The 72,089-nt window shown below is 35.9% G+C and overlaps 1 protein-coding gene across 7 annotated transcripts; it reads left to right on the forward strand.

The window, feature by feature from the left end:
* The first annotated feature begins 12,201 nt into the window (after positions 1-12,201).
* LOC145086058 (uncharacterized) lies at positions 12,202-50,754 on the forward strand. Of its 7 annotated transcripts, none has more exons than XM_079023780.1 (4): positions 12,204-12,674; positions 17,155-17,232; positions 49,874-49,966; positions 50,512-50,754. In XM_079023780.1, the coding sequence occupies exons 1-3, from the start codon at positions 12,309-12,311 to the stop codon at positions 49,943-49,945; spliced, it is 516 nt and encodes a 171-aa protein (XP_078879906.1). In that variant the 5' UTR covers positions 12,204-12,308; the 3' UTR covers positions 49,946-49,966; positions 50,512-50,754. The 7 variants fall into 7 exon arrangements, with proteins under 7 accessions (XP_078879912.1, XP_078879913.1, XP_078879906.1 ...); XM_079023782.1 differs by lacking the exon at positions 50,512-50,754 and adding an exon at positions 26,722-26,791 and having other exon boundaries at positions 12,206-12,674; positions 49,874-49,925; XM_079023783.1 differs by lacking the exons at positions 49,874-49,966; positions 50,512-50,754 and adding exons at positions 26,722-26,791; positions 27,116-27,260 and having other exon boundaries at positions 12,206-12,674.
* The last annotated feature ends 21,335 nt before the right edge of the window (positions 50,755-72,089 follow it).

Raw genomic sequence — 72,089 nt, forward strand, 5'->3', positions numbered from 1 at the left:
TAACTAAGATTCAAACGACCTTCGGACAAACAACCGATACCCTAAGTCCACAACCAAACAAGGAACAGGAAATAAGGCGAGTTATCAGTCCTAAGTCCTTTCAATCCTACTTATATAACTATATCTATATAGACATGATTTTGACAAAATATAAGTTTGAAAGAGTTTAATAAGGAATTTTGCTAATAAAAGTGTTTGTAAAACTATTTGAAGCAATTTGTTTGATAACTCAGTTTAGAGTATAATAAATTTGTCTGTTTGATAGTTATTAATCACATGCGATTGATATAATAACTATAATGTTTCTACTTATACCCCCCCCCCCCATAAAAGCATTTAAAATCATTTAAAATGTAAGTTAAGGGGTATGAACTCACCTGCAGTGAGTGATACGAATGAAAGATCGATTTGTATGATGCTAAGTGCCAAGTGAAGCCTTGAGCACAACGGATCCTAATAAGCATATAATGACACATATATGTATATAATTAGTGTTTATACAACTAACTAATCATGATAGATATTCACCTTAGGAACTAGGAAACACTTATATGGAAGTGCTATAATCACAAAGGATTGCATCTAAGGGGTGTATGGCCACACTATGGTGTTTACAGCCAAGGTGTTTATGGCCCTATGAGTTTGCGGCCATAGGGTTTACGGCCCTATGAGTTTACGGAAGTAAACTCATGAAGTTTTGTGCAAAAGAGTGATTTAAAGTCCTTTCAATCATCAAGGAAGTGTTCTAGGTTCAATGATTAGCTTTAGGGAGTTTATGGCCAACAAATGCACCTTTAACAAGGGTTTACGGCCAAGGGAGATGCTCTTAGCCGTAAACTCCTATTATTCTTGGGAAATAGATGTTTTCAAGGTGAAAATTAAGGTTTTCTACTAGATAACAAGTATAGGAAAAGGATACTTACGATATGGAAGCAAAAAGGGTTCATTTCGGCCCAAAACACTAGTGTGTGTTTTTGGTGTTCTTGGTGATCTTGAAGATCAAACCCAAAAGATGAAGTTAATGGATGAAATCAAAGGGTGATACTAGTTAATGAGATGTATAAACTAATCAAAGGATGAAATACTTACATTTTTGAAGATGAAAATGAAGATTTTTATGATACTTGAGAGAGAAATCGAGTTTTTGAAGTTAAAATGGTGAATGATGACAAAGAAATAAAAGAACATCATGTATAAGGCATGAGTTTACGGCCACCTTGAGTTTACGGTCGTAAACTCATGGTGATGTGGCCGTAAACTCCACATGATGAGGTTTAAGGCTTGATTAGTGCACAATGGACTCAAGCAGATACTTCCTAACACTCGATTCTTGAATGTACTATGCTTAGAGCACTCAAACAGACCCTAAACAATGCTAAAAGATAGCGGAAATGAGTCTGACCTTGATTGAATTGAGATGTTGTACAAGATAGAAATTTCGGGTTATCATAGTTAATATATTCTAATATATTAATATGAAATTGTAAGTCCCCAAAATTGTTGTGTATCAATCAGATCCAATTGATGGTGCGGAATCCCAATCAATTGGATGATTTCAGATCAATATAGAAGAGAATGAGAAGAAGAAGAAGATGATGAATCTATGATGTATTCAATATGAATTATGCTCCTTACAGTATATTCTCTCACACACACACTTCTTCTCTCTAACTTTCTCTCTCTTCTCTAGCCTTCCCTCCTATTCTAACCCTACACTCCCACATGCACTCCTCTATTTATATGGACCTCCAGCCATACACATGTGTACAGCCGCACACCCTGTGTACGGCCGTACACAGGGTGTGCGGTCGTACACACAAACCGCAAACACATACAACATTACATAAAAATATATTTTCCTAGAAAAGCAAAGTATAAACCATATTTTTGACCCAACAATCTCCCTCTTGGTTTATAGCTTTCTTTTCTAATTGGCCCAACAAACCCCCCCCTAAAAAGTAGCTGCCTTTTTCTTGTTAATCTTCATTAGGAGCTTGGCTTTAGCATTAATCTTCAAATTTCATCACAGCATCAAGATGAACATATGAGTCTTCAAGAATGACTTCATCTCGAGCGGTTGGGCTTTTCTTCAAGATTTGACTCTGAACGCACATTGGGTGAGGAGGCTTGATGAAAAGATTCTTGAAATATAGCACTTTTAGCTTGAGAATCTTCAGAGAGAACAACGGAGAGAAATAATCTTCTGGATCACTTCAGCAGGTTTAAGATAGCAGCAGACTGATTGAGGAGGCTTCAATGCAATCCATCACATAATCTTCAATTTCAGCTTCACCTTGCTTCTGGGGTTGACAGATTGAATGTCGAAAGAATAATCTTCATTTCTTGCTCCTTCGATTGCGAATTTTTCGATGCTCACGGATGAAGCCTTGGCTCAGAAGATCTTCAATACAGTCTCCACGAGTCTCATCTACACCTGAAATCACTTTTCAAAACAAAACAAAACTAAAAGAAAAATTAGCACACAAAAAAATATTTTTGGATTTTTGATATTTTCTGGAAAAATAAAAACAGAAGCAAAAATATTTTTAGATTTTCTGAACAAGAAATAACACTATTTTTGGATTTTTAATTTTCTGATTTTTGTTTGATTTTTGAATTATTTTTAATTCTCCTCCTAAAATTTGTGCATAGAGGAAAACTATGAACACATTTAACAAAAATAAAATGATATCTAACTTTAAGAATGATTTGGGATCAAAGTTTTTAGACAACCTTTATCCGCTTGTCGGTACCTTCCATCTTCACGTCTTTGTCTGGTCGATCGCCGGTATTGTTGTCCACTTAAACACAAAAAATTGTGACAAAATTGGGACATACTATAAGTGACAAGACAATGTGATCCTAAATTCCTAGATATTATATTTAAACCTAAGTTTCTAGATACTATATCTTAAGGACCATTCAGCTGACGACGACCAGGGATATTGTTGTCCACCTAAATTGAGCAGCGAGATCTATAGATAATCTTTGAGTGTTCAATTTTAATTGTACTGGAACATGTTTCCCGCTTCTAGATATGCCCCAGCCATCAAGAACTTCCAGAGTACTCCTTACACCGGGTGAGCAGACAACCATTCAGAGAGAGGATAGATTCAGAATTCTATTACTTATTACTTCATAGAGGTTGAGAAGTAGAAGATTGCATATGATGTGTACCAGGTCGGATTAGAAGTCACACAAAGGAGACAACATATGGCTAACAGATAAGAAGTTTTTCACATATATAACATGCAGAGAAATAGAGTTGCATATGTTGTGTACCAGGTCAGATTAGAATTCACGCAAAGGAGACAACATATGACTAACAGACAGAAAGAAAGAAAATGATATTCTACGGACCTAATTTATCGGAATTTACCAGTCGCCCCCTCCAACCGGAATTAAGGACAAAATCCGCACATCGAGGAAAAGTTAAACCACGGTTCCAAGTACGGGTTCAATTAATGTGACGAGTAGATTCCCATATATATCTCCCTGCTCAACCTATCCAAGCGTCGTATTGTCAGGCTAAACGGAACTATCTAGGTCAAGATTTGTCAAGTCATTTGATTTCCTAAGTTCAACTCTGCCTAGTCATGTCCATTTAGAATCTTTCGTGCCTACCGACACATCAAACCAGAGCATAGACCCTTCAACTTTGGGTACGTTACGCAGACTCAGGTTGCATGTTATCACATAATCATATCACTTCCCAAAACATCTCCCTCAAGCAGCACATTTCATAACCAACAATTTTTTTTTCATTATCTGATTTTCTAATGTTTTTGGATTTTTAAAATTTTCTAATTTTTGTTTTGTTTTTATTTCTCCCCCTAAATTTGTGCATAAGAGAGAAACGAAAGTAAATGCGCAAATTTAAACTATCCTAAAACAAAAATTAGTCTTTAAAGCGAATCAGGTTAAGAAAAACTCAGGAGTAAAGAGAAGAAAACGCAAACCGTAAGTCACCGATTGAATTTGCATCCAGAAGGTCTGAGAACAGCACGCGTAAACTCAGAACAGATCCGGAAATTCTTCATGTCGTTAAGCACAAACCCCATGAGTGACCCCTTCCTTTCTTCCCTTCCCGCAAAGGACACATACTCTCAAACAAAGTTCTGAGTGTTGTACAGTTGAGAGATGTTCCCTATCATGTGTCAGGAACAGCCACTACCAACAAACCGAAGTCTGATGATATGCCTCCATAGCTGCTCCGACACAGAGCGGGATCAGTTGGTCTTTGGAACCCAGTCCATTTTGAAACTGGGTTGACCTTTGTCATCCTTGCATGGTACTCTCTCCCATGACATATCTTGCTTATCACAAATAGAAGATGTGGAAATGTTAGAGTCATTAGGTGATTTGGGAGATTGAACCTTTGGAACTCATTTGTAGTTAGGTTTGACTCATTTCTTTTTCAATCTGATGGGTGGCTCAGTACTTGCTTTTGTAGTTGATGTCGGCCGTTGAGAAGACTTTGATTTTGGCTTCACGGGAACATATCTTGGATTTGGCTTCTTGGCTGACATTCCCTTCTTGACCTTGTGGGATTGATTTTTGGCCTTGTGCGCATTCCAGTCACCATTGTCTGAACGTGACCTTGAGGGGTTTCTTTTAGAAAACTTCCCTCTTTGCGAGTTTTGCCAGCCTTGTGCGTAGTAAGGAACGTATGCGAGGTTTGGACAATTTCTGGCAATGTGTCCAGGTGTTCCACAGTGAAAGCATGTCTTTTTCTTCATTGTGGAGTTGTTTCTTCCTACCCCTGGTGGCGTGTCTATGCCTTGTCTCTTGTTGTTCCCACATGCACACTTGCAACAAGAACTCTGTTGCGTTGGAATTGGTGGCTTGTATTTCTCAACGACAGGTTGATCAGAAACAGTTGAGTTCGAAGCAACAGATTCAGAGTTCAAGGAAATGTTGGTTTGTTCAATGGTGTTCTCCTTGTTCTCATCCTCTGCTATTTTACCTGCACATGAAGTAGAAGCATTAGTATCTTCAACTTGAATACCTCCTGACACAAATCTAGCTGGTTTGCCATATCGAAGATGTGCCTCCCTGTCAATTTCGTCCTGTGTCATAGGGATGGATGTGTAGTTATGATTGAAAGGTGGAGGAACACTATCATACCCTAGACCCTTGTTTTGATTTTCTTTTAATTTTAATTGGGTTTCATATAAGGACTCGGCTGTCTTACTTGACGCAGTGTAATTTTTGAAACTAACATCTGTTTTTCCACACTTTATTTTCAAAGCGTCAAGTTCTTCAGTTACAGCATCAAGTTTTTTCTTAATGTGATCATAATTTTCACACTTGTTGTTGTAATCTTCTTGTAATTTCCGGAAATCCTTGATTTTGGTTTCTAATTGAGCTTTTAATGGTTTTTGTCCTTTCCTAAGAGTATAGCCTTCGTATTTGAGGTCCTCATTTTCTCTTTTTAATAAATCAATTTGTTCGCGAACAAATTTAATCGTAGCTTTACAAGATGGAGTACATGAAACTTCATTTACCAGAATTGATGTGGAACTCATTTTTTTTCTTTTTTTTTTAATTTTTTTTTTAATTTTTTTTATATATTTTTAATTGCCCTTTGACTTATAAACCGAGAAAGTCAACCTTAAAAGTCAAATTTAAAAAGTCAAACTCAAAAGTCAAACTTGAAAAGTCAAACCGAAAAGCCAAATTTGAAAAATTAAAAGTCAAACGAGAAAGTCAATTTTAAAGTCAAAGGTCAACTTTTAAAAGTCAAAGTCAAAATTTTAAGTAAAAAGTCAAAAATAAAAGTTAAAATTTAAACACTAAAATTTTGGTTGAAAATGGAATTTTAAAAAATAAAATTTTGAATTTTTGGGCTGATTTTGTCAAATTGTGAAAGTTTGGAACCGAATGGGAGTCTTCAAGAAGAAAAAAACGGGAGTTTAATAACAAGATTCAGGCTAGAAGAGATGGTAAGTCGCTTGGTTGTTGGACCAATGGACCCGGGTTCGAATCCCGGCAGCCCCAATTCCCGTTTCGTTTTTCTTTTTAAATGCGAAGCTGCTGTGCGAATGGCTGCGAAGCGAGTACGGCTCCGAAGCGAGGACTAGATCTGCTGAGCCGTGAACCAGAGGCAAGACCGATCCGTATACCGAGGCCGCACACAGAGCCGCACACCTTCAAGTGGCCGCACTCCTTCAACAGATACGCGAAAAAAACGACGTTTTTCACCCTTTTTTGCTCCAAAACTCGATCAAAAACTCGTTTTTCTAAAAAATGCAAATAAGTAACCCCCCTTATTTTTGCGAGATCTATCTAAAAACGCTATTGTCTTTTCAAAATATAATCAAATAAGCTCCAGATCTGAAAAATTGATTGATACAACCAAGCTCTGATACCAATTGTAAGTCCCAAAACTAAGGATCCAATTTAGTAATCAATGAAGTTAATTGCAATTAGATTGAGATTGAGATGAAGAAGAAGTAGAATCAAGCATGCACACATCTATTGCCATTAAATGTCAAGTACATCTTGATAAAGTACAACTACTGCAGAGTTCTGACACCAAGCAAAAAAAAAGTACAAACTGACACAACTCAGTTGCTATAAATAGTACTCCTCCTACCAGCACAAGAGTGTGCAGCCAAACACATGTGTGCGGCCGCACACACATGTGTGGCAGCACACATTACACGACAACACACAATCACTGCAAAATGACACTATCATCTATACAAAATGATGCCTAGCTCAAACCACAAAATTATGTTCTTTCAGTCGCACAAAGGAGACAACATATGACTAACAGACGGAAAGAAAGAAAATGATATTCTACAGACCTAATTTATCGGAATTTACCAGTCGCTCCATCCAACCGGAATTAAGGATAGAATCCGCACATCGAGGAAAAGTTAAACCACGGTTCCAAGTACGGGTTCAATTAATGTGACGAGTAGATTCCCATATATATCTCCCTGCTCAACCTCTAACTTTCTCTCTCTTCTCTAGCCTTCCCGCCTCTTTCTTAACCGTACACTCCCACATGCACTCCTCTATTTATATGGACCTCCAGCCATACACATGTGTACAGCCGCACACCCTATGTACGGCCGTACATAGGGTGTGCGGTCGTACACACGTGTATGGCCGTACACACAAACCGCAAACACATACAACATTACATAAAAATATATTTTCCTAGAAAAGCAAAGTATAAACCATATTTTTGACCCAACAGAAATCATATTATTTAATTAGTATTGATCAAGAATTAATTTGGCCGAGCACTAGCGCCCTCGTGGAAAATTGCAGCCTTTAGAGGTTCCCGTATGGAAGTGGGAGCAGATCACCATGGATTTTATTATGAAGTTGCCGAAGACTCTGAGGGGTGTTGACACTATCTGGGTGATAATGGATCATTTGATGAAGAGTTGTCACTTTCTAGCCATTAGCGAGAGCTCTTCTACAAAGAAATTGGCTGAGATTTATGTTCGAGAGGTGGTGGCTCGGCATGGTGTGCTGACTTCGATTGTGTCGAACCGGGATGTGTGTTTTACTTCCAGGTTCTGGAAGAGGTTTCATGAGGAGTTGGGTACCTGACTACACTTCAATACTGCATATTATCTGCAGATGGACGGGCAAAGTGAGCAGACTATTCAGATGCTTGAGGATATGTTGTGTGCCTGTTTCATTGACTTCGGCAGGAGTTGGGACTCCTATATTCCGTTGGCTGAGTTTTCTTATAACAACAGACATCATGCCAATATCGACATGTCCCCCTTTGATCTTCTGTATGGAATGAGATGCTAGACTCCTATTTGTTGGAGTGATGTTGGATAGAGGGTCATGGGGAGCATGTAGGTAGTGCTCAAGAAGACCGAGCTTATACTACAAGTTAGATAGAGATTGTTGATGGTTTAAAGTTGACGAATTTATGGATTAAGACACCCTAGGATGGTCAGATCTGAAGTTGGGTTAAATGTCTTAACGAATTAAGACATAAAATTTGGTGAAGTTGAATAAGACTGAGTATGCAGGCATACTCATGGATACGCCCCGTATAGCCGGTTTCATCCCCGATTGGTCACTGGTTGAGTAGTACGCCCCACGTAATAAAGAGTACACCCAACATACGTGTTGGGCAGTTGACTTTCATTGACTTTCGACTTTTGGTCAAGATTTAGGGTTTTGGACCATGGGAGGGGCAAAATGGTATTTTTGCCTTGAAAGGACTCAGTTGTCGGATTTCGACTCACGATTTGAGTTATGGACCTTAATTATCAACTAGGATTAATTATTTTGTTGATTAGGCGGAGTCTAGTTTCGACAGTTCTGGTGTGAGATTTACTTGTCGTCAGTATCAGGTAAGTCTCCTCACTTATTCTTACCCATGTGGTAGAATAACTGTATTTGTGATGAACAGCTGGGTCTACTGTTATTTTTGAATTATGTTGTTATGTGTGACTGAGACTACGGATAGTCTCCAAGGTTGCTGATAACCCACAGGGTGTACTGTTGCCCACTAGGACTACTAATAGTCTCTAGAGTTGCTGATAACCCATAGATGTATATTTATGTTGTATTTTATATGTTATCTTGGGGAACTCACTAAGCTTCGTGCTTACAGTTGATGATTTATGTGTTTCAGGTACTTCTAAGGACCACGAGAAGGCAAAGGTCTGATTTTTCCCACTCGCTGGGAGATTTGTTACTGGGACAGTTTGAGATAGTTTAATATTTTGTGATAATGTTTGTTTTAGACACTTATGTGTTTGGATGAATTGGTTTGTGAAACTTTATTAATTAAAAATGAAAATTTTGGTTTAAAATTTGAGGTGTTACAATTCTATCATGCAATCCTTAGCCCTAACCTAGCATGCGATTCTCATATCACAACATATAACATATAACATGTATGGTTATTTTGGGAAGACTTACTTGAGTTCGGTCGATTGCATGCACCACACCCCTTTCTTTTATTATAGAACCTTTAGAAAAACATTTTCTTTCATGAGAAAAACTTACCGAAACCTCAGTTTGAGTTCTGACACACCCGAGAGTATGCCCGAATCCCTCAAACTAAGGCTCTGATACCAACTTGTAACGTCCCAAAATTTATAACTAAAAATATCCAATTATATTAGACAAATAACCAATCAATTCTTGTTCATATAAAACCACAATGGAAAATCAGAGTATATCATCCGTATCCAAAATACATTAGAGTCAATAATGCGGAAAACATGGTGTGTGCAATACGATCATCCCGAGCTCTTCCCCTTTGAACTAGAAGTACCTGAAACATAAACTGAAAACCGTAAGCACAAAGCTTAGGTGATGTTTGTTTTGGAAGTGGTTAAATGTCTTTTGTCTTTTTCCAAGTTTGCGGAAGAAGACGTGCACTTGCGAAACGTCTACCCACTAGAAGGGAAAAGTGCTCAAAAAGTACTTTTGTAGAAAAACAAACAAGACCTTAGTGAGTTTCCCTAACATACCCCATACCATACATACAATGGGCCTCTCCCGAAATCCATCGGGCCTCGCCCAACATCGTCCCCCGCCCGGTACAGATCTAATCATAACATGCCATGGGCCGCGCCCAACACATTCATCAGGCCCTGCTAGGTATGCATACAAACATATACCATACATGCAAGAGTCACACAGACAGCTAGCATCCTATGAACATAAATAATGGTCCGACATTGGTGCGTTCAACCCGTCAAACAATGTCAGGAGACTCACCTCGGTCCGCTGATAAATAAATAACACTCGGGCTGCTGAACAAGAAAATACTTGCAGTAAATCACAAATAAAAAGACCTTAATTAACAATTAGGCCATAAATCGTAACCGAGAGTATAAATCCTAAATCCTGACTCCTAGGGTAAAAGACCATTTTACCCTTTCCTGACTAGGCCTAACTAATCATGGCCCAAAACTCAAAATAGCCCATGGCCCATAAATGACCTGAATCCATAAAGACCTAAGGCCAACCTATGGCCTAAACCCATAAGGACTTATGGCCCAACATGACCCAAACTAGTTCAAGGCCTATATGCCCAGCTGGTGAGTACACTAAGCGTGCCACCAGATTATGCCCATTGTACAAGTTCCTACAGCGAGGAAGGAACGAAACTCAAACCCAATACATGCAACGTACTCATAAGTATGCCCAACGTACCGGTCAATGTCTTATTCTTATTTGCATGGCTTAATCCCTTATGACCTTAACGACCAAACCTCAGATCTACTTCTAAATAAGGTCTTAATCTATGAAGTTGGAAGCTTTAGTCCTTTTCATGGCTCGAAGAGGTCCAAATCCTAGATCTAGCATTATTCTTTCATAAAATGACCATAAACTTTAGCATATGTTGATGTCGAAGTTAGTTGTGATGTGTCGAAGGTCAAGGGATAGTTTCGTTACTTTGTAACCTTATTATAAGGGTACTTTTGTGTCGAAGCTTTTCATATCCAGGCCCTTATATTTTCCGCGTGCTTTCTAGTTACCTATAAATAGGTGTTCGGTACTAGATTTAGATAAGTATTTTCCTGTATTTGTCTATTCACTATGTACTCATTGAAAGTATAATCGAGCCAAACAGATATTATTTAGATCTTGTGTTCATCATTTTCATATCACTCTGATTCTATCATTCATACTCGATTACATAACAACTACATTTGGTATCAGAGTGGGAATCATTCTGCAATGATCTGATTTTCATTTGTGTCAAAAGTATTTTGATTCTAGTTCTAGATTCAAAAGTTTCCACACTTTTGATTATGAAAATATTCCTAGATCTTCAGTTGTGATTCGATTTTGTGATTAGTTTGTTTAATCGAGTGTTCGGTTTGTGTTTTCTGTCAAATTCATCCGTAAATTTTCAAATTCCTGAAGCTTTTCTGAAATTCTGTCCGTAAATCACTGGCGAATTTCAACATGAACACGATGGCGTCCTATTCTCATCTGCTTGGTTCTTCAACCAAAATTCCAATGCTGATTCCCAAATTCTACGATCAATGAGCTGATCGTATGGAAGACTACTTGAACGGTATCGACGAAGAACTGTGGAACTGTATTCTCGATGATGTTCGTCCTCCTGTTGTTGTTCAAAGCATTGGTACTGCTTCAACAAATCAAAATGTCAATGAACAATCGTAGAGATTGTTGAAGAATGAGAAGTGTATGCGTGAATTAAGAGGCGCTCTTCCTCCAATTGTGTACAATTATGTACGTAGCTGTAAAACTGCCAAAGAAATTTGGATACTTTGAAAGAAAAGTATCAAGGTAGTGAGAAGACCAAAATCAATTAAGTGAAAATTTGTCTAGTGGAATTAAGAGAGTTTAAACAAAAAGAAGGTGAATCTATTGAATTGTATTATGATCGTCTGAATGAGCTCATCTATAAGTGAAATCGATATGGAATCACCAGGTCAACTATAGAGTTTAATCTCACATTCATAATGGGGCTTCAAAAAGAATGGATGAATGACAAATGGTCATTCCCGTAAAAAAGAACTCAAATTTACTATTCCTAAAAATGGTTATCCTTTAATATCTATATAAGAATTGTTATGTTTTCTTTTAAAAGTTGTCTTTCTTTCTTTTAAAAATAAACATTTTTTTTTGCATCATACTTTATTTGGACGGTGTGATATTTCACAAGCCAAATTGTCGGGTTTTTCTTCTTCTTTTTATTTATTTATTTATTTATTTTTGTATTCTAACTGCATCAACTATTATGTTGGTTGATGAAATTGAATCCCCAACGCCAATGGAAAATTATGATTAGCCACTTGCAAATGACATACTTGTATAAGACTTGATGGTGTTTTTTGAGTTTTGAGAAATTTGATATTGCTTTTGAGTGGTGTAATTAAACTAATAATTCCACTACCTATATATACTAACAAACATGGAAAAAATGACATTTTATGCAAAAGAAAAAACAAAACAAAACGGCTGCTTTTTTAACCGGTTTCTCAAATCAATTCGACTCAAACCGGATCCAACGGGCAAAATCTAAAAAAAATATAAAAACGGTCAGTTCTATTAAAACCGTACCTGTTTATCTCAAACAGATTCGGATTTGAAACCACTTTGGATCCCGAACCTTTTTTGTGCACCACTAATTATTATCTTATAATATAATAATAATATAAGTAAGATACATATATTTAAGTAATTTAACAAACAAATGTTCTACTATAATAATAAATTAATGACTGACTATACAGAGAAAGAAGCATGAACCCCACCCCACCCCAGCCTTCCCATTCATTACTATATCTTCAAGTACAAACACAAAAAACACACATCTGAGATTCTAAAGAATGAAACCCATGGATGATGTATGGAAAGACATCAGCAGCCTTCCATCTCTTCACCACCCTACCACCACTCATCACCTCCAAGATTTCTTTACTCCAGCTGCAGCCACGGCTGGTGGAGGTCGTAGTGGAGCCACCCTCCACCACCCTTCTCCTCCAGAACCACCACCGCCACCGCCACCCACCACCATGTTAAGCCTGAGTACTTCTGGTAACTCAGCACATGATCAAGAACAAATACATAATAATCCATCAACAGGAGCCACTTCACATGTAGCAAATCAAAGATCCCCCCCTGAGTACAGTGACAAGTTCAAGCGTCTGATGAAGAATCGTGAATCAGCTGGTCGCTCTAGAGCTAGAAAGCAGGTCTCTCTCTCTCTCTCTCTCTCTCTCTCTCTCTCTCTCTCTCTCTATATATATATATATATATATATATATATATATATATATATATATATATATTGTATTCATCTAAAAATACAACAGTTAATTTCATATATACTTTAAGACATATATCTGACCATCAATTAGTTAAAACTGTTTAAAATGACATATGTTTATTTTATAAATAAAATATACTTTGAATCACAATCAAATACCCCTGCCAAAGCATGAAGTAATACTTTAATGCTATGAAGTTGCTTACAAATTAAAGATGGATGTTTAATTCTTTTATTTTTTTAGTTACAAACATTTCTTATTAAGACTTTTTATTAGTTATTTCTAACGTTGTTTTATGCTATTCTTTGCCAAAGAGCATTTAAGACATTAGTAAAATATTAAAAACTCTTATAATTAAATTAAAAATATAAAATACAAATTTTAGGATTTTCATTGTGCATGTTTGAAGACTGTTTGTGCCAATTTTAAAGAAAACGAATCCTTTATTTTGATCATTTTAAATATTTAGATATTAAAAACAATTTATTTGTGTATTCGGTAGTCAAGGATAACATATCTTTGACCCACTTGCTATTTTAGAATATATAAATGAAAAGATAAATATTCAAAATCATTTAATTTATTATCTTGATTTGGACGAATGGATTGATGATTTGGATTTATACTTTAATTAAGATGGAGTATTGATCAATTTTCTCATACTTTTGATTTCAAATGCATTAGTCGACGAAATAATTTATGTACTTTTATTTATACAAATATAAGATGGAAAAATGACTTAGGAGGGTAACCACTTCTTATCCGTGTTCATATATTGGCAACTTCTTATTTTTTGTACATAAGAAAGCAACTAACTTGTTTTAACTATGTAACATCCCAAAAATCATGACCAAAAACCATAATTGTCAAACCATTAATTTAATACTCCGGCATCGGGCCCCGCCTGGCATCGAGCCCCGCTCAGTATACAGATTTGTCTCTCTTAGGCCCCGCTGTCTCCGGGCCCCACCCGCTAAACACATACAATCATGCATATAACATGCTAACACATAAATAAACATACTCTACTGTATCTCTGTCCTAAGAAACATACTCTGCTAATAATGTGATACGGAACATCGTCCGTACTCAGCTAGTGATGAGATACGGGACCTCGCCCACACTCACCTCCCCACCAGGCACATACAAGTATCACACAGACAACAAATATAATCTAACATGCAAACATTCCTCGGGCACCCACCCGACATCGGACCTTGATCTGGAATAACATACAAGCATACAATGCCTAGGGCTAACCCCCGGGTCTTCCTACTCATAGACTACATGGGCTGGCATTGTGGCCTTAGACACATTCACACAGTGAACAGACCCACCTTGCACTGCTGAAGCCCTGACTGGAACTAGCTGGGTACGGACGAAGTTACGTATCTCATTATTAACAGAGTTTGTTTCTTATGATAGAGATACAGTAGAGTATGTTTCTTTATGTGTGGCCTAAGAGAGACATATTTGTATACCAAGCGGGGCTCGATGCCAGGCGGGGCCTGATGCCGGGCGGGGCCCGATGCCGAAGTATTAAATAAATGGTTTGACAATTATGGTTTTAGTATTAAATTAAAAACGAAATTTTTGGTCATAATTTTTGGGATGTTACACAGTTAAAACAAGTTAGTTGCTTTCTTATGTACAAAAAATAAGAAGTTGCCAATATGTGAACACGGAGAAGAGGTAGTTACCCTCCTAAGTCATTTTCTCATATAAGGTATTAATTAAAGTATAAATCACTTACAAATTTTCTAAGTGATTAAATGTATATACAAGATATATATGTTATTTCATCGTAGATTATTTGAAATCAAAAGCATGAGATCGAAGATTGATCACTTGGTATAAAATTTTTGCAAAATACAATCCCGGTCCTAATAAGATTATTTTTGAAGCAAGACCAAATTTAAGATGGCAAGACACTGGGACTGGAGTCCGTATTAATTTCGTAAGACCATATACCACTCTGATGCTACCCATATTCGTTAACTTGGTCTTATGTGTACGCAAGTGTAAGATATGATGTTTTTTTCTAAAACATCTTCAGTAATAGTTTATTTTATTTTATTTTATTTTTTATTTTTTTATTTAAATATAAAATATTATTAATCAATCCAAATATGTTTTTTAAAAGACTCAGTTAATTTGGTTAGATTAATAACCACTTTTACAGTTTTACTCTATTTTTTTGCTTCATGTTTTGTATAATTAACCTCATTCTTTAATAATGTTCCCTTTTACATTTCTTATTATATTTATCTCGTAAAGCTTTATTGTTTCTGACTAACTATATATATTTTATTTATTTATTTATTTTTGAATCGTCAAATAATTAAATACGTCTTATGTTTGGGATTGAATTCATGACCTCCTAATTAGTTATTAGATTAGAAACCTTAATGTTAACCAAATGAGTTAGCCCATCCTGTATATATATTTTATTTTGATATACACTATTAAGTCATATCATATTTTATTGTTTTCTATATTTATAATAATATATGTAATATTCTGTGACCAGATAAAAACGATATATGAACTCTGGTTTGGTAGTATTGATTTAATTGTATGTATTATAATATTTGAATTTATTTAATGCTATTGTCAAATACTTTTTATTTTTATAAATATTACATATATTTAAAACTAACAAACTAGATGAGTGGCTTTATAAAATATTACACAAAAATAAATATAAATTAATAAATTAGAAAAAATTCTTAAAAATGGTTAATGATCGTAAAATGTTAAATTTAATAACATTTTTTATATAGTTAGTGGAAAAAGGATGAAGAAGCTATATGTAAGGTCCATGATGGGAGATTGATATAACCTTAGAAAACTGATCTGATAAGTTGAAGAAAAAATTTGTTAGAGGATCTTAAACTTACATGTATCTCGTTAGGTTGTGAAAAAAATTAAGTCCTTTTAAGATGGTGACCTACAAATTACGACAATACTTGAATCCTAGTCTTACCATATTATAGTTAAAGTATCCACTTTGAAGTTTATTTTAAATATTTCATTTAGATGATATATTTTTTATGTTTTAAATTTATAAATATTTTATTTTTATAGGAACTTACGATTTCAGTTCGATGCTATGATCATAGTTTTTATCCTACGATCATAGTCTTTCAAACTTAAAAAAAATCATATTCAAGATCTCAATATCTTTTTTTTTCTATATTTATCTCTTTTATATGAGGTTTTTAATTTTTATAGCACAAACTATAAAATATATTTTATCTAATAAGAGTAAATTACCTAAAACATTCTTATGATTTGGTGTAATATGTAGGTTTCTTTCCTATTAATAAATTATCACTGAAACCATGAATGTGGTATTAATTTGTTGCAGTTTTCATCCCTCACATACATATTTATGATTTTTGAATATTTATTTTCTTTTATTTCTTATTATTGATATATTATCATTATATAGGTCATTAAGCATTTTGTTGATAACTATTCATGGTAAAATCTATAGCTACTATGACTGAATTGATGTTAAATCAATTCATTATATATATATATATATATATATATATATATATATATATATATATATATATATATATATGTTTGCACAAGATAATTATTACCCTTACAAAAAGTTAACAATCATGTAATATTCTACGTAAAAGAAATTAACTAATTAACTAATTAACTACCATAGTTTAGTTAATTATATTAACAAAATTTTAGTTTGCATCTTATTTATATTTGCTTGTATAAGATCACTTCATATTGTAATTAACTTATGTAAGATCACTTGTTAATTCTTTTGGTAAGAGATGTTTAGTATGTGCAACATCACTTTGTGTCGAAACATGCTTGTTTTAGATGTTAATATTACGTTTTGGTGTCAAGTGTATTCTTTTATGACTACAATTTATAAATGACATACTATGTATTTCCCACATCATAGTCTATCTTTATTTGTCATATGCTAGTGAAAAATAATTATTAAAAACGAAGCACATAGAAATTGTCATGGATTTCGAATAGCATTAGACACTTATTCTCGTCTTTGTTCCTTTTAAAGACTCTCATATTTTTTAAGCGATCATCATTGTCTTATTGAAAATTTAGTGAAACATTATCGGACTCTTGCTACGTGTGCTTTACAAATTTTCAAAGTGATTAAATGTATATATATACAAGATAGAGTTTATTGTCATATAAATCAATAAATCGGTCATATATATTAATAGTATTTTGTGAACATGATAAATAAATTTAATGGTCATATCCATATTAAAAAAAAAAAAAAAAAAAAAAAAAAAAAAAAAAAAAAAAAAAAACAAAAAACAAATGACCAAATATATACAAGAGAAAAAGTTTATTACCCTTGTAAATTATAACTTTTCAATAAATTTTTAAATATTTACAGGCTCGTGCTGATGAATTGGAACATGAAGTTTTAAGACTAAAAACAGAGAACGCTAAACTCAAAAGGCTCCAAAAAGAGGTGACTTTTAATATTTATTCGTTCCTTTACATGTAAAAATTATGAAATCGGTTTTTCTAATTAAAAATAATAAATAACAATATTTTATTTAGTTTTTAGAATTCCCAAATAGAAACACAGTCTACTTTTAGGGACATGTGTTTTTGTGATGGTTATGACGTTGCTACCAACTTTTAAAATATTTATTATTATATTTTATTTATTTATATGTGGATATTGTGTTCTGAAAACTTTACCAAATTACAACTATGTCATCTCAATATAAAATATTTTTTCATAGCTATAAAACACACATCCAAAGTCAATATAATAAATAAGTTAGTGTAACTCATTTAATGAGAAAAAACACTAAAAACTCTATTTAGATGTGGCATGGAACGTAGTCACACTCGAATCAACCACACAAGGTGTCACTAGTCATTTCTCGGTTTGTAAACCCAAACCTTATTTAATATTTTTAGACTGTTCGTTTTAATTATATATTTGGTAAATGTGTGTTCATGTCTATTTTATCCCAATTATTTTTTTTAAGTTACTATTATATATTTATTATTATATAATACCCTCTTAGCTTTTCGGAGATATAAAATACACGTTCTAATGATTGTTCAATATTTTTCTATGATTTTTACAAATTAACTACAAAAATCAGCCACATTCTCAACCAATCTGCAAATATGGTCACTATCACCCTATGAGGAATGATTGTCATTCCTTGGATAAAATATATGTTAAACTAGACTCTCTTCTCTAAACATAGAACATGAACGCATTTCATTTGGAATTTTCTGTAATTAATTATGCATAATACAATATGGCTATTACAATTAGCCATCTGTGTGGGCCAGACTGTGAAGAATACAATATCCACTAAACTTAGGAGTAGAACCACGATAAGACCTTTGTAGGAAATACCAAAACCTCATGTAAGATGGAGTTCTCTAGATTTAATATGAATGTATAAGTTAGCTATGCGATTAGTGATTTTTCTGAACTAGTCTGTATTGAATGAAAATTTTATCATATTTGTAATTGAAAACAAATCAAACCCTTTGTGTATTGAATGAAAATTTTATCATATTTGTAATTGAAAACAAATCAAACCCTTTGGATGGAAGAAACTAGACATCCACATATTTGAAGGGATATAATTTTTATAAAAATTGGGTACTCTATTGATTTTATATGATTTTTGAAATATAGGTGACAGATTTCATGTATTTACACATTGACATATTTAAATATACTTTTCACCCCACCCATTAATCCCTTAATGAATAATAAGCTCATGACTATTGATTTCAATGAACAAGCCTAAAACATATAGTTTCAGATGAATAAAAGAAGCATCTTAATAGATTAAGATTTATGCTTGAAATCAACATAATAACCATGCTTCTTCACATAAGATGATCACTAGAAGGAATCTTGAGTTTGGCTTTCAATTCAAACTAATTACACACTTAATAATCCCTTGTTTTGAGCTGAAAAAATGAATCACCGCTCAACCACCATGAAGTAGTGGTGACATAGCGGTGATAAGGTGGTTAAAACCCTCACACCAAAAACATTACAATCAAAGGCCACATGAGATAGCTTGACTAAACTTCTAATGAACATTAATGGGCTAGAAAAGCATGACCCACAACCACCCCATGGTGGCCTGTGGAGTCGATGAAGTGACCTCCGGCGAACACCACTGCCAACAATGGTAGTTGCTAGTGGTGATGGTTTTTTGTGATTTTGAGATAGAAGAAGAATGAGCTAAAGAAATGTAACAACGAAGGGCTTCTAGAATCACCAACATCCACCTGTTGGAAATCTAACCCTTTATATTCACTTCACTGCAGCAACAGAATATGAAGGAGAGTTGTTTATCGACTCAAAAACGGCTGCTATAATATTCAGAAAACTAAAGTCTTTTTATAGCCTACAAAACCTAATTGAACTAACCAAAAACAAACACATGTTTTCCTCTTTTCCAACACTAAACCTATCATTTTAAAAGCCCCGAAAGACTTGGTCCACATGACCCATTCAACCCATGAACTACTATCTTTAATTCAATTACTAAATAAAACTAATACTAAACTAAAAATAACATATATGTCAAGATTAAACCTGACATTCACCCCCCTTAATCTTGACAATCTTGATATTTGCTTCTCTTGCTTAGACTTCTTGACTGCTACTCGCTGTGATTTTGCTACTACATGCTACATACTTCAAGTTTGCTACTTGCTACAAACCTCTTGCTTGCTATCTTGCTTTTCTTGCTTGCAACCAGCCTTGTACTGCTTGTTAATCACTTGTTGCTTGCTTCTTCTTTCTTACCTGCAAACAAACAACAAACTTGATACATCTTTCTTCTGATTAACAAACATGATCTGCCTTGCTGCTTATCTTTCATTCTTGCTTTCTTTCTTGTCTGCTACCTGATACAAACTACTTTTTTCTTGCTTTTCTTGCTTTCTTTCTTGTCTGCTACTTGATACAAACTACTTTCTTTACTTGCTTCTTGCTTTCTAACATAGAACATACTTCAGCACCTTCTTGCTTTCTTGCTTGCTTTCTTTCTTGCTCTCTTGGTCTTCTCTTGCTGAGAACCCTTCTGCTTACTTCATCTTTTTGCTTGCTTTTTTTTATCTTTCTCAGGTAAGCAAGTAACTGGCCTCGTCTTTCTCCTTTCTCCTTTCTTCTTTCTCCTTTCTCCTTTCTTCTTTTTTCTTGTCTTTCTTTCTTTCTTCTTTCTTCTTTTTTTTTCTTCTTTCTTTCTTTGTAGCAGTCTTCGCTGTTGTAGAAGCCAATCTCAATTCTTCATGTGATTAACATGAAATCACCCCACTGTCTTCTTCTTTCGTTCTTAGCCCTACAACCAAGGGCTTCTCCTCCTCTCTCGCCACCGACTCTCAAACCCGATTCTTCTAAACGAGCCCTAGGCTCTGATACCAAATGTTGGAAATCAGGCCCTTTTATATTCACTTCATTTCAGCAACAGAATAAAAAGAGAGTTGTTTATCGACTCAAAAACGGTTGCTATAATATTCAGAAAACTAAAGGCTTTTTATAGCCTACAAAACCTAATTAAACTAACCAAAAACAAACACACGTTTTCCTCTTTTCCATCCCTAAACCTATCATTCTAAAAGCCCCAAAAGACCTGGTCCACATGACCTATTCAACCCATGAAGTACTATCTTTAATTCAATTACTAAATAAAACTAATACTAAACTAAAAATAACATCTATGTCAAGATTAAACCCAACACCACCCCCGCAATCTCTCTTCTATTTTTTGACACTTTTTCATCAGAATCTCCAACAAGTACCTCATTTCTCAACCTCATTCTTCTCTCGGTATTCCTCCCCTTTTCTTTACTTTACAACTGGTTATGTTGCAAGATGAGTGGTTAAGTTTTTTATCCATTCGGTAAAGATGTGGTTTAGCTAATATCTAGTGATTAATGGGCTTTTCCTTATATTTTCACTCTATCACCTCAACGTTCCCATTTTGACAAAAACATCCCTTAATGTCAAATATATTAACAATTTAAGTTTCTAGTTTAACCCTTTTAGTATGTCACTAGATTTGAACTATTTATATCCAAAGTGATTTTTCTAATTATCTTTATTAATATTTATCCATTTTACTATTGTAAGGATCGCTACAATCCCAATCATGCTCAACATAGAAGAACAATGAGCTTTTTTTTTTTTCTAAAATCAATTGGTGATAAAAGAGATTACCCATTGTCTTATGTTTTAGCATCTAGTTTATCTTTTTACCGATGTGGGATTAGGTTCGCATCCCAAAAATCTTCCCCTCAAACTCAAGTTCCGCCCTTCACCTCTCTTTCAACAACTGTTCATCAGATTCAATCTCTTTTCATACCACTGATACTCTAAGAACATGCTTACCTGGGGCCATTGAAAAGACTTTCGAAAAAAAGGCTTTAGGATCAACTTCGTTGATCTGGGAATTACTAAGGATTGTGCCACATGCACCGACCACATCATTTGGGCTACTACCGTAGCTCTGATACCATTTGTAAGTATCGCTACTACTATAACCATGTTCAATATAAAAGAACAACAACGTTCCATTTTCTAAAACTAATCGGTGATAAAAAGGATTGTTCATTGATTTATATGCTAGCATCTAGTTTCTCTTTTATCGATGTAGGATTGGGTTTTCATCCCATCAATTATATATATATATATATATATATATATATATGTGTGTGTGTGTGTGTGTGTGTGTGTAGGTTCCTTTGAGATTAAAAATAAAACAAAGATTTTGAGATTCAACTTCAACCACATATTTAATATCTACCGCACTAACCCTCCGACATACCGGTGCGTCAGACATGTTATAATCATAAATGATTATATAGTGCCGTCCGTTCCTTTCTCCTCCTCCACCACCACAACTGCCACCGCCTCCACCACTACTACCACATCCGACACCATCCGACCCCACTACTATCAACTCTGTCACTTATACCACCGTCACTTCTGCCATCACCATCTCTTATGCTACAAACTGCCATAATCATATATGATTACTCAATTTGTGAACACAGATATATGTATAATCATTTATAACTAGGCATACCCTACTGCTGCCGATACGCTGGAACGTTAGAGCGGCAAATGAGAAATATGTGGTTGAGGTTGAATCTCAAGATCTCTAATTTTTTTAATCTCAAGTGAATCGTCATTATATATATATATATATATATATATATATATATATATATATATATATATATATATAATTTTTCTAAGAGCTTTTTATTGTTCAATTGCTTTATTATTTTGGTATTAAATTGATTAAATTCATATCATCTTACTACTTTGACATCATATACTATAAGATATACTATAAGAGTAAAATAAACATCTTGGAAATAAAGATTTTGTCTCTCATCAAAACATATATTTATATTTATATTTTTCCCCTCAAATAATTTTGATCTAACGGTTTTCATCATTCATAATTTAAAGTTAAAATATTAGTATTTTATATGTCCATTTTTATGTTTTAAAAGTTACATTTTCAGTCCCTTACATAATTTATGTTTATAGTTTTCATTTTTATTAATTTCATTAAGATACATTTTAAAGTTATATTTTCGTTCACCTCCTCCATACATAATTGTTTTGACCTGAACTTTATTTTTATATTTTTTTCCCACTTGATATGATAATTATATCATATCATGATATATATGGAGTGTTGACATTTTTAATTTATATTCTATATACGATTTGCAATAAAGTTGTTCCACACATTAAAGTTACATTTTCGTCCCTTAGATAACTTCTTTTTATAATTTTTGTTTTTATTAATTTCCTTAAGATATATTGTCAAGACTTTGGTTCTCCAGCTCTGATTAGTGGATGTTAGGATGGTGGGTAGAATGGAAAGAGTGATTACGGAGTCGATATGTTTGATGGTGATTTGGGTTCTTTGGACTTACAAGAATGCATTTAATTTTGGTCCCAACAAGTACATGAAGCAATTTATTTTTGATAGCATTCTTGAGCATTCTTTTAAATGGTTTTCTTTTCATAATACTAAGGCTAGGATTAGTTGGACTACTTGGATGAATAATCCAATCATTCCATAATTTTGTTTGTTTTGCTAGTTTCTTACTAGCTATGGTTCTATTTTTAATAAAAGTTTATTGTCGTTATTTGAAATGTTTCTATACAATTATGATTAAGCTGTTAAAACTTTACATTACTACATATTATCCACTCGTTAGGTTTTTGGATTATTTTTTTGTAAAATCATATTATTATGTATTATTTCGATTCATTTTATTTATGAGAAATTAAATATCCTTTTGCTTTTTCTTCTTATTTATCCTTCTACTAATATGAAATGATGACAAGTGTCTTACAATATTATTAATTTTATTAAAATGTGACATTTATAACAATTTTACATGAATATTAATATAAGTAGGAAGAAAATATAAAAAATATTTAATTTCTACTTATTTATTCATCAAAAAAGCATTTATATGAAAACTTCTTATACTATCATCACAACACTAATTTTTATTTGCTTTCCTCTCTCTTTCTCTCTCTCTCTCTCTCTCTCTCTCTATATATATATATATATATATATATATATATATATATAACCATGTTAATTTTGTGAGATATAGGGGTATGATCTTAACCATTCATCTTAGAGATCAAGAAATAAAAAAATATTAAATGCAAAATAAAAGAAAAAATTCATTGTTTTAAAAATATACTTTTGTCATTTAATTTATCCAAAAAAATAATAAAATAAGTAAATAAATACTCTCTCTGTATATATATATATATATATATATATATATATATATATATATATATATATATATAACCATGTTAATTTTGTGAGATATAGGGGTATGATCTTAACCATTCATCTTAGAGATCAAGAAATAAAAAAATATTAAATGCAAAATAAAAGAAAAAATTCATTGTTTTAAAAATATACTTTTGTCATTTAATTTATCCAAAAAAATAATAAAATAAGTAAATAAATAATAAATAATAAAAAAATACCATTTTTTTAAATATACGTGAAATATTCTAATAAAATATTATAATATAAATATTCAAATATAATTGTTATAATTTTAGAACATTCTAATATTATATTAGATTTCTAAGATATGTAAAAATATTTTAATATTCTACTAGAATTGTTTGTATATTAGAATATTGTACTAGAGTTGTTTGGATATTTATACTCTAATATTCTGGTAGAATATTTGAATATTCTTACAATTTTGTTTTAATATTTATGGTGTAATATTTTATTAAAATATTACACATACATTTAAAAAAATGATTATTTTTTTTATTCTATTTGGATTAATTAAATGATGAAAATATTACTTAAAAAAATTCAAAAATTTTCATTTTAAAAATAATTTTTTGATCTCCAAGATTAGTGGCTGTAATCGCGTCCCCATATGTCATAAAATTAGAATGGTCTCAAATGAACCAAATATATATATATATATATATATATATATATATATATATACATACACACACACACACTAGGCGAATGATCGCGTGTTGCGCAAAAGCATCTATATAGCTGAAATCTTTACAAATATATGTTTTTTTAAATATAACAATAATGTCGTTGTTAAATTTGATATATTAATTCGTATACTAAGTTGATATAGTATATTGATTATTTTGAATTATATGATAATATATACATCTATTAAAACTGCATAATCTCAATCTTATGAATGACCTCTACCTGCAGGTTACTCATGAATAAAATTAAATATAATATATGTTTTAATATTATTTAAAATTTTTGTTATTGTTAATTCATTTTTAAAATTTGTTTGCTTAATGTTTTAATTTCTATCAGTATAATTATTTAAAACATCATAAAAATTTTTTTAAAGATAACAATATAATCATTTATATAGAGTTATTTTTAACTATTGTTATTGTAAGTTATTTTAAGTTTTTTATTTCAAAAATTTTAACGATTATAAAAATATCTTTAGGAAATATTTTAGTGAATTGATATTACAATTTAGTTTTTGCATTTAGCACTACAATTTATCACTTTTCACTATTCACAAAATATTCTTTGGGTTTTCTTAAGTGGAACTGAAATTTATATTGAAGTTGACCCTGTAATGTTATATTTAAATTAACAGTTTAAGTATTTTGTCCATACAGTTCAAAAGTTATAGCTTTAAATCGATAATGGTTTACATACAACAACATATTAAATCTAATAAATTAAGTATAATATGTTAAAAGTTAAAGACATAACTTTATAAGTAGAAGTGAAAATATTATTTTAATATTGAAATTTAGTTTATTTTTTTATTACACTTTAGGTTTGATACTTATTTATTCTTATTAACCAATTTATAATCATTATTAGAAAGACACTACAATTTATCACTTTTAATTATTTATAAAATATTCTTTTGGTTGTTTAAGTTGATCATGTAAGGTTATATTTAAATTAACAATTTAAGTATTTTATACAAATTGATCAAAAGTTGTAGCTTTAAAATGATAATGATTTACATACAACATATTAGACCTAATAAATTAAGTATATTATGTTAAAAGTTAAAAACAAACTTTATACGTAGAAGAAAATATATTTTTTTATATTGAAATTTAGTTTATATATGATTACATTTTAGGTTTGATATTTATTTAACCTTATTAACCAACTTATAATAATTATTAGAAAGCAATTGAAAAGTCATGGGAGTTTCAAATGAATGTGGTTCAAGAAAAAATGCAAGCTTTATAAGTATATAATGATAATGATAATGATAATAATAATGATAATGATATATATATATATATATATATATATATATATATATATATATATATATATATATATATATATATGGTGTGGAACAATTAGAATCACTAACATTTTTAGTATCATTATGATCAGTTTTTCAAACCTTGTTTTAGAGCTTATCATATATATATATATATATATATATATATATATATATATATATATATATATATATATATATATATATATATATATATATATATATATAAAACATGTGCATCATATGTATATCATTTGGAAAAACATTTTTTTTTGGAGCTTATATTCTATCAAAAAATAATTAAAAATCTATAAATTCATAATTCTTTAACCTTTACCCATACTGATATTCATTTTTTTTTTTGCATAAAATGTAAAATTTGCACCTTATGCACATCAATAATAAAACGTTTTTCTTTTTTATTTTTTTTTCAACAAATCATTTTATATTGCAAGGTTTTAACTTATTGGGATGTTTTTTATATGTATATTAATGTGCACATATGCATATGTGTGTATTTACATATTTGCATATGTGTATATGTGCATATGGTGCACATTTTACTTATTTTTTTCTTTCAAATATCAATATGTAAAGATGTAAGATAAGCTCTAAAACAATAACCGAAAAATCATTCACATTTGAGTTTGTGCATGTATGCGATATATATATATATATATATATATATATATATATATATATATATATATATATATATATATATATATATATATATATATATTAAATAAAATCGTTTTAATTATCTAAGACGTTGCTATGGATGTGCTTCGTTGAAAATTTTTTTAGAGAAAAACAGTTTCTCAATTAAAATGTGTATATGGTGCATATGTTTCATAATTTTTTTTAATATCAATATTGGAAGAGATTGAAAGATGATAAATTTACATATTTTTAGATATTTTTTTTGATAAAAAATAAACTTTAAAATAAGGTTTGAAAAGTTATTCGAATGGTTATATATATACTTATAGTTGCCTTTTATGGACAGTTACAAAGGTTTCTTTTAATGTAGAGACAAGTGTGTTTGTTATTTCTCTTATTATATTTTTCAGAGATTGTTATTGATTATTGATTATTAATTAATTTATATTTTATATTTCTATTTTTCCAGTTATGCTCAGCCTCTTCCCAGTTTCCTAAAAAGCCCAAGCTTCAAAGAACAAGAAGTGCCCCTTTCTAAGGTCACTCATGTTCATTTCGGAATTTCTAATTTTCATTTCCAATCTTTATTAATTTTTTTAGTAATTAAGGAATCTCTTTAAATCGTAGGATTTTTAAAAATATATAAAATATAAAGAAACAATTTCACTTTTTTCACAACAAATCGGTTTCTGATTGTAGTTTATTAATAACCGGTTGTACGAATAAAAGTAAATAGGTTCGCTAAAAAATACTAACTTCGGTTCAAGGACTTAAAAGTAGTCTTAGAAGTTAAAAATATATGACCAAACTAAAAAATGTGAGGTTATTCGTGTTAACTTCATATTTTTCTTTTGATATTATAGCAAATATCGAGAACCCGGGTTGTCACGATATTTATAACAAGACAAAATTTGGTACAAAGTATTATGGTTTAACATGTGATATCAAGATATTTTACATACAAGTTTCAAGTATCCATCATGACAAAGCAGACAAATATCCCCATAATCAAGTATACGCTTCCTTCAAGGTTTAAATTCATGTTAATTTTGAGGTTTTTTTTTTTTTTTTTTTGAGCTATTTCTGGTCAAACATTTATAAAGACCGTATATAAATGAACACTGTTTTATATGCAAAGGTATTAATCCATACCTCATAAAACTTAAGAAACCAACAAAATCCGTAATCGGAAGAAAACATAGCACATGTCAAAGCACGTTACTATAAGCATCGACACTCCTATAACATATAGATCAACAAACAATGTATATTTAGAAAACTATAATATAAAATTGAGTGATCAAACCCGGAAAATCATCATAAGTCTAACAATTCTCACATCCAAACATTTAACATTTAACATCATAAGTATATAATAGATTTTTCTCTATATCTCAAACTCATCAAATCACCAAATTTCACATAAACACTTATGGGCACAAGCAACCAGAAACAATTTTATGACTTTTCACTATTATAGCAAAATACTTTATGAAACAAAACTAATACTATGGTAATCGAAAATCACAAGCTAGAAAACATACATTTGCTTAAATCGAATTAAGCTAAACAAGTTTTCTTGAAATCTCATTTGAAAGTCTAGCTCCAATAGTGTGGTAGACTCTAATGTGTCACACCTAAATCCTAGGAAACCCTAGGATTGAAAAAGAAGGGGGGGGGGGGGGGGGGAATACAAGATCTGAATGAATTCTATATGTGTGAGGTGTAGGATCGGTTTTGGCTAGCATACACCCCTATTTATACCTGCTAGATAACCTAGAAACCCTAAATTTGAATAATAAAATAATAATATTTTAATCCAGAAACCATAAAGTCGAATCCTAAATCCCCCCCCCCCCTCCCCACCGAGGTTCCAGAATGTCTTCCGTGTTCAACTAGTAAACGGTTGCCTTTTAACCCTTACACCTTTAATTAATTCTAATTAATCCAAAATCAATAATTAATTCATTCTGATTAACTTTAAAATAATTATTATTATATATAATTAATATATTAAACATATAATATATTGTATATTAATAAATAATATGCCTCTCTTCTAATATCAATCATATATATTTTCTGGTTATAAATGAACCCCAAAAAGTACTTTACTTTTATTTTGTAAATTATACAAATTTAGTTAAGACATTAGACACTTAATCCAACAATCCCTTACCCACTCGAGGAGTATCAAAGTTGACCATTCCCTTTGACCCACTGATCTCTTTAATGTGGGTTATCTCTTTCCACTTGGGTTGAGAATAGGCATTCCTCTCCTTCCCCTTACCTTGATGGATAGCCATGATTGGGGGCGCTTGCAAAACTGTTTGAATGAGACTTCTTCATTGCTACTTTAATAATTTGCTAGAGATTATGAAGCTTAATCAATATGGTTTTAGTAGTGTTCAAATTATAAGTTAGAATAAACTAATCATAACTACTTAGAAATGATTTGAGCACCATGTCATTCCAAGCTTTTTGTCAAAATACACTTTGAGCTTTTCCAATCTCTCTACATGTCTCTGCATTTAAATACATTTTAAAAATATAATATTTAAATTTAATTATTTAAAATTTTAATTAATTAATCTTTTAAACCATTTAGATTTACTATTCATCCTTTAATTATAATTAAACTGTTAATTAGTTTATATTAAATCTTATTAAGGATAATTCCATTATCTAATTATCTTATAATTGGATAAAAACCTTTATAAAACTTCCATATTTTTAAATTAGGATATCTTAATTATCTAGATTTAATAATCATATTTCATCCATTTAAAAAATCTTAAAAATGAATAATTATCCTACAAACTTGAAAAATGCAAGTTTTTTTGGAAATCAAATTTACCCTAGGAGTCGTCGCTCCCTGCGAAAAACCTATTTTTTTTTCATTTTCCAGTTTCATCATTATGCACTTATGAGTGAAAGCCTTAGGCTCTGATACCACTATTGTGACTTTGAGGTTACAAAATCAATGTACATGCAGAATTTCACATAAACACTTATGGTGCATGCCTCCTAAAACATTCTATGACTTTTCACTATTATAGCAGCATACTTTATGAAAGAAAACTAATACCATGGTAATCAAAAATCACTAAGGTAGAAAACATACCTTTGCTTAAATCGAAACAAGTTAAACAAGTCTTCTTGAAATCTCTTGGGAAAGTCTAATGGGTCACACCCAAACCCAAGGAAACCCAATGATCGAAAAAGGAGAGACTGGAGAGATAGAAAATCCAAATTCTATATGTGTTGAGGTGTATGATCGGTTTTGGCTAGGGTATACCCCTATTTGTATCTGCCAGATTACCTAGAAACCCTAAATTTAAATAATAAAATAATAGTATTTTATTCCTTTTCGAATTCGGTTTCTTATCTTATTAGATGGCTTCTAGAAACCCTAAAGAGGGCTCCTAAAACTATCCCCCCTTGGGAGGTTCTAAAATGCCTCTTTGTTCAACTATTAAACAATTGCATTCTAACCCTTACAACTTTAATTAATTCTAATTAATCCAAAATCAATAATTAAATTAATTCTTATTAATTCTTAATTAATTATTACTATTTCCAAATAATATATTAATAAATCATATGGCTCTCTTCTAATACCATTCCTATTTATTTCCCGGTTATGAGGGAAACCCAAAAACGACTTTACTTTTATTTTATATATTATATCAATTTAGTTAAGACCTTAGACACTAAATACAACACAACCCTCATTATGGGGCAATAAAGAAAAATAACTAACTACTCTCATTTGTAAACGACGAACAACCATTATTGGGAACAACTAAATACTCACAATTATGGCAACGATGAACTACCCATAATTGAAGCAAACCAACTCATCATTCTTCCTATTTTAGAATTTTCAACATTTTTTTTCTCTTTAAACTTTCTAAGCTTATTAAGCTTCTAACCTTTACAAATCATAATTAAGTTTGTAACTTAGATCTCAACAGTCTCAAAGCATAGCCCAAGTAATATATAATCATACTCAAGATATAAAATCAAGATAATTTTCGAAACATATCTAATCAAAGGGTTTATGAACTCAAAGGTAAATTCCAGGGGTACATAAAACCAATGCAACTTCAACATATCAAATATTCCTTATATATATATATATATATATATATATATATATATATATATATATATATATATATATATAGAGTAAGGATTGATTCAAAATTTCAGTTTCAAAAGCGACGAAATTAACAGCAGAAGCATTATAAAACTTTAATAACATAAAACAACTTTATACCTATTAACGATCATTTTGTATGAACATGAAATGTTAAATCACAACCATAGGAGGATCAAGAAATAACATCCTTTCAAGATTTTGAATCTTCTTCGAAGGTTGGATGTTGATGGATACGATAAGAAGATAAAAGAGGGTTCCTTTAGAGAAGTCCACCAACAAGTAATTAAGACTTTGGATGCCAGTCCATGACTTGCAATATAAAGCTCTTAAGTCTTAAAGCCTAAAACTAATTTTGTTTTAAAGGAGAGTGAAAGCATCATGCTTTTTATTTTATGCTCTAACATTTTAGAGAAAAAGAAGAGAGTAAGAGAGAGGAGTTCATGGTTTTACTTGCATGGAAGCCTTTAAGCACTTTATTAGCTAGTGATTACCCTTTGTGTCTTAACACTTTAAGAACCATATTTAATGATTATAACAAGGCATATTTCTAAAGCATGTCATGTTTAATTAAATAAGCAAGAAGCACAAAATCTTGTCCCCCATGCTAGTCCATAGTTTTGCAAGGAAAAAAAGAAAGGGGTAAAAATGTCTTTCACTCTTTTTTTTCTTTTATATGTTATGTATAGTTTTAATACCTAGAATATCTTAAGTCCAGAAAGATGTACATAACATTTTAAATCATACCTCATGATATTACTTTGATACTAACATTGAAAATTATTAGTTTCATATAATATGAATTTCCAATTAAAAATGAAAGAGTTATTAATATTTATCAAGAATCAACTTCTTATAAATATTCATTTTATGTGTACTTGTTATTTGTGTGGACCTATATGATCAAATGTTGTTGGTAATATCATTCCAAAATGAATCTTGAGAATATAGATATTTCAATCTCCTACTTACAAAATATTCACTATATATTGATATGGATAGTGGTGAATGTGTAGCAACATTTCACTGCCCCAACAACACACAAATAGGTGCTATTTAACAACATAAAATTCCTGAAAATCTTACAAATTCAACTAATATAAGGTAAGTTATCAATTTTCGCTTTGCCACATACATCATGCTAACATGAGATTTGGATCGCAATCAATATGATCTATTTTTCAACTTTTAGTAAGGTGTCTTAGATGTCTAACTCTTAACATATAAGAGGAATAAATTCTATATGCACTAAATATTCCTATTATGTAGTTCATATTATACTTAATAATGGCCTTTATAAATGTCTAGTAAAAAATATTTAACCATATCAAACCAGAACATTCCCTACACTCAAGTCCAAAATATGCATCTCATGTCTAATGATACAAATATATTACATTTATCAAGTATCACTCATTATAGCAATCCATGATCTGATCTTGAACATGTGTCATGTATGATACTTGTTCTTTACCAAGTACATTGAACTTGGTTGCAGTACTTTGCCACTTTCATCATATGAAAATCAAGCTATCTAAATCATATTAGTCTTACTTCATAATTCTTCCCAAAACTACCACAACTATGACTGACTATGGACCTTTTATAATAACTAGATTATTCAGGGATTAACATGATAATATAGAACACAACAAGTATTAATGAAAAGATCATATCCGTTATGTCAAATTCGATGCGATAGTTGTTATTTACATTTTCCAATATTGAAATAATAAGTCCAAATCAAATCTCATTACTAGAATAACAAAGTCATGTTGTTCAAGCGCAACCCTCATGCTTAGCTTATGTAAAGGCTTCATGAATAGGTCTAAATAAATTTCAATATGTGTAAATTTTGCGAATATAATCATCTCATTCTTTAACTTTATTCCTAATATATTGTTAATGTAGAGAAAATGATTGGTGTTCTGATATGACTTAGGGTCCTTAGCTTATGTAGCTGCACCTTGTTGTCTTAAAAGATTTATAGGGGATGTTGAATGGAAGGAATCAATCTTAGGTTTTCAATGAATTTTTTCATCCAACCACTTTGTATTACAGCTTCCGGAGCAACAATGTATTCTTATTTTGTAAGATCGTGCAACCATGTTTTGTTTGGAACTACTTTCCAACAAACAATTGTTCCTTCATTCATAATGAATACATATCTAGATTGTGACTTACAATTAACTCCAACTATTTGGAAGCTAGCATTTGTGTACTAATTTACAACAAGATCTTCTTCCAAACTAAGTAACTTACAAACATTTCTTCATTTCTTTGCAAGTACTTTTAGAATGTTCTTTATAGTCATCTAATGACATTCCCTTATTTCTGTTGGGATTTAATATCATTAAATACACATTCACTAGGTATCAGAAACAATTAAATTTACTTAAGTGTACATGCACCCTGGGATTTAGGTTTTACTAGTTTTAGCAATGTACTTTAAAAACAAACTAAAAGAAGGATAAGACACTTACCTCTTGATCATTATACTATGTGAATGACATTCTTCCAATGGATGAAGGACCCAAAGTAGAATCTATCTAACGTAGTTAGACCCAATAATTCAAGAAGGAAACAAGGAATAAACATTATATTAGGGTTTATGCGAAACATTAACCCTAAGAGAGGGGTTATGAATTTCATCCACTAGAAAAAGAAGAGAGTAGGGAGAAAAAAATAAGTCTTAGGAATCCCTTGAATTTGATCCCCAAGCATCCTATTTATAGGCTCCAGGTAAATCCTTAAGCCAGTCAAATTCCTAATGATAATCATTATCCTTTTTAAAAAAAACGTGTCTTATCTGAATCCTTTAGGATAAAATCGTCTGTATCATAATTTCTGGAGTGTTCTAAATATTCCAGTTAATCTCAAGGATTTAATTAATATTATACCCTTTTTATAAATTAAAACTATTTAGTTAATTACCAAAATAATTTCCAATTTAAATTATATATAAATCAACAATTTATTTTTCTCTAATTTCTTATTGCTAATTATGTCATGGGGCCAACCCAAACGGACACTATTATTACTTAGAAATATTACCAACTAGTTAATGACGTTGGACACCATTTCCAATAGCCTCCCACATGAGCAAATTATTAACTTTTTAACGTCTTAATAATTTTCAAATAACGTACCAATAGAGATTGACTCATCTAATGCAACTGCCAAACACTTGATCTTAGTTAAGTTTAGTTCTTATATAACTTATAAGATATTCCTTTATTCAAGATATCCGTATGAACATAAGACATGTATAACGGGTCAATATGAAAGCTTAAAATTTTGTTTCTTGGTAAAGATTTTTGATGATCATATATGACTTCTAAATCGAGCAAATCAATTTAGTCAGGACCTAGCCAAGCACATTAAATGTTAGTATTTAATCATTGGGGAGGGGGGAGGGAGAGGGATCCCATAGATATCTCTTCTTCTATTCAGGTAGAAGGAACAAATAAAATTTCACTACATAGTTTTTATCTACTTGTCTAATCATACATGGCCATAACCTTTATGACTACCAATTACAGATAGCGTTGGAGCACTCCAATGCACAACACAAACAAAATCGCATATGCATCTCGGTTTGAAGAATAAAAGATATTATAATCATAGAATTACTCACGACTTGATCCATGAGTAATCTCTAAGCGTGGTTTGTTCCAATACTTAAAATCCTCATTTCAATTAGCGCAATCTCTTATGTGATGTTGAATCTTGTATGGTCCACTTGACTAACACTCATGAAAGTCTTAAATTCCAATACTTACTCCTAAGAGTATGACCGTTTGTGGAGTTATGAACATAATTAAATAGTCTGGAAATGGGTTTAAAACATGTAAAAGTGAAAAATAGTAATGAATAACACCACTATAATATCAACAAATGCTATTTATTAAGTCTACACACACTAAACATCAAAACAGTTACAATTCAAACTATTGTATTCTTAATTAAATCAAACAAATGCAAGTGTGTTCAGGCCAATTATTTTGCAGATCTAATGTCTCAAGACTTTGTCTGACTAACAAACTTGGTCAGTGGCATTGGCTTAGTGAATGGATCGGCAAGATTATTTTCTAATGTGATTCTATTGCCTATGATGTATTCACACTCGAACAACTAAATGTGATTGTACTTATAGAGTATGTTTCATGTGAGCTTATGCGAATTAGGATCAATACTTGAGGTAAGTTCACCCTTATATTTACAAGAAACTTTATAAGGACCATCAATGATTAAACTTCAACAATGATGTCACTAATGAATTTCTTTTAGTCACATTGCTTCCATTGCATTCTAAACTAGTTTTAGTATGCTATTAGTTTATTATAAATCCACTATAGTGTATTGCTTGGTGCTCATCCAAGCTACTACTTCACCATTTAGTAAAAGCATGAATTTCGACTAAGAACATATGTGACATCCCCAATTTCACGGCCAGAAAAGACCGATTTGTTTATGCTTTGTTTTATAAAATCAGAGTAAATCCTTTTGATTAAAAGAGTTGCGGAATTTGTTCCCAAAACAAAATATGATAAAATTTATCAAAATGTTTCTCAAAGAGAATGTATTTTTATTAAATAATAAAACCTCGGGATGTCATGTTCCGATACAGACCAAAAGCATAAACAATATAAAATAGACCTTACAACAGTTATTTGTAACTACTGATCTATAATCCAAAATCTCTCATTAAGTCCACCAATTTATACTCTTGTGCCATTACCTGTAATGCAAAGAAAACTGAGTGGGTCAGGCTTGGGAGCCTGGTGAGCATATAGGGTTTTCATCCCACAACAATACATTTATTATATTCAATTATCAAACAATCAACCCAAATACTCATTCCCATTATCTCCTTTATTTCTTAAGGATTTACCCTAAGAATCAACTATCATCTATCCATTTATTCCTAAGGATTGACCTAAGGAATTGACACAAAGTCCACCACTGCCAAGGTCCACGAATTACGACTGGTAAACACTTAGTTCAACATACTTAACAAACACCTAGTTCTAACACTCCTAGTGAACAATTAATTCAAAACATCTGGTGAATACTTAGTTCTAAAACACTTAGTGAACACACTCAGTTCAACAACACCAAGTGAACACATCTAGTTCAAAAATACTTAATGAACACATTGAGTCTAAAAATACCAAGTGAACACATAGAGTTCGGAAATACCTAATGAACACATTGAGTTCAAACACCAAGTGAACACATAGAGTTCAAAAATACCTAATGAACACATTGAGTTCAAACACCAAGTGAACACATAGAGTTCAAAAATACCTAATGAACACATTGAGTTCAAAAATACTTATTATTTCGTCTCACATCAACTATTTCATCTACCCATGTTCTACCTAACATATTTGTAGATGCAAACACATATACAGTTTAAATCTTTTAAAACATGTATAACACATTATTTCAACATTTATCTCCAGTAAACAAACAATGTATAAACACCTAGCACACACTTCATAGCAAATACTTCATATCTATGCGGTAGAAGAAAGTAATCACACACTCACTTGGTTAGACGATGCTCGGACAGCACTACAGCTCTCTAACAGTAGTATTCTTCGGTGAAACCGGGATATCTTCACACACCGGGTTTCTCACGGACAGAGCTTCGGCTCGGAAACTCTTTTCTTCTCGGGATCTTCGGGCTTCGGGACTTGCTTCGGGTCTCGGGGTTGATACCGGGGCTTCGGGGGGTTAAAATAGGGCTTAGAGGGTGTATCGGGAGTGGGAGTGAAGGGATGGAGCAACCATAGTCGGCTGGCCCTTCAAATCTATTTATAGGGAAAATTTGGCCCTTGCCACGTCGTGGCACCCTTTTTCCACGTCGTGGGCTTGGTCGTCTTTGCATGCGTCATCACAAGTTGCATATGGGGGAATCCCGGAGGTGTCAGGAGACTTGCCACGTCGTGGTCTCTGACAGTTTTGGGGTTTCGCGCCCCGAACTTCAGAAATTCATAACTTTCGCATACGAACTCTGTTTTCGACGTTCTTTATATCGACGCGAATGTGAGATTATGATCTACAACTCTCGTTTAGACTCCATTGGCTAATTTTGACTTTATTTTTAATATATTATAAGTATATTACTAATATATTATTTTTAGTAGGCCGGGACAAGAAAACTCCGTTCGGAATTCATAACTCCTTCATCTGAACTCCGTTTTTGTCTGTCTTTTTATCGTTGGGCTAATAGCGAAGACATATTCGACTCTCGTTTAGATCACTAAGGATAGATATTTATCTACCTTAGATTCACTATTTACGTCGTTCTGGGTCATGTCGGTTCTGTCACGAAACTTCGACAGGTCATAACTTCTTCGTTATAACTCGGATTTTGGCGTTCTTTATATGCACGGAAACCTTGTGACATATACTACAACTTGGTTAAGATTAATCCTTCTAAATAATCTTTCATAAAAAATTCATTTTTGACGCCTATCGTCTTTAAATTGACTACCCGGATCTACGGGCGTTACAACGTATTTGTCTTTATTTGTGTGGAACTTATTATTAGTGTAACCTTTACATTCATGAATTCCATACTAAGACATTTCATTTGTCCTCTTAGGACACTAAGGAATGTACTTGATGTTATTTCATTGATTATTGCCAACTTAATCTGATCATACGTGTCATGCTCAAGGCATACAAATCATCAAATCTGGTACAAGTCATGATCGGTCTTTCACGGAGAAGAATGTAGGATACGACTCGTTGCTTCTAGCTCAATCATAGAAATAGGACATTAACATTGTTGAAACGTCATACCATACATCATAAGTATGAACTTTCTTGAAGTTCTAAATCTCGGGTTTCCTCGAGATTCCATGCTTTTGGCTTAATTCAATGAATTACTCAGATAGATCCTTGTGTACTATTTCTCCCATGTTATTCAAGGCAAATCAATTCTCAAGCTAAGCCAAGCTATTAAACTTGCTAAGTTGTAACATCGTTTCCTATGAATTTTGTATATCTTACAAGGGTGACAATGGTACTCCCACTAGCATTGACATATGTATGGCTATTCTTCATTTTTTTAAATTCAATACTCCTTGAACTTTCATTAAAATAAGAATTCCAATTACTCCCACTGGTTTTGACATACTTATGGCTCTCCTTTGTTTCTTGGAATTCAAAACTCCTTGAATTCTTGCATTAAAACAAGGATTCCATTTTGCAAGATGTTTGTTTTCAATTTAGAAATGAATTTCATAAGCTTACAAATTCTACTTGCTGATGTGTTTGCACCCATACATATTACTTTTATCTGCTTAAAGATACACAAACATTACATTTTTAAGGTTAAGTGTTTTATCAACCAAGATTCAAACTTACATGGATTGATTATTACTTTCCATGTCATCCTTCCTTCTTGCAGCTTTTTAGGGCATACATGACTTCAGATAGTTGGCATACTCCGACTATTTCCTCAATAATATAGATTCTATATAACTAAGCCTATGATGTCCTATATCAATTCTAATTCGGAAGATTTGGAGGTATGTTAGTTTCTTTAATATCCTATTCAAAATCGAATTAAATGCTAGGACCAAACTTAGGTTGTTCGTTAGTTGACTCTTGAATCTTATCAAGATCAGTATGGCTCCCACTTGCTCTTTTGGATATCGACTTCGTCTCTTGGAAGATTTTACTTTGAGCAACAAACATTTTTTCTTATAAATTTTGTAAAACAATTACAAAAAAGTCTTGTTAGGATGTCCAATGAGATAAAACATCTCTTATTGTAAGTCCTATGTTGTCGAGTGCTTCACGATTAGCGAAAACCTCATAATTGTAAAGTTCCAAATGTGCTAGCCAAGGATGAACTCTTACTCCACATTTCAGAGAGTATCATAAACCTTTCTATTTGGTGCAAGACCAAAGACTCTTAATACTCTATTCATGGTACAATCCATAAATTATTTTTTAAGCACAATACGACTCATCAATTTAGAAATCAAACAATGATTTGTTTCTCTTTCCAACTACACTTCTTGAAATGGTGTTATGGGTGGAGATAGTTCATGAAACTTTTTAACAATTACTTAGAGGATCGACATAGTTTTGAGTAAGATTCTCACAATCCCTACATGATCAGAGTATCTCATCCTCTTGCCCAATTGTCCCTTGGTTTCAATTCACAAGAGCTCTGAACAGCTACAAGGTTCCAAACTCACTTTCATAGGAAGTTGGTTAAGTATTGTGATTAATCTGAATAACGTAATTAGTCTAAACCAATTCCACCAGATATTCACATCGCCTAGTGATGCAAATATTATCAATCTTGATAAACAAAATTTTCATTGACCATAAGACTTGAGGTCGAATGATTTCCAAACTCCTATCCACTTGGATCTCTAGTAATGAAATTTATATTAACAATATTATGATTCCACAAAGTACATTTCAACCAAACTATTCAATGTATTTAACACATTTTTGTGGTTGAATCCGAATGGACCATCGGTTAAACTAATTCCTTTGGATATTCATCTATCTTGATAAATACAACTTGCATTTATTATAATAATCGTGGTCAAATAAATTCCAAAATCCTTCTAAATTGATCATTGGTAAAGAAATTCTCATTTCCAAGAAGATGATTCCACATTAGTACATCATATTAAAATATTCGAATTTAGTTTTAAACTATTGTTCCTACACCAGATTCATAGATTTCATGACTTTCCTTTTAAATGGAAACATATAAAACGTTCTACCTTTAATCAAGTCAGAACAATCTTATGAAATTTGTATCAACAATTTCAATCATAAACCATATACTTAAACATTTAGGAGATTTTTTGTCTTTTGATCCTATGAATAGGAGCAACGGACCGATATTCATGATCAAAATTTCTTCTCCATGTTTTAGTCCTCTTACTTCTTTCAGTCACTACACATGGTATCAACAAAGATAAAAAGACTACATGGAAACAGTAACTAACTATGGCTCTTGGTGAGCCCAGACAACGTCCTAGGCGTAGGGGAGATTGGAGCAACAGGTAACGCCTAGACGACGTTTTTCTTCCTGGGATGCAGTAAGTAGATCGAGAGGTCGTTTCACCCCTTGTCCCCGAATATGGGTAATATGTTCTCATACAATGTTGCTCCAATCCGACCTAGCTGGCGAGCGATCCCAGTTCGCGACAGAGAACAAGACAGCAAGCTAGCATACCTTTGTTCACTTCTTTTCCACCAAGCACGAAAGTTTAAGGATAATTGTAGGTCGGTGGCTACCTAAGGAAACTCTAATTCGATCCGCCCCCCGACTGGGAGGCATCTACCTCATCATGATCACAAGGAGGGGTTCACTATGATGGGGGGTACTTCTTTTTTCCCTTCCGGAAAGAATGAAATGCATAGGGGACCATCCTTTTGTCGCGCCATGCTCCTCAGATTTACAGATTCAAAGGGGGCCTCAGACCCTACTTAGTAGACTGACAATGACAAAGGCTTGCAAAACTAAGTAGCGCCTTTTGAATTGAATCTTAAGCAGTCTATCAGTGGTGCCAAGCTAATTGCCCCATTTTAGTAGGGGGCGAAAGGTTGTACCTTAAAAAGTCAGCGAATAGCGGTTCTTCTATGTAGGTATGGCGTTCCCCCTTGACTCTCCTAACGTCGAGCTAAGTGATTTCGTAACCTTTTCATAGCGTAGTAGAATGAAGGCTACACACCGACACTCTCTTTTCTATTAGCCTAGGCGTCTTTGCTAACTCGCTCGCCTACTATACCACTTTTAGTGTAGGCTAGGCTAACTCAGCCGCTTACTTCTACTAATGTAAGGCTAAATAGCGCCTTTTCTTTTTTAAAATAACTAATTTGAGTTATTGCGAACCTATAGGTCCTTAGTAGCGTTGACAAAGAACATTCGGTTAAAAGACAACGTTTTTATTTATATATTAATTATATATTTATATATAATAATTAATAATAATTAAAATTTTAGGCCAGCTTGACAAGCTACCCTTCCTCTTGATCTGAGGTGCGAAGATCAAGATATTTTTTTATGACTTCCATTCCACTTATTGATCCCGGCCCATAAAAGTGACCGACCAAGGACCTATTGATCAATGAAAGGTTTTACGAGCGTTGTAAGCCCACACCTGTGTAGAGTAGATCATTGAACACCTGCGGCACAAACCCACTTTTGACCTATTGGTCCACACCTGTGTAGAGTGACCGACCAAGGACCTATTGATCAATGAAAGGTTTTATGAGCGTTGTAAGCCCACACCTGTGTAGAGTAGATCATTGAACACCTGCGGCACAAACCCACTTTTGACCTATTGGTCCTTTTATCATAGGCGGCCGAACGGCCGCCCCTAATTACTAGACCGACCTGCTATAATAATTCCATAAAAACCTAGCGAAGATATGGCAAACAAATAAAGTAGCCCTATGTTCGGATCTGACAATACCATACCATAATCAAAAGGTACAACGACCCGAGCGACCAAACTTAACATAAATGTAGCCACTGGAGCCATTCTAAAAAGGGAGAAATTTGCACTACTTGGTGAAATTGGTTCTTTTTATAATCAATTTAAAACCATCTGCTAGAGGTTGTAACAATCCAAATGATCCCACTACATCAGGACCCTTTCGACGTTGCACAAAAGCCATTACTTTTGGGCATCAGAATCTTCTTCTTCTCTTACTTACGATATTTCGAGTTGGATGAACAAATCACTCCTAAAAGCAAGCAGCCATGTGATCTTATATACGATACCACCAGACGTGCCCCAGTTTCAAGCGAGCTCACCCTATGGACCTTGTTGAACTAGATTACCTGCTAGCGATAGCAGCTTAGAAAGACAAAGGAGCACAAACAAGGGTTTTTGAAAATGAATAGATAAGCTAACGCACTAATTATTTTCTGCCTGCTTGCAATGAAACTACTCCTGAGAAAGACTCAAACTGAACTAGTTGAAGCTAAGGGCTTGCCTTCCCAGCTACTGAGGTAAGGGGCACAGGATCCACTTGATTCATCACTTTTTTTCATAACCATTAGATAGAGAGAGAATCCCACCTGGCCTAGCTATAGCTATCGTAATGCGTTTCGATTCCAAAGCTTCCTGAACCAATTGAAGCAAGGAATATGAGTAGAAGAGCGCTATCATCCCTTGCTCTCTCTCGATTGATCACCCCCGTCTCATCCAAAGGAATAGAACTGGAGGGTGAACTTCCCATCTGTTCCCGTCTCAATGTGACCATTGATAGCTTTCTCTATGGAAATGTAATCCAGTTCCGGCTTGTTGTTCAAAGGGTAAAGGGACAAAGGTGTAACGCTCTAAAAATTCCAACCAATTTAAACTTTTCAAAAACAACCCAGTTTCATTAAGTTATTACAAAAAGGTTTTCAGTACAATTATTATCAGAGTCTTCCCAGAATCATATTATAAAACATAATCATGAGGAGCGGTACGATCACGCCTTTGCCTTGCCACGTTCTCCTGAAGTACATGAAACATTTAAACCACAACTGTAAGCCCGAAATCTTAGTGAGATACCCCCAAAATACCAACCACATAAACCATACACATAACATGCCATATCATATCAGAACACAGAACGGCCATGCACTCCGGGTCTACTGTGTGACTGGTCCGCCGCACTGGGCCTTCAGTCCACCTGGTCCACCCTCCGAGTCTAGCCATATCCATCGAGTCTGCAGTGTGGTTGGTCCGCCCGCACCGGGCCTTCAACCCACCTAGCCCACTCTCTGAGTCTACAGTATGACTGGTTCGCCCGCATCGGGCCTTCAGTCGGCCTGGTCCACTCTCTGAGCCTCGGCACGTCTGGTCCGCCCTCGTGGGGCCTTCAGCCTATTCGGACCGCTCGTTGGGCCTTCGGGATAACCGGTCCGCCCTGGGTATGTTGGCCTACAGCACAAAGTAGGACCCGCCTCAACCCAACCCCAGTCCAACAACCATGTGCACATAAACATACAATCATATAACAGTACGCATCCAATCAACCCGATCTAGCAGATCACATAACATAACATCATCCTAAACCAGGATAGCGACCTAACCAGTCACTAGCATAGCATCATCCTATATACCAGGATACCGACCTTAACCAGGTCTCTAACATATACCATCCTAACTACCAGGATGCAACATAGCAAAGCGATAACATAACAACGATACCCGGATTACAATCCGATAAAGGGCCGGCCTTGGTGCCTTAGACCCTGTTGATATAGTGAGGATAACTCACCTCGCAACTGCTGACTGAAGAGATAAGATCACGCTGCTCCAACCTCTGACGTGAACTTCACCACTGATCAACAACCAAAACACTAAACTCAAAAAATACCAAAATACCCCTGGAAGACAACTAGTCAACACAAGACTATCTCTACTCGCCGAGTCACCCCGCTGACTTGTCGAGTCCCTATGCTCTGAAACTCCCATAACACGACTCAACTCGCCGAGTCGCCCCAAGACTCGCCGAGTCCCATAACTCTGAGTCTAATCGCACTCAACTCACTTAGTCATCCCTTGACTCACCGATTCACAGCTCAACCAGGACAGATTATGACCTCACGACCAGACTCGCCGAGTCCAAGAACAGACTCGCCGAGTCCAAGGCTATCTTCAACCAACTCGTTGAGTTGTTATTCCAACTAACCGAGTTGCTGCCTATCTTCAAGCAACTCGTCGAGTACACCCATGTGACTCGCCGAGTACCACTAGCTCTTAACCCATACAGAGGCTTTCCAAGCCATGCAGAGTCTCCAATCCATAGATCTACTCTTATACAAGTCATCCATCAAGTAAAGTGGCAAAATTTACGTGAATCCAAGGAGATCTAAGCATAATACACTCTAGGGCTAGGGTTTGGGACAACAAGGCTTCATTAACAACTCTTGAACATGGACTTTATGCTCTTTCGGATCATCACTACACTAGATCTGAGGTAGCAACCTCAGATCCAACCTCCAAACTCAAGATAGCACTAGATATACTCCCAAAAATCCCACAAATGATAGATCTAGATGGATAACAGCTCAAACAACGAATCATTACCTGAAGAGAAGATTCTAACAGAAGAATAAGCCAAAGCCTTGCAAAGCCCCTTGCTCCAAGCCTCTTAATCTTCAAAGATCTCTTCAACAACACTCCTTCAAGATCCAAATGCTCTCTAATTCTCTCACAAAGGAATATTAGGGTTTTTGGACTTCAAGGGAGGGTAAAGATGATGGGGAGAGGGTATTATGTCCTTTATATAAGGCTCAACCCCCGGAATTAGGGTTATCTCCACACAGCACCAACTCGCCGAGTCCAGCCACCGACTCGCCGAGTTGGCCACTTAACACGCGACCAAAATCGCGACCCTACTCGTCGAGTCTACCCATGGACTCGCCGAGTTGACCATCCACATTTTCACTTTGAACCCTGAACTTGCACTCCTGAATTCGGGATGTTACAAGAGGAAAAGGAATAGGTTAGAGACAGAGGTTAAGGACGATTACGAGTGCCTGTTCTGGTTCTTATGAGTAGGAGAAGAGGAGATTAGTAGCCCGAGTGAGAACTCCCAAGCTGAATATGTGCTATTTCAGTAGTCTTGGTAAATATCCTTTCTCCCTTCCTAACCTAACCTTCTATTTCCTGCGGGCTAGGCAGCTATTTTCTTTCTTTTTTATTTATGATCTTTCTTATTTACCTTTAAGGCATCCTATTCTGCGTTTTGAGTTTCTTTTGGAATCTTCTTCTTTTCAAAAAGATCTTCTCCTTTGTTCTTCCCTCTTCCTATGATCTTGACCTGCAAAGTTATTTCTGAAAGCTCCCACTATGACTTAAAAGCTCCAATAGGTCACCCGCTTATATTATAATAAAGTAAGTAGGAAGGAGCAAAAGCTACTCGACCATACCGGAGAGGTAACCAAAGGAAGTTGGTTCACCTTCTCTCCTCCATTACAACATAGGTCGTTCTAATTCCAGATGAAAATATTCTAAAACTTATGTCAACGAGAAAGGTCCAATTAAAATTCTTAGGACTAGAAAGAAATATGATCCTATCTACAGGAACTCTTCATCATAGAACAGAGAGCTCATTTGATATATCACGAATGCAGTGATCAAGCATCAGGCGGAATGTATTGCTACCTCTTCCTCCCTACACCATTGTATAAGTAAATGCTTGTGGGTAGGATTTATCTCCAGAACCATCTTTCTTATGCAATTCGAGGAGAAGCGAGTAAACTTGCCTGAACCCTAATTCTTGGTACAGTTATCATAGAACTCCCTCGCTTGGCACAACAGCAAAGAGAACTACAATTCCATGGATCCAATAAGAAGAGAATTCGAACACCAACCCTTAAGACTGTAATTGGCTTGCTAGTCTTTTCCCTTGCGCTTTATAACTCTTCTGACAAGGAGTCTGTAATTGGAGGAGGGGCGAATGGAGGTACTTCACACTGAACACTCACTTACGAAATGGAAGAGATCTCTCATGATTCGAAAAGGACTAGGCAAGCTCTTTAGGGCGATTATCCTCTTCCTTAGACATAAAGTTAGACCCACTAGGTACATAAAGGAATTACCAAATTAAGGCACATATCGCAATATTACATCTACCTTTGCCTTACCCACAGAAGGCCTTCCTACTGATTTCCTTCCAACTTTTTTAGCAAAGGCCCGGAGAGAAAGCATAATCTAGTTAGTAGTCCTACAAAAGCCAAAATCAATCCTATAGATTACAAACTGTAACCTATAATCTTGATGCACTCTAATACATAAAATATTATATGCATATCCTCACCAGGGAATATGCGTAGAAAAAAGAACCTTTTTTTCATTTTATCACCGGATTGCATACTTACTTATCCTTTTGATGAGAATGCCACTACTCTTACTTACTATATTCAAACCCACCTATTGGCGTGTCTGGATCAGGTGAATCACTTGGCTAGATATCTCCTTAAGCGAGATATCATTAACTCCTTAGTTCCTTAGAAAAGGATAAAAAGGGAGAAGAAAAACCCTAGCTTTCTGTTGATCATCCAACTTGCGTTAGATCCTTTTGCCCCTTGCTCTTCTGGATTGAAAGCGGATGCAAGAGAACTATCAATGGCTGCAAGTAGAACAGCCATGGAACTATATGGATAGCAACTCCCACCGAATGGATATATCTTAACTTTGATTTCAAGCCTCTGCCTTTCTCTTGCCTAAGGTTAAGGTAAGAAAAAGAGACAGCTACTAGACACTACGGGGATTGTAAGCGATCTAACAGAACTGGCTTGTTGAACGGAACTCAGACTAGAGATATCAAATGACCTAGGGGACTAGACCTCTAGATGTAGCACTGGATGTAAGAAAAAACTCGACTACCAAAGCAGCACTTAGCACTCCAACTAATGGCCTTAAGACTGTTGCAATTGGTACAACTGCTTTAATAGGATAGAAGGAAACTGGCTAAAAGGGATTATAAATGGACTAGTAAGCGTCGAAACGAACTCATGCTTGAATGTGACTAAACTGCCATTTCTCTGATTCCCCTTGCCGACTCTGAACTAACTCATGCTTGAATGTGAACAACCGATAGAAAGCAGCATTCTACTAATTGGGTTACCTTTTTCTCTTCCTTATAGTAGGAATTTCTCTCTCGTGCCCTAGAACATTTGGGCTAGGAACCCAAGAAAAGTGAATGCTCAAAGCTTTCAGCAGGCTAGAGTTATATTCTTGTTGTTGTTGAATATGAAGTTGTGATCAGCTTAGCAGTAAAGATCTCTTTTTTAGCGAGATTCGTATTCGGATTATGCTTGAGCGGCCTTCTCTCTCTGAGTTACGGCAAAGGTAGTTTGGTAAGCCTCGTCATCTAGTATGACCAAAGCATTAGCCCTGTCTCTATCCTTGGGCTAAGGGCGCATAGACTGGACTTAGTGAGGTAAGGTAGCTTAGGATGATGAAACCGTACCTTCTCACTTTCATACTTTCTTGCTGACTTGACTTCTTGACTTAGAGCTTTCATGTGGAAATTGTTGATGGAAAAAAGAGTGATCAAAATATAAAATAAAGAGGTAGTTGACAGAGGTAGAATCGGCATCTGTCTCGCCTGATGGAAATCTTGACTTGGCTATTGAAATCATCAGCAACAAATCAACTTAATTAAGATTAAAAAGAATCTGGTCTTGGAAGAAGTCCTCACTTACCTTATAGTAAAATATCTAACAATATATGTGGATTATGTAGCAAATGCCGCTAATGCGTAACACATTGAGTTGGGAAACTTTCCTTGAGCAGGTAGGACACTGCACCATCAACAGACATACTCGCGAAGAAAGAATCTACCCTGGTGGAACTTAACTGCCTTGATCCTCATATTGTTCACTCACAGAAGACCTTGCTTAGCTCTACTTTCGTTCTTATACCAGGAAGCCTTTCGCTTGTCCCTTCGCATGTGAATCTTGATATCCCGGGTAGAGAGCTTTGATTTATTCTTTCCTTGTGGTTCCTTCCCTCACTTGTTACTAGCAGCTCTTCCTTTACACCTAAGAACAACCTATTCTTTTCACAGTGGAAGAGTCGAAACGAAGTCTGCAGAAAGCATAGTCAGAAGCCGCATTGGCAGTTCGCGTTGACAGCGTTAATAGAATTGGACAATAAGAGATTAACACAGCTCGACCCTTAGGAACAGATTCACAGGACCAATATCTTAGCTCATATCGGTCGTTTTATGCCAACTAATCGGCTAAGAGCATTTCTTTTGAATTGGCACTGGAATGACATCTGGAAAGCTTATCACATGCTGAGATGGTGCTCTAAAGTTGAGCAATAACAACTTTCCTTCTTAGTTGATTGTATCTTCACATGCCTGATAACTACAAAGAAAGAAAGTACTCTAACTAATGGTCTTCTTGAGAGGGTTGGATGGTCATTGAGGCAAAAGGCAAGGATTCCATTCGTCTTTTTTTGTCCTAGTCGTGGAGGTTTTGGCTTCCTTACTTAGTTTGACTAGCCATTAATTGATGGAATTTCTAAAATAAGAATTTAGAACATTATTAGGATTGTTAACTTATACTCATACGCCTTGATCTAGTTGAATTGGTGGATGACTCAGAAAGCGGAGTCATAAAGGGATTGTTTGATCGACTACTTAATAGTGCACTGAAGGATTATCCAAAAAAAAGGACTCGACTTACTCACCATAAATGCACCTTAAGGTGGAGTTCCTGGGTCACGAGTCTAGTAAGGAGAGACTTATCAAAAAAAACAAACCCAACCAATATCTTTACTTTAATATAAGAGTCTTTCTATTGAAAATGAAAATCTCGCAATCTTCAAGCAGGATAGGCAGTCTGCATTCTTCTCTCGGCTCTAGAACAGAAATCGGAGAATTTAGTATTTTTTTTCTTTGGCAAATGCCCTAACTATAGCTATTAGTAACTCTTTGTCTTATTGATTTGAGTCATCAAGGAAAGACAGTGACGATTGGTACGAAAGGAAGGCATACTAGCAGGGGATTCGTACTAATAGCGATTATTTTTCTATAGGAGCCGTTATGAAGCATCTGAGAACAACAAAGCACACGAAAAGACTTGCAAGAGTAAGGTAAGGCTTGAATTTACTAGTCCTAACGCTACGACCCTGACTCGGTTACACGTGCCTTGTTTCAAGTTTGAATGTAATGCCAAAGGTTTCTAATCCATTTACAGTCCCACGAGAGGAGCGAGAGAACAACGAAAGGATCCGACATAGCTTCTTGAAGCGACCTTTCTTTCAATCTCAAGCCAGCCAGCTTCAGTAATTATCTTCCCTTAATTCTGACCCGAGAAGACGACACTGATTTCAATGATCTTCTTTACTTTATTTTAGTACCTTGACCAAGTTAGCTTAGAGCGGAGAAAGTGATCTCTATCCATAGGCTTCTGCCATGGAAGATTCTAATGTCACATCTTCCTTTGGATGTCAACAGCTTAACCAATCGGGAATCAACTATCCGAATCCGAGTTGGCGAGAAAGACCTGACATTGGCCTTTATGATCTTACTTCCCTTACTTTTACTTTAATAGAATGTCCTTCCTTCTTGAACTCCATTCACCGGATAGACATCTCCTTCCAAACCTCTAGAGATGAAGATTAGGTTGTCCGTAGGCTTTCTTCCTCGTGTTATAATTTCTTTCTTTAGGCGGGATAAATCAATAGTTTAAACCTTTCTTACAGTTCATACTGTAAGTCTTTCTTTTTATTTATCAACTACTTTTTTGTATATAGAAATAAATCATTGAAGATTTAATTGGTTTCAAAGTCTTTCTTTTTGTTAGAAATGCCAATGCGGGTAAACTACCCTTTTAGCTTGAGAGAATCTAGCTGGACTAGCCTATCCTTTATGTCGCCCCGACCTTCATGCAACAAAAAATTAGCTCGTACCTCTTCCTTGGAGGACCTTACCAGGCATGAGGGCAAGCGCTTGGAACTAGAAGCCTAATATTTTGACTCATGTCACGTTGATCATTGATAAGTGCCCGACCCGGGATACGCTGGCTAAGCATAATTTTGAAAATCGGATTATTGAGTTCGCCTAGACTACACTGGCTTTGGGATGCCAGGCTTGATGCTTCAAGAAAGTTTCAAACCAATCTCTGGCACTTGATAAAGATTTGTGATTTCTGGGTGATGACAAGTAACTCGTGAAGGTCTATAGTCAACTACGGCTATTGAACGTCAAGATGCTTTGAGTTATAGATGTACCAATTTGGTGTGTGTGTGTGTGTGTGTGTATATATATATATATATATACACACACTCAAAAATCATTTTACAATGATATTACCAATACATATGATCATACACACCCACACCAATAAAAAATAGACACAAGTTGAATACTTATAAGAATTTGATTGTCGAAAAATTATTAATAAATCTTTAAATTTTAATTGGACATTAAAATTTTATGAAATTAAAATTTTATGAAAATAATAATTTTCAATTTTAATATCAAACTAATATCATAATGTATGATTTATAATGACATGTACTTCTTTTTGAAGTTAGCCGGTCTTGCTTTTAAAAATGTACATAACATATAAAAGAAACAAAGAGTGTAAGACTTTACTCTTAAGACTTTCTTTCTTTCTCTTTTTGTCTTGCAAAACCATGGACTAGCATGGGGGAAACAAGTTTGTCTTTCTTGCTTATTTAATTAAATATGTCATGCTTTAGAAGTATATAAAGCATGCTTTGTTATAATCATTAAGCATTGGTCTTAAAATGTTAAGAATAAAAGAGTAATAACTAGTTAATAAAATGCTTAAAGGCTTTCATGCATAGCTATCCCTTTTACAAGGAAACTGATCACTTCTCGCTTACTCTCTTCTTTATATCTAAAGTGTTAGAACATAAAAGAAGAATCTAGATGATTTCACTCTTGTAATACAAAAATGATTTTGTTCTTAAAGGCTTCAGAGCTTTATATTGCAAGTCATGGACTATCATCCAAGGTCTTAATTACATGTTGGTGGACTTTTTAAGAGGATTCAAAGATTTCAAAGGTTGTTAATTATGATCCTCTTATTCTTGTGATTTAGTCTTTCAAGTTCATGCAAAATGATCATTGGTGGGTAGAAAATTCTTATATGTTATTCAAGATTTATAAAACTTACTTTGCCAATTTTGTCATTTTTTAAACCGAAATTTTGTATCAAACCCAACAAGTGGTATCAACCATCTTTTCATTCATGTTTAGATTATTGATGATTTTATTTTTGTAAGAAAATGCTCATACATGTTTTCTATGGCGACTTTAAAAGTTTATGACAATTATTTTTATGACCAAAGTTTACATGTATTTTTGGGTTATAAAAGTTGCCTTAGGAAAACAAATAATTGTTTTTATATAATAATATAAATGTATGTTTGTTGTGCATAAACAAGTCTTGGTGCCTTTACTATATTAGTTGTGTTGATTTTTTTTAAATGGTTGTAATATTTATTTATTCATATAATATGTAATAATTTAAAAGTTAGTTTTTTTAATTCTTTTTTTGTAAAAAATAGATTAGCATTAAACAAGTTTATTTTATAAAAAATTCAACAGGATTGAAACCCTATAATTTTGATGATATTTTCCAACACATCATGAAGTCTTGAAGATCTTGCAAGCATCGTGTTAGCAAGTGGGAGCTTGAAGACATAACGCAAAGTTTTTTTTTTCATTATGTCATTTATGAATAGACTTGAAAATTCTTGTGACGGCTTACAAAAATTGACACTAGTTTTATGGATTGGTTTATGAATATTTGTATGTTTGTGATGTTTATATTAATGTTAATATTATACATGGTTGAAAATATGATTTTTCATGTGAAATAGTATTTTGAACATTATAATCATCATATGAATTTGATTTTCAAAATCTAAACTTTTAATATATGATGATAAAAATGGTTTTAAAATAAATGGAGTTTTATGCACTAAAACTTTTAAATGACAAATTTTGAGAGACTAATATTAATAAGTATAAAAATAATGATTTTAGAGATTTATCTAAATTCCAAATGTTAATAATAAACAAAGGTTTCATTAAAAAGGTTATAATTGGCTCTTTAGCGCTTAAACATCAAACGTTAATATAATATATTAATTTTAAAATCGACCACGTCAGAAACAAATAATAAAATTGGATTGTATTTATAAAGAACCTAATATGAAAATTATGATTATTTCAATAAAGGTACCATGGTATATTGATCCATGTACTATTCATGATATTATATGTTTTAAAAAGGTATAATTATAAAATATATAAAACCCTTTTTTTTCAAAATGCAAATCAATGTCATGTTTTTGAAAAAAAAAACTCACACATTACTTGTATAATTATTGTGGGATAAAGAATATCTAACCATTTATATTGTCTTTTTATGGCCGAGGTGTTTTCACGAATCCTATAACTAGTTATAAACCAATATAACAAGTTTTTGAAGTTATATGAGTTAATCAAGAATCTTTTACAAGAAAGAAAACCTAAGCATTAGACACAAGGCATTGATGAGATCAAATATTTCAATTAAAAAAACTGTTAAGTATATCATACCACTAGGAATTACATTTGGACGTAATTGGTAATCACTACCTATCTTGTTGAATTAAGTAAATAGGATAAATGATACTTATCCATTTATTTATTTTCCAACTTGGATCCTAAACTTTAATAATTAGTATTTAAGAAACATAAAGAGTATTAATTGTTAAATATCTAAGGAAATACAAAATGTTTTTTGTTAGATTTTATAGATGGGCCATAATGCAACCAACTTGATTAATTGGTTCCTACGTTCAATCCTTTTTTACGATAAACTGGATCATCACAACTTTCTTTATTGGTATCAAAACTTTAGAACCCTTCTCAGAACTGAAATGAAGTCCTGTATAGTTCACAAACCCCTTCCCATTAAATTTTCTATCACATATATGATCGTGCATAACGATCGATTGAAACAATATGATGATCCATTCGACGTATCACGCTTTATGCTTGAAACTATGCTTATTTTTTTCAACCAAAATAAGACATATTTTTGTTGGATTAAGGTATCTAAGTGATATTATCATATTCATACTGTAACACCGAAAATTTCAAACAATTTTTCATTTAAAAATAATCGTTTAATTCTTAGAAACACTTGTTTAAAATCTCATTCATAATCGAATTACAAAACATGACTCCATTTTCACTTGTATAGAAAACCAGGATCCTCAAAACATGACTCTTTCTTTGGTGTGTACAATCAGGCTGGTGCCGTCCCGTGATCCTGAAAGAAACCTAAAACACATACATAAAACAAAACACTGTAAGCACGAAGCTGAGTGAGTTCCCCAAAATACCACATAAACACATATTAGCCACTCGAGGCTATAACTCTATGGGTCCGTACACCCAAACTCTGTGAACCCTCAGGTTCTAACTCTGGGAACCTTGCGGTTCCATCTCTATAAACATGGACAGCATAAATCACATAGACATTATGCAGTACAACACATAGCATACACATAACATACACATACTCTGACTCATAACTCTGATTACCTACTCAAGGTAAAGTATAGTGAGAAGACTCACCTGGCAAGTAGAAAGCAGATATCCCCACACTTGAATCTCGAACTCGCCGCCGCCTAACACGTAAGGCATATACTCTCATGAATATAACTGTCGAGACTAGAATCAACCCTCTCATGGCACCCTCTTAAGGGTAAAAGACTATTTTACCCCTCTCTTGGCCCAAAGACCACATCGCTGACCAAGCCCTAAAAGTCAACGGTCAACTCTTGGTCAAAGTCAAAGTCCTCAGTCAAAGTCAACCCTCCTGGTTGACCCTGCTCGCCGAGTCAACCCGTCGACTCATCGAGTCCCCATGCTCAGAACTTCCCCAATCCGCGACTCAACTCACCGAGTCACCCCGAGACTCGCCGAGTCCCACAACTCTGAGTCCACTCGCACACAACTCACCGAGTCATCCCTTGACTCGCCGATTCTCGACTCAACCAGAAATTATTGGGACTCTTCGACAAGACTCGCCGAGTCCAACAGCAGACTCACCGAGTCTAAGGCTATCTTCAACCTACTCGCCGAGTTGTTCATACAACTCGCCGAGTTCCAGGCCATCTTCATCCAACTCGCCGAGTTGTTCTTCCAACTCGTCGAGTTCCAGCTCATCTTCAAGCAACTCGTCGAGTCCACCCATGTGACTCGCCGAGTACCATCGGTCTGAACCCATACAGAAGCATTCTAGGCCATGCAATTGATCCAAAACATAGATCTAGCCTCCTACAACTCATCCATCACGTAAAGTGGCAAACTTTACGTGAATCCAAAGAGATCTATGCATTTTCAATCTAGGGTTTGGGTTTGGGACAAAATAGCTCCATCAACCACTCACAAACAGGGACTTTCATGCATTCCAACCCTTCTCCATTCCAGATCTGAGGTAGCAACCTCAGATCTAACCTCTAAACTCCAATACATCCAAAGGTATGGCCTCTAACATCCCCAAAATGATGCATCTAAGAAATAGCAGCTCAAAAATGAGATATTACCTCAAAGGAATGCCCCAATTGCAATGAAACTCGAATCCAAGCAAAGCCCCTTTGCTCCAAGCCTTTTACCCTTCATGATTTCCTCAACAATTGCTTCTCCAAGCTTCCAAATGCACTAGATCCACTCACACACAAGAGTTAGGGTTTCTGGACTTGAGGATTAGTAAGGAGGCTGGGGGAATGGGTGTTATGTTCTTTATATAGGGCTCAACCCCGAGAATTAGGGTTTTCTCCACTCAGTGCCTACTCGCCGAGTCCATTACTCTGACTCGCCGAGTCGGCCACTTAACACGCGACCAAGTCGTGACTCTACTCGCCGAGTCCGCACATGGACTCGCCGAGTCGCTCTTTCCCAATTTACTCTTTTAACCCTTCAACTCTACTCTTGATATTTCGGGATGTTACAATTCTCCCCCACTTAAATTAGGCTTCGTCCTCGAAGCCTATGGCGACTCAACTCCAAAATACTCCCACGACGCGCCACCTGGCCGTAACTGGACCAGGTTCCTCAAGGCATAACCATCGAACTCGAACTCACTTCCTATTTCCTTGTGGTGTCCTGACCACCGTCTCAAACCGGGCACCGACTGTACCCTCTGATAATCACACTCAACAATCGAGAATTACCCGAGATGCATCACTGCTCCAAATCTCAACAATCGCCCGACCCTCCCTACGAGCTAGAAATAATCACGAACCACCGGATCCCCGATCCAAATCCCACTCTATCCATTCCATGCTGATAGAAGGACCCACTCTTCAATCTCAGAGCAACTCCCACGAGTCCTCTTCTTGCAATCACACACACATGCTGCACCAACCTTTGCACCCTCGGGTTAGGAAAACCCGCCACACTGACGACATCTCTAACATCCCCAGGAGGAACCACCACTACACACACAACCCTTGATCAGAATCAAGCTGGGAGTCCCAGACTCCATCCATGCACTCATCCTGAGACTCTTGGCTCTACACCTGCGGAATCCCTTCCGCGTCCTCAGCAGACATCCCATCATGATGTCATTCCATACCACTGTCACAGACACAATGTTCAACCACCAAACTCCAAATCATCCACTCTCACTACTACTTTCACTTCCGTGAACCAACACTTTCCCCCCCCCCCCCTGAGGGTTACATACCTTTCTCTTCCCTTACCCAGGGAAATCCACTTGCCAACCTTGCCGCTACTCCATGTATCGCACATGCTCTGGATCTGCTCGCAAGGGCTCTCGGGTCCATGCGCTACCTCTCCCCAGCAAATGAGGGTCCGACACCTCCTCCTATACAACAGCTCAAAGGGTAGCATACCAATGCACTAATGATGGCTGTTGATATAGGATAACTCAACCAAGGATAAATACGTGCCGCGACTCCCTCCGAAATCTAATACACATGCCCGAAGCATGTCTTCGAGCGTCTGAATCATTCTCTCGCTCTGAAGTGTCCTCAGACATCATCATGGTAAGCTCTAGCTCATTTCTCATATCCCTCTTCGAGACTGAGCACCAGGTCAGCTTTTGACTCCACAGCCGAGCCTCCAAAGGTCACCCATATCATGATCCAAATATCCCACTAACTTCCTCCCCGTGACCACTATCCCGGCCCAGGGACACGCAAGTCACAAAATTCTCTTTTCCTCATGCGAGAAAATACAATCCAACCGAGGATCGTCTCAACTCTGATCTTTGGTTTCTGCTGCGCATATCCCTTGCGCATCTCGCCGCATCTCCCGACAGAGACGGAGACCCCAGTCTCGCCCCCGGTTCAACACCCAGGCTCCAAAACTCAATACTAGGGCTACTCAAGCCCAAAACTCTTCCACATCATACACTGATCGGAGAACATTCCATCATCACATTCTCTTGCCATCCAGTGAGTACTACGGCTCCCCGCAGTATCACAACACCCTCTGACTAGTGAGTACTAACACCCTCTGACTAGTGAGTACTACGGCTCCCCGCAGTATCACAACACCCTCTGACTAGTGAGTACTACGGCTCCCCGCAGTATCACAACACCCTCTGACTAGTGAGTACTATGGCTCCCCGCAGTATCACAACACCCTCTGACTAGTGAGTACTACGACTCCCCGTAGTATCACAACACCCTCTGACTAGTGAATACTATGGCTCCCCGCAGTATCACAACACCCTCTGACTAGTGATTACTATGGCTCCCCGCAGTATCAAAACACTCTCTGACCCCACTAGCTCATGCTTCGCAGACTATCATAGGCAGCTACCCATACTCGACTCGAATATGCATCACAAACTCTGGAGGCAATCGACATATCAAAATGCCCACCCTTGAAAAGATCCACTCTCTTAAATAATCTCCCTGGATGCCCATACTCGAAGGGCTCCCACTAGATCCGTAGATACCTGATACACCACAAGTCGTTTCAACTCAAGATTCACGAGTAACTCCGAAATAAAGATATCATACCCGGATACCTCGGAATATCCCAACAGAACATCACCAGATCCTGCCACAACCACTGATTCCCTTACTCCTAACACCATACACACGCAACAATACATTTCCTCTGAATCCCATAATAATTTCTGATATCACACGATGCGCAACTTCAGTGCATCCAAACACTCAATTGGAATACAAGGAAGGCGCTAACCCTTCATAACACACTGATGATCCTCCAAAACCCTTTCCATTATTTCTCAAAATTCAAGCAAGAATACACATCCTAGCCCGGGAATTGGCTACTCGATAACCTGCTACCAATATTTCAACCCAGAAGTTCTCAACTGCCCATACCATCATTACGAGTCTTCCACTTGAAACGACTCTGACCACCACCCGCCGTGGAGACACCCATTCTTCTCTCAGGCATACACCACATGCATTATCTCGCCCTACACCTTTCCTTGACCACCTATGACCCTGATCTCTTGAATTCAAGCCGCAGGTTTCTGCATCCAACCCCTAACCGCTCTTGCACAAATCTCTGGTTCTCTCAATAAACCACCCGGTTCTCCCCCACTTAGGGTTCGAACCATCACTATCTGACACATCAACAACCTCACGAACTATTTCCACCAGCAATAACGCACATGCCCCTGGAAAGTGCTACGCAACACCCGATAATCCCCTTTAAGGAAATCAATCGATCTCATAACTCTGAACCTCAGATGAAATCCTCAAGAACTTTTCGTCACGACTGCCTCTAGTCGTTCCAAGTCTCGTACCAATCCAATACCAACAACTCAACTGTCCAATAACATTACTGACTCATAGACTGGACCACGAAATCATCATGTTCCCCACTTCGACTTATCAACCAACGTTCCAACACATGGATCATCCCAAGAACAGGGACCCACTCCCATATTCAATACCCAACATGGATAGAAAAACCACTGCACTGATTAACTCGACTGGACTCCCCACCGATACCTCTACAATACGCCCTACTATACTCAAATAGGCATAACGTGGTCCTTGACTATCTCAGTCCTAGCTGACTATCTGCTCATGGTAAATCACTGTCTCGCAGCACACATGCTACCTAATACTCTGATGGAAAATCATCATCAGTGACAACCTGCAGGGTTTTACCCCCAAACCCGAAACTTAAACATCGGGCTTCTCATGTTCCGGACACGAACATAAATAGCACCACTCAGGTCATAGAAGGTGACATCTCCTCTATCGACTGATTGCTCAACTCAGACCGACATTCTCCCTTCCCTCTAACTCCTTACCAAAATACTCTGATAGGCTCTCGACCTCCCTCTTGAGGGACGCCTCTCCAAACTCAATCATGGCCTACAGGCCTAAAACCCATAGCGTCCAATCTCTACCTCAACAATCATGACCGCATAACCAGAGAATCTCAAGCGTCATTCACTACGAACCATGGTACTCATCCCATGACATCTCTTCTCAATATGCTCCGGTGTATGGTACCCGAACCATAGCATCACTCCTCCATCTGCTCCGATGTATGGTACTTGGACCATAACATCACTCCTCGATCCGCTCCGATGTATGGTACTCGAACCATAACATCACTCCTCAATCTGCTCCGATGTATGGTACTCGAACCATAACATCACTCCTTAATATGCTCGTTAGAACCTTCAGAATACTCCCTGTATCAAGTATGGGTCCTCTGCTTTCAGTAGTACGGGCCCATACTACCTGCCACATCTACCCATACTTTCCACTCGGACTATCCCAGAGCTCCTAAGTAGCTGCTCGACCTTCTCGTTCACCAATTCCGTCGCGCGCTCGCTCCCCAGAGAAATTCTCTACTCTGCCAGTGCACTCATCTGGCTAAGGTTACTCCCTAGGCTCTTCCTAGATTTCCACACTTCTCTGCCATCAGCTGCTGAAGAGCTCCTAATGATGCCAGCCATCTACCTCCTGAATATCGTCATATTTGCTTGGTAGCTGACTCCCATCATCGAGAGTTCCACAAAGCACGAAGCAAGCAGCATTCGAGCATCGAAGAATATATATGACTCACTCTGGGTGATAACTCCGCTTGCTCTGCTCATCCTCGGAAGTATCACCGAACTCTGCAACTCTTCCCCTCGCGGGCTCTAACTATTCTTCCTCTAAGTACCACAATACTCATCTAGGTATCTCCCCTAGATTACTCCTCTACTCAAATCCCCTAAAGGATTCCAACAAAATATTCTCACTCATCACATACTCAAAAGCACATCGCATATCACAGCAATTCCTAGGCTAAGGCATCACAAATCAGGCCGCTCTAGTCCTAAGATATGGAATACCTAGCCTGTCTCTAGCATGCAATAATATCTCATAAAGTGCATCATAAATATCTCATAACACAAAAGTAAGGGTATTTTGGGAAATCACCGTTCGGGCTCTGGCTGATTGTACACACTGCTCTTTCTCGTTTTCTCTTTGAACTCTTATTCGCTTTAGAAAATTATTTCTTTGAAAACTTTTCTTACTTCCTCATTTTGAGTCCAGAATTACCCGAAGGCGCATCCGAATCCCTCAAACCAAGGCTCTGATACCAACTTGTAACACCGAAAATTTCAAACAATTTTTCATTTAAAAATAATCGTTTAATTCTTAGAAACACTTGTTTAAAATCTCATTCATAATCGAATTACAAAACATGACTCCATTTTCACTTGTATAGAAAACCAGGATCCTCAAAACATGACTCTTTCTCTGGTGTGTACAATCAGGCTGGTGCCGTCCCGTGATCCTGAAAGAAACCTGAAACACATACATAAAACAAAACACTGTAAGCACGAAGCTTAGTGAGTTCCCCAAAATACCACATAAACACATATTAGCCACTCGAGGCTATAACTCTATGGGTCCGTACACCCAAACTCTGTGAACCCTCAGGTTCTAACTCTGGGAACCTTGCGGTTCCATCTCTATAAACATGGACAGCATAAATCACATAGACATTATGCAGTACAACACATAGCATACACATAACATACACATACTCTGACTCATAACTCTGATTACCTACTCAAGGTAAAGTATAGTGAGAAGACTCACCTGGCAAGTAGAAAGCAGATATCCCCACACTTGAATCTCGAACTCGCCGCCGCCTAACACGTAAGGCATATACTCTCATGAATATAACTGTCGAGACTAGAATCAACCCTCTCATGGCACCCTCTTAAGGGTAAAAGACTATTTTACCCCTCTCTTGGCCCAAAGACCACATCGCTGACCAAGCCCTAAAAGTCAACGGTCAACTCTTGGTCAAAGTCAAAGTCCTCAGTCAAAGTCAACCCTCCTGGTTGACCCTGCTCGCCGAGTCAACCCGTCGACTCATCGAGTCCCCATGCTCAGAACTTCCCCAATCCGCGACTCAACTCACCGAGTCACCCCGAGACTCGCCGAGTCCCACAACTCTGAGTCCACTCGCACACAACTCACCGAGTCATCCCTTGACTCGCCGATTCTCGACTCAACCAGAAATTATTGGGACTCTTCGACAAGACTCGCCGAGTCCAACAGCAGACTCGCCGAGTCTAAGGCTATCTTCAACCTACTCGCCGAGTTGTTCATACAACTCGCCGAGTTCCAGGCCATCTTCATCCAACTCGCCGAGTTGTTCTTCCAACTCGTCGAGTTCCAGCTCATCTTCAAGCAACTCGTCGAGTCCACCCATGTGACTCGCCGAGTACCATCGGTCTGAACCCATACAGAAGCATTCTAGGCCATGCAATTGATCCAAAACATAGATCTAGCCTCCTACAACTCATCCATCACGTAAAGTGGCAAACTTTACGTGAATCCAAAGAGATCTATGCATTTTCACTCTAGGGTTTGGGTTTGGGACAAAATAGCTCCATCAATCACTCACAAACAGGGACTTTCATGCATTCCAAACCTTCTCCATTCCAGATCTGAGGTAGCAACCTCAGATCTAACCTCTAAACTCCAATACATCCAAGGGTATGGTCTCTACCACCCCCAAAATGATGCATCTAAGAAATAACAGCTCAAAAACGAGATATTACCTCAAAGGAACACCCCAACTTCAATGAAACTCGAATCCAAGCAAAGCCCCTTTGCTCCAAGCCTCTTACCCTTCATGATTTCCTCAACAATTGGTTCTCCAAGCTTCCAAATGCACTTGATCCACTCACACACAAGAGTTAGGGTTTCTGGACTTGAGGATTAGTAAGGAGGCTGGGGGAATGGGTGTTATGTTTTTTATATAGGGCTCAACCCCGAGAATTAGGGTTTTCTCCACTCAGCGCCTACTCGCCGAGTCCATTACTCTGACTCGCCGAGTCGGCCACTTAACACGCGACCAAGTCGCGACTCTACTCGCCGAGTCCGCACATGGACTCGCCGAGTCGCTCTTTCCCAATTTACTCTTTTAACCCTTCAACTCTACTCTTGATATTTCGGGATGTTACACATACATATATTGAGGCATTATTTTAATATATTTTAAGCTATATTTTGTTTATTTGTAAAGATATTTGGTAGTTATTGAGATAAATTACATTTTACAGCCAAATATGACATTCTTGAGGAAAATGGACCAAAATCGACAAAAGTTGGAACCTAGAAGGACTGAAGCTGAGCTGGTAGCTTAATGGACCTTAAAAGAAGAGAAAATTGAGTCAAATAGAAGCTCACGATGTGAGACTTTACTACTCACGACGTGAGAATGAAGATTCTAAAAGATAGGTATGTGGAATGTAGTTTCTTTGCCGAACACGGGTTATACTGAGATCAGGACATGAGCCATTACTACTCACTAAAACTATATTGATTGTATTGTAGAAAACATGAATTACAGGACTGCATTTATACAAGAGATATACAACAGTAAGTGCACTAATCCATTAGAGACTCCAATCTTGGAACGAAACTTCAAGAACGATGCACGACCCAACGGTTTGGTTAAGACATCGGCTGGTTGGTCAAGCGTGTGAACATAACGAACATTGAGCTTTCCAGCAGACACTTGTTCACGAACAAAGTGGTAATCTAGAGCAACATGCTTCATGCGGTAGTGATACACGGGATTTGCACAGAGATAAGTTGCCCAGTATTGTCGCATTAAATGGTGGGCATGTGAGGTGAAGAGATGCCTAGTTCAAGTAGGAGCTTTTTGATCCAGGCGAGTTCAGCTGAAGCATTCGCAAGAGCCTTGTACTCGACCTCTGTTGATGATCGTGCGACAGATTTTTGCCGAGTAGAGCACCAAGATATGATGTTGGAACCTAGGTAAACAAGATAAGAAGTAGTGGATCGGCCTTTTGTTGATATCCCACCCCAGTCAGAGTCCGAGAAAGCTGTGAGTGCCATGGTAGAATAGCGATTGAGAAAAATACCGTAATAGATTGTGCCCTTTAAGTATCCAAATAACCGTTTGAGTGCTGTCCAATGAGTTTCAGAAGGCGAGTGCATAAACTGTGAGAGTTTGTTGACCGCAAATGAGATGTCCGGACGGGTAAAGGCAAGATGAAGAGTCCAGTTAATGTTTTGGTCTAGGCTTTTAGTGTATATTGTTTTGGCAAGAGTCTGTAATACAGTTTATGAGTTGTTTATGTCTTTTGCTCATTTTGTGTGTTCACGACTGTAAACTAAGTTTACGGCCATAAACCCTGTTTACGGTAGCAAACATAGTTTTCGGTCTAAGTCAAGTATAAATAGTGGAGGAGTTGGTCTTTTGCAGTTGTTGATGCCATAGAGTTTACAAAGCAGTCCATCGAGTTATACCTGACGATTTGTTGAATATAATCGTGTGCAAGCTTGGTTTCTTTTCATCTCATTCCTATTTCTATGATTGTTTATTGCTTGATTACTGGTAAAGATCCTTATTTGGACCTTACAATTGGTATCAGAGCAGTAACCGGTGTCAAGCTTTATTCAATCGAGATTTGGGGTGCTTGAAATTGGTATTCTTATTGTTCGAACATTGGTTTTGGTGTTCTAAGTGGTTAAAGGATATGAATCTATTGCAAAAACGTGTGTTTAAAAGCTTTTTGGGAATTTACGGCCAACCGTAAATACCTTTTACGGTTCTAAATTCAAGAACTTCATCAACCGTAAACTGTGAATCTTCAAAAAAAAAAACCGTGAAGAAGGCTTCAAAAACTTTAAGAACCGTAAATTCAGAAACCGGAAACTCAAGAACCGTAAACTTAGAGACCGTTAACCCTGTTTACGGTCGTAAGCTCATCAACTGCAAACTCTTTTGTGATTTTAAATTGATTCGATTTCAAATGGATTCTCAAAGTCAAAATCATTTTCACGAACTTGATAGTGTCATGGCATTATCTCCTGATATTGCTTAAGGTTTTCGTGAGTACACTTCAGATGAAGATCTATGGGAAGCCCTAATTGAGGTTTATGAGGGCAGTACAGATATGAAGGAAAGTCGACAGGACATGTTGAGACAAAAGTTTAATATGTTCAACTACATTCTAGGAGAGACTCTTGAGGCTCAACTACAACGATTCACAACTCTCACGACTGACATGAACATATCTGGGATTTTCTTAACCAAGTCAGAAATCAACAAGAAGCTTCTGAATGCTCTTCCTAGATCATAGGATATGAATGGTGTTGTGATTAAGAAAACCAAGGATTTAAATCGCCTCACTCTTGCTGAAGTTATATCGATCATCAAAGCTTACGACATTGATGACAAACAGAGAGAAATTAACCACGTGAACTCATACTCTACTGCAAATCTTGGAATCTCATCCAACAATGCTTTCTCATCAATCATGTCCTCCTCAGGTCAAGCCTTTGCAGCTCAACAACCTCAGATTCAGACCTTTGCTGCTGCATCATCCATCCCTCACCATCAAACTCAGCCATATGTCACTCCACAAGCTGTCCCTGCTCCAAATGTGTCAGTTGTAGCTTCTTCTTCAAACTCTAAGGACTCTAATGAAAATCTGGCTCTAGCTACTGGGCTAGTTAATTGCTACAATGCTTTTGTAGCTGGAGATCTTCCACCTCAACTGTCATTTGCTGATTTGGATCAGATTCATCCTGAAGACGTAGAAGAAATGGACATTACTTGGCAGATTGCTATGGTTGTTTTCAGGGCCAAACAGTTTGCTAAGAAGACAGGGAAGAGCAACTGGGGCATGAATGCTGATAAGAAGGTGGGATTTAACAGGGGCATGCTGAGATGTTTCAACTGCCAAGAGCCGGATCATTTTGCTCGTGAATGCCCTAAGCCAGATCGTAGGATCAACAACAACAGGCAAATGGTAGCAATGGGAAACACCGTCCAGGTGCTGCAGCTAATGGTGAGACTACAATGGTCACTCAATCCTTTGATTGGGAGGATCAGATTCAGGATTTGAATATCTCAGGGCCACAAAATGCTCACCTAGCTCAGATTGATGATGCTACCTTGAAGAATGATGATGTTGATCCTGAAGCAGAAATAATGGAGCTGCAGTTTGCCCTAATGGTGTCCACTTCCTCCGAGCCCAAGAAAAGCGAGGTAAACCTACCATCTTGTTCTCATGCATGTAAAGAATATGTTAAAGTTCTTCGTGATGAAATCCAATTATTACATAGAGAAGTAGAGGACCTTAGATATGAGGGCTACCAACTTAGGAAAAGAAAAAAACCACTTAAGGCCCAGTTAGAAACTAAAATAAAAGATTTTAGAAGGATTCAAACAGAATACAGTGAAAAATATGATTTGTATGATTATGTTAAAAGACAAAATGATGAGTTAATTACTAAGCTTGATACATTGAAAAGGGAGTTTGACTCTACAAACTTTGCCTTTCAAAAATTTGATGGATCAAGCGAGGTAGTTAACACCATGATTGATCATTGCATGAAATTTAAACGAAATCAGTTTAAGGGTTTAGGATATGATAGTGTACCTCCTCCTTATAATCATACATATTTGTATCAACCCCTATCCAAGGAGGAGATTGCCAATGAACCATTTATGGTTTATGGCAAGCCATCTAGTTTCGTTTCAGGCGGATTTGTTAACGTTGAAAGTACTAACATTTCTACTTCCCCTACAGATCAACCCTTAGACCAGGCAAAGCATGGAGTCAGAGGACCTGTTTTTGTTTCTGTTTCTAATTCTGAATTTTTTGTTTCAAATGAAAACATTTATGTTTCTGATGTTAAGACTGATAATGTTTCTTGTGATGCTTCCACATCTGATTCTGTTGAATTTAATTTCTTTGATATGTTTGATGAAATATTTGGTAGTCCTGATGCTTGTGATACTCATGAAACACCATCAATTCCACAAGTCACAACATCTGAGACACCCTCACTTATCTCTCAATCTATTCCTCATGCATGTTCTTCTGAGAAAATTGAGAGTGTCTATCAAGAAAATAAATCTAAAAAATGCAGTACAAGTTCAAATAATAAACATATTTGTTTTAATTGTGGTGTTGGTGGTCATATAGCTAGGAATTGTCAAAATAGGATCTTTGTAAATTACTTGTCACCAAGAGGAGAGAACGAATCTCGAGGAAGGTCTTTAATTAGAAAATCCTCACGAACTCGTTCTCAAAATGATGATTGGAAAGATGGTCGAAGCAGAAAAGGGCTAATTTTCAAAAGAATAAAAAGGTTTTTACTAACAAAGCTCAAAATAGTTTGCCAAAACCGAATAAGGCTCTACCAAGATCGGCTTCATCAAAAGGCAATTCTGGATCTTCCACCACTTCTGGGAGAAAATCCAGAGGGTCAGTGCAAACTCCTAAGAAACATACTTCAAAACCACCTGAGAATGTTGTAAAACCCAAATATCAATGGAAGCCCAAATCACTTTCTAATCCATCATTAACATATTCTGAAGTGATTAAGAATGAGGATCCTAATTTGAGTATATTGAAGGATAAATCAGAGAAAACGAAAAGGACACCCAGGACAGTGATGACCTGGGTTCCTAAATCTAAATGATTCCTCTCATTTTACAGGGATAGTTGCGGAGGAATGTCGTTCGTCCTTGGTACGTTGACAGTGGCTGCTCCCGGCATATGACAGGAGACATCTCCCAACTGAGCGAAATTCAATCTTTTAATAGGGGTTATGTTTCCTTCGCGGGCGGAGATGGTGGCAAGATCACACAGAGAGGAACCATTACAAATGGAGTGCTAAGCTTTGAAAATGTCAACTTCGCTCCCGAGTTAAAGCACAGCTTGTTGAGTGTTTCTCAAATCTGCGACAAAGGCTACTCTACCTATTTTACCGATAAAGAATGTATGATTCTCAAGCCAGGCATTGTAATCCCGGAAGAGTGGATTCTAGTCAAATCTAAGTAGGATGGGAATGCTTACATTATTGATATGAACAGTAATGTTGGGTCAAAAATATGGTTTATACTTTGCTTTTCTAGGAAAATATATTTTTATGTAATGTTGTATGTGTTTGCGGTTTGTGTGTACGGCCGTACACGTGTGTACGGCCACACACCCTGTGTACGGCCGTACACAGGGTGTGCGGCTGTACACATGTGTATGGCTGGAGGTCCATATAAATAGAGGAGTTCATGTGGGAGTGTACGGCTAGAGAAGAGAGAGAAAGTTAGAGATAAGAAGTGTGTGTGAGAGAGAATCTATTGTAAGGAGCATCAATCATATCTTCAATACATTAGATTCAAGTTATTCTTCTTCTCCTTCTCTTCTATTTTGATCTGACATCATCCAATTGATTGGGATTCTGCACCATCAATTGGATCTGATTGATACACAAGCAATTTTGGGGACTTACAATTGGTATCAGAGCTTGGTTGTATCAATCAATTTTGTCAGATCTGGAGCTTATATGATCTGATTTTGAAAAGAGAATAACGTTTTTGGATAGATCTCGCAAAAATAAGGGGGGTTACTTCTTTGCATTTTTCATAAAAACGAGTTTTTGATCGAGTTTTGGAGCAAAAAATGGTGAAAAACGTCGTTTTTTTAGCGAATCTGTTGAAGGAGTGCGGCCACTTGAAGGTGTGCGGCTCAGCAGCCTCGGTGTGCGGCTCGGAGTATACGGCTCGGTGTGTGCGGCTCGGAGTGTGCGCCTCGGTGTGCGCCTAGGGTTTCGGTGTGCGGCCTTGGTATACGGCTCGGTCTCGCCTCTGGTTCACGGCTCAGCAGCATGGTTCTCAGCTTCGCAGCTCTATTCCTCGCTTCGCAGCCGTCCTCGCTCAGCAGCCTTCGTATAAAAAAAGGAAACGGAATTAGAGGGTACTGGGAATCGAACCCGGGACCTCTGGTTCTTCAACAAGGAGCATTACCATCTCGACCAACTTGCTAGATGTTCTTTTCGTTCGAAATTTAATTCATAAGGACTCCATTTCGCCCTTATTTTTGCAACAATTGTCATTTTTAGCCAAAATTCAAAATCTTTTATTTCTAAATTCTATTTTCAACCCAAATTTTTTTAGTTATTAATTTTTTATTTTATTTTTATCTTTGACTTTAAAATTTTGACTTTGACTTTTAAAATTTGACCTTTGACTTTAAACTTTGACTTTCTCGTTTGACTTTTAATTTTTCAAATTTAGCTTTTCGGTTTGACTTTTAAGTTTGACTTTTGAGTTTGACTTTTTAAATTTGACTTTTAAGGTTGACTTTCTCGGTTTTTAAGTCAAAGGGAAATTAAAAATAATAAAAATAATAATAAAAATAATAATAATAATAATAATAAGAAAATGAGTTCCACAACTATTCAGGTAAATGGATTCGGATGCTATCCATCTTGTGTTAAAACTATTAAATTTTTACGAAAATCAATAGATCTAATCAAAAGGGAAAATGAGGATCTAAAATATGAGAAGTACACCATTAGGAAAGAACAAAAACCCCTGAAAGCTCAATTAGAAGCCAAAATCAAAGATTTCCGAAAACTACAAGAAGATTACAGCAATAAGTGTGAAAATTATGATCACATTAAGAAAAAACTTGCTGCTGTAACTGAAGAACTTGACGCTTTGAAAATAAAGTGTGGAAAAACAGATGTTAGTTTCAAAAATTACATTGCGTCAAGTAAGACAGTCGAGTCCTTATTTGAAAATCAATTGAAATTCAAAGATAATCAAAACAAGGGTCTAGGGTATGATATTGTTCCTCCCCCTTTCAATCATAACTATTTATCCATACCTTTGACTCAGGAAGAGATTGACCGAGAACCATTTATGGTATACGGTAAAACAGTTGTTGAACAGGCAACTGAGGGTGTTGAGTTGAACGATACTAATGCTTCTACTTCATGTGCAGGTAAAGTAGCAGAGGATTAGAACAAGGAGAAAACAATTGAACAATCCAATGACTCCTTGAACTCTGAATCTGTTGCTTCGAACTCAACTGCTTCTGATCAACCTGCCGTTGAGAAATACAGGCCACCAATTCACGTAAAACAGCCGACTTGCTGCAAGTGTGCATGTGGGAACAATCAAAAACAAGGCAAGGATACGCCACCAGGGGTAGGAAGAAACAACTCTACAGTGAAGAAAAAGACATGCTTTCACTGTGGAACACCTGGACACATTGCCAGAAATTGTCTAAATCGTGCATACGTTCCCTACTACGCACATGGCTGGCAGAAAACACCAAGAGGGAGATACCCCAAAAGAAACCCCTCAAGTTCACGTTCAGACAATGGTGACTGGAACGTGCAGAAGGCCAAGAATCAAACCCACAAGGCCAAGAATCTAAATCCCAAGGTCAAGAAGGGAATGTCGGCCAAGAAGCCAAATCTAAGAGATGCTCCCCTAAAGCCTAAATCAACGTCATCTCAACGGCCGACATCAAGTTCAAAATCAAGTGCTGACCCACCCATCAGATCGAAAAAGAAATGGGTTAAACCGAACTACAAATGGGTTCCGGAGGCTCAATCTCCCAAATCATCTAATGCTTCTAATATGTTTACATCTTCTGTTTGTGATAAGCAGGACATGTCATGGGAGAGAGTACCATGCAAGGATGACAAAGGTCAACCCAGTTTCAAAATGGACTGGGTTCCAAAGACCAACTGATCCCGCTTTGTTTCGGAGCAGCTACGGAGGCATATCATCAGACTTCGGTTTGTTGGTAGTGGTTGTTCCTGGCACTTGATAGGGGACATCTCTCAACTGTACAACATTCAGACATTTGTGTGAGAGTGTGTGTCCTTTGCGGGAAGGGAAGAAAGGAAGGGATCACATGGTGTTTGTGCTTAATGACATGAAGAGTTTTCGGATCTGTTCTGAGTTTACGCGTGCTGTTCTCAGACCTTCCGGATGCAAATTCAATCGGTGACTTACGATTTGAGTTTTCTTCTCTATACTCCTGAGTTTTTATTAAGCTGATTCGCTTTAAAGACAAATTTTTGTTTTAGGATAGTTTAAATTTGCGCATTTACTTTCGTTTCTCTCCTATGCACAAATTTAGGGGGAGAAATAAAAAGAAAACAAAAATTTTAAAATTTTAAAAAATAAAAAAATAAAATAAATTAAAAAAAATTAGAAAATCAAAATAATAATATGTTGGTTTTGGAATGTGCTTGAGGGAGATGTTTTGGGAAGTGAGTGATAACGGGAAATCTGAGTCTGCATAACGTACCCAAAGTTGAAGCGTCTATGCTCTGGTTTGATGCGTCGGTAGGCATGAAAGATTCTAAATGGACATGACTAGGCAGAGTTGAACTTAAGAAATCAAATGACTTGACAAATCTTGACCTAGTTAGATCCGTTTAGCCTGACAATACGACGTTTGGATAGGTTGACCAGGGAGATATATATGGGAATCTACTCGTCACATTAAATGAGCCCGTATCTGGAACCGTGGTTTAACTTTTCCTCCATGTGCGGATTTTTTCCTTAATTCCGGTATTGATGGGACAACTGGTAAATTCCGATAAATTAGGTCTGTAGAAAATCATTTTCTTTCTTTCTGTCTGTTAGTCATATGTTACCTCCTCTGCTTGATTGGAAGAGATCCGACCTGGACTGTAACATATGCAACTCTATTTCTCTGCATATTATACATATATATATATATATATATACATATATATATATATATATATATATACACACACACGCACACACACACATGAAATTCCTCTTATCTGTTAGCCATATGTTGTCTCCTTTGCGTGACTAACAATCCGACCTGGTACACAGCATATGCACTATAAGTGATAATACTCTGAATCTCTCTTCTCCCCTAATGATGGAAGCGGGAAACATGTTCCAGTACAATTAAAATTGAACACTCAAAGATTGTCTATAGATCTCGCTGCTCAATTTAGGTGGACAACAATATCCCTGGTCGTCGTCAGCTGAATGGTCCTTAAGATATAGTATCTAGAAACTTAGGATTAGATATAATATCTAGGAACTTAGGATCACATTGTCTTGTCACTTATAGTATGTCCTAATTTTGTCACAATTTTTCGTGTTTAAGTGGACAACAATACGGACGATCGACCAGACAAAGATGTGAATATGAAAGGCACCGACAAGCGGATAAAGGTTGTCTAAAAACTTTGATCCCAAATCATTCTGAAAGTTAGATATCATTTTATTTTTGTTAAATTTGTTCATAGTTTTCCTCTATGCACAAATTTTAGGGGGAGAATTAAAAATAATTCAAAAATTAAACAAAAATCAGAAAATTAAAAATCCAAAAATAGTGTTATTTCTTGTTCAGAAAATCCAAAAAAATATTTTTGTTTCTGTTTTTATTTTTCCAGAAAATATCAAAAATCCAAAAATATTTTTTTGTGTGCTAATTTTTCTTTTAGTTTTGTTTTGTCTTGAAAGATTTCAGGTGTAGATGAGACTCGTGGAGACTGTATTGAAAATCTTCTGAGCCAAGGCTTCATCTGTTAGCATCGAAGAATTTTCATTCGCAGGAGCAAGAAATGAAGACTATTCTTCCATCATTCAATCTTTCAACCTCAGAAGCAAGGTGAAGCTATCCTTGAAGATTATGTGACAGATTGCATTGAAGCCTCCTCAATCAGTCTGCTGCTATCTTGTACCTGCTGAAGCGATCCAGAAGATTATTTCTCTCTAATGTTCTCCCTAAAGATTCTCAAGCTGAAAGAGCTATCTTTCAAGAATCTTTTCAAGAAGCCTCCTCACCCAATGTGCGTTCAATGTCAAATTTTGAAAAAAAACTCAACCGCTCAAGATGAATTCATTTATTGAAGATTCATATGTTCATCTTGATGCTGTGAAGAAATTTGAAGATTAATGCTGAAGCCAAGCTCCCAATGAAGATTAACAAGAAAAAGCCAGCTACTTTTTAGGGGGAGTTTGTTGGGCCAATTAGAAAAGAAAGCTATAAACCAAGGGGGAGATTGTTGGGTCAAAAATATGGTTTATACTTTGTTTTTTTTAGGAAAATATATTTTTATGTAATGTTGTATGTGTTTGCGGTTTGTGTGTACGGCCGTACACAGGGTGTGCGGCTGTACACATGTGTATGGCTGGAGGTCCATATAAATAGAGGAGTGCATGTGGGAGTGTACGGCTAGAGAAGAGAGAGAAAGTTAGAGAGAAGAAGTGTGTGTGAGAGAGAATCTATTTTAAGGAGCATCAATCATATCATCAATACATTAGATTCAAGTTATTCTTCTTCTCCTTCTCTTCTATTTTGATCTGACATCATCCAATTGATTGGGATTCTGCACCATCAATTGGATCTGATTGATACACAAGAAATTTTGGGGACTTAAGTAACCTACCTGAACAACTCACTTGTCTATTCTCAAAAGTCTCCGAACAAAATGCAATGTTGTAACATCGAAGGCTCGGTCATGCTAACGCGAAAAACCTGAATCGCCTTGCTAAGAATGAGATGGTCTAAGGCCTACCCGTCAGAGACTTTATTACATTTGAGAAGTGTTTTTCCTGTGCTCAAGGCAAACATCATCGGAAACCACACCTGCCCAAGCAAGTCAACTCAATCAGTCAAGTGCTCCAAGTATTGCATATGGACTTATTTGGTCCGGTCAACGTCCTGAGCATCAACAGAAGCTCGTACTGTCTAGTTGTGATCGATGATTTCTCTCGGTTTACGTGGGTCTTCTTCTTATCCAACAAAGTGTGGGTTGCTGATTTGATAAAGAAGTTTGTTGTGATAATTGAGAAGCAAACCAACAACCAAGTGAAGGAGCTTCGTACTGACAATGGAACTATGTTCAAGAATGTTGTTCTTGACCATTTTTGCGTAGAAAAGGGGATAGTGCGTCAATATAGCTCTGCTCACACACCTCAACAAAATGGTGTTGCTGAAAGGAGAAATAGAACTTTGAAAGATGCCGCAAGGACAATGCTTTGTGATTCCAAACTACCTGTTTTCTTCTGGGCCAAGGCGATTAACACTGCTTGCTACGTGTAGAGTCATGTTCTAATCAACAAAGCACAGATGAATACACTGTATGAGATTCTCTATGGATACAAGCCTTCTGTCAGCCATTTTCGTGCATTTGGCTGCCCTTGCACCCTTCTTCACTTGGAATCCAACCCTAAATTCAATGCTAAAGCCGGCGATTGTTACTTTGTAGGGTATGTTGCGTGCACCGTGTATAGGGTTTACAACAAAAAGACTAAGCATATAGTAGAATCCTATGACGTGTGCTGGTTGGAGGAGAATAAAACAGACGCCCGAGTGGGTCCCGACTGGTTATTTGATTACACATCACTTTTTAAATCTTTAAATGTGTCTACAGATAGCTCAAGTGGATTCTCTTCTGGTTCGAAGATTGTTTCTGAAGACGAGGACGAAGAAGTTGTCTACAGACTTCCAACGGTTGGGGGGGAGTCATCTGCTTCATCTGAGGGGGGGGGGGTTCTCTGCTCCACCTGAGGGGGAGTCATCCGATCAACCAAATAGTACAAAGTCTAAGGTTGTAAATGAAACTCCTAATGTTGATGCTACACCTCTTACACCTATTGGGAGAGAGTTCATGTCTAGAGATGTTTCCGCTGTCAATCCAACTTTTATGGAACAATTATTTCCTGAATAAATTGCTAATGAGTTTGTAGCAGATTCATCTAATGTGAATCAATCACCAGATGATGGAGGTCTCAACATACACACTCTTCATGTTTCACTCAATGATATCAGCCAAGACATACCTTCAAGAATTCAACGT

The sequence above is a fragment of the Lactuca serriola genome, chromosome 2 (genome assembly GCF_051521515.1).
Source record: "Lactuca serriola cultivar US96UC23 chromosome 2, Lser_US96UC23_V15, whole genome shotgun sequence".
In the NCBI taxonomy this organism is placed as follows: Eukaryota; Viridiplantae; Streptophyta; class Magnoliopsida; order Asterales; family Asteraceae; genus Lactuca; species Lactuca serriola.

Excerpts from the sequence above, each read along its gene's own strand:
- LOC145086058 (XM_079023780.1), top strand. The coding sequence starts at position 12,309 with ATGAAACCCATGGATGATGTATGGAAAGACATCAGCAGCCTTCCATCT. Across the intron at positions 12,675-17,154 it reads GCTCTAGAGCTAGAAAGCAG|GCTCGTGCTGATGAATTGGA; the intron begins GTCTCTCTCTCT and ends AAATATTTACAG. Across the intron at positions 17,233-49,873 it reads TCAAAAGGCTCCAAAAAGAG|GCTTCAGAGCTTTATATTGC; the intron begins GTGACTTTTAAT and ends TTGTTCTTAAAG.